We start from the raw sequence: 72089 nt of genomic DNA, 5'->3' as shown, positions 1-72089 counted from the left end.
TGAATGTTCTGTTGCATTTGTGTTTGCACAAATAATAGTAAATATTGAGGTAATTCTGAGAAAATAGTTTATGTTAGCATACACAGAAACTATTTGAAATCTTCAGATGCTTCAATTTTGTAATTAGTATTTGTAGAACTTTGGTATCTAATCTCTGTTTGGAGCATGTAGCTGGTATTTATTTCTTAATCTGTGAAGATGTAAAGAATTGTGTCTCCCAAACAGAACAGGAGGGCAAATTATGTAATTGGTAGAGCTTACAATTTTTATACCATCTTTGACCCGTTGAGATTCTGTAGTTGGTGAATCCTGAGTCAGTCTCCAGCACAAATCAGATTAGCCTGAGAATTGCTGTGATTTACCCTCCTGTTACTAGCTAGCCACGACAGCAGCCCCTGGCCTTCTGCTGGCCAGCTCTTGTTCTTCCAATACCTCCTGTAAGCATCATTCCAAGGGGCAGTATAAAGACCTCAGCAGGTTACCCCCATAGACAAAGTATCTAAATGAAGACCAGTATTGGGGTGATTATCTTTATTTATATAAATGTCAATGTGGTATTTTATCTTAAATTTAGGTATTTAGTAGACAACAAAGGAGAAAGAATGTTCTGAAATTTAGGCATGTGCTTTGGCAATTGTTTCTGACAGCTGAAAAGAAGAGTTAAAGGAGTTTGGATAGATGAGGCATTAGTTTTGATACTTTCAGAAGTTAGGAATTGCTTTATCCCATGCATTTACATTTCCTTTATCTTAACAAGTTGATTTGCAATTACAGTTTTCATGTAAATATGTTTCCCCTTACACAGATAGTACACATTAGTCATTGTAACTATGCCTTTATTATATTTTAACTGGCATATAGCTTTTGCCCTGCCAGGCTGTGGTTTCCTCTCTTGTGTAGCAGTAACTGCTCAAAGTATCAAACAGCAATTGCAGCCAAGTTTCTTTGATAGTCAGGCATCAAAAGTGACATAGCTCTGAGTTCTCTTTGCTGGTTTGAAATGCAGGCCTTGTTCCATTTTCTTGGATTGCTGCTTTGACTGGTTTTGTCATCTTCCCATCTTAGATCTAGCTCTCCCTTTTCCATGGTGTGAAAGCACTTACCCTCTGGAGAACAAGCCTCCTCCTGGCTTATCCTCAATCATCCCATCGCTTCCTTGCATTACTCTTTGCTGACAGTTGTGGTTGTAATTGACCTGCTGTAAATTCTCAACAAGAGTCATTCCTGGGTTTTGCACCCATTATCCACAGAAAGAGTTCTCTTTAAAGGATCGTTAAGCTGTCACTTTACTCCTTTGAAACTTATTCTCTTGACTTCCTTCAAACTCAACTCCAGATGTAATCCCTACAGCAAAATTCACAGGTGGTGACATAGTATGCTCTGATCTCTTCTGTACAGGAATAAAATTTTTGCTGATCCTCCCTTCACCCTCATTTGTTCCACTTTTTGTACCTAACATTTATTGGCCTGTTTCTAGGTTTGTGAGTCTTTGGAGAAGTTTTCTGTTGTATAGATAGTTTTTGTTTTCATTTTTGCATGAAGCAAGTAACTGGAATTTTAAATAACAAGTAACATTTATGTCAGGATAAAAGAGCACTTTGAGGTGGAGATGTTGTATTAAGTTACTTCCAAAGCATGGAGGTCATATGCTTGAAATGGTTGGGACCCTGTTAAGGGGATGGTCTTGTATGAAGTCAGTCTCCTAAACAAATGAAGGAGAAAAAGGATTTTTGACAAGCACTGCATTGCCTTTCCCAGTCTTGCAGCAGCAAGAGCTGAAAAGAAAATTTTACACTGTATTTTCACTAAGATTTGTATGTGTAAGAAGGAAATACAGTGTTTTCTGAGACTTTGACTAGTGCAGAAATTTGTTAACAACCATTTTTATTAACCATAAAGCAGAACAATAATGGCAGAGAAGAGAGAAAATAATACTGGACTTGCTCTCAAGTGTTGGCCACTGAAGACAAGAAAACTTTGGATGTTGTGGAATAACTAGAATATAGTTAAACTTGGATGTGCTTCTTAGGATCAAGTATGTCACTGAGCAGAGCAAAACTTAGAGTAAATATATCTATAGGTGTTCTCAGACAAGATAGTGTCAGCTACTAAGCTGGAGGTTAGGAGGAAAAAAACCAAAGGGGTGTTATCCTCAGTGCATAAGGGTTTAAAGACATGAACTCAGTTGGCAGGCAGCTTCCCAGAGGAGCTGTAGAAGCCAGGAAAAGGTTTGTTCTGCAAGCCTGTGAGACGGCATGGATGCCCTCTTGGACTGCATTCCTCTTGTCTGGACTTTAATCCTTGGGACGGAAAAAAAATAGTTTTCTCTGAAGTGTCATCTGGTCCTGGTGCTAGACTGGCTTATTTTTTTATCTGTCTTCATGACTTTTAGGTAGATGAAAACAACTGACCAATTTAATTGCAAAGCACTTCTAAAAATCAGTTATTAAATCTTTACTATAACATGTGCAGAAGGATGGTTAAAATGTAGGGTTTGGGGTTTTTGAAGTTTTAACAGGGCTTTGACTTAGCTTTAACCAATTAGACATTGATTTATGCTAAACCAAAGGAAACCAGGCTTAAATGTGATTTATATAAACAGTACATTTATAAGTATTGAATGAAAGGGTTTTAAAAACCTGTGCTTGAGATGATAAAAGTTCCTTTAGTGGGAAAGGCCTCAATCTGTACATCTCTCTAATTTTTGTTCAGTTCTTTACCAGGGGTACAGCAGTAGTCGCTAATGACTGTTACGGGAGGGATCATTTTTAGCTATCTGCGTTCTATGACATGGTGGTAAAAATGTCAATGAGTGTGTACAGAGAGCCCCTGCTGTTGGAGTTGTGCTATAATTCTAGAAAAATCCTGTGCAGAAAATCCAGCGCTGTTGTGTTACCCGCTTGTGACACAGACACAACCGTCTGCTTGGAAATCTGGTCAGTAATAGTCGATGTAAGTGCAGTAACTGGGCTGAAGATTGAGATTTCATCCAATGCATACCTTTCTGGTAATGTCAGGCTGCCATTTAAAGAGCTGCTCTGCACATAAGAGTACATAACAGCTCCCTGCTTACCTTTCAATTTTAAATCCATTGCAGAAACTGTATTTGTAAAATTGACAGAATGCTTCGTCTTAGGCTTTAAACAGATACAGTTATTGCTGTGAACTGAAGATAAGGTTTCAAATGTCTTACTGCTGTCCTCTTTTTGTTTTCTTTCAGAATTAATCAGGTACAAGTTAGAGAAAGCTTCCAACATCTGAACAGATGAAGATCAATTGATAAATCAACCCAGCGATTCACCATACTTTTAAGGTACTGTGACACACTTACCCAAATATTTTCCTTAAGCATAATATTCACATACTTTAGATGTGAGAAGCGTGGAGAACAGGATATTAGCAGGGTTGCAAAGCAAGTCTGAAGTGTTACCAGATGCAGCAGGGAGTCTTTTTTTTTTTTTTTTTTTTTTTTTTTGGTTAAAGAAGCACAGGTGTTTAATATTATATATTTCAGTGGGAAATAAAGTTACCTTACAATCAGTCTAAAAGGAATTCGATGCATGGAACAGTCAGACTTAAAAAGATATAGAAGTAAGGTGGATTATATCTCTCGGTCACTTAGATGAGGTGATTTGTGCAAACGAGATGTGGTAGACGGTGAATGTTTTTAATTTATTTTTTTAACATTTTAGAAGAAGTGAACTTCTTTTTCAAGAATAATTATTTTTGTCTATTTCTGTGTTTCCATGATATTTTAAAGCATATAAAGGCAGTTAAGCTCTGCTGTATGCCATAGCCTACCAGCTGCATTAGTTCTGTTATCTTACAAGTTCAGAAAGTAGAATTGTAAACTGAGGCAAAGGCTGTACAGTTGCCTGACACAGGGGGGTTATTCTTCATGACTAGTGCACCTGGCAGAATGTTAGGAAAAAAGAGAAAATTATGACAATAAACTTGTAGCTAAAAAAAAAAAAAAAAGCTGCTAGTGCAGATTATTTTATCAGGTACTGCTAACACATTGAAACAATATCTGTTCCTTTCTCTATTTCCCTTATGTTTATCTCTACTCTTTATCATCACATGCATTCCACCTTTTTGTATATATTTTTTGCTTGATGTCACAAAAGAAAAGACTTTGCTCTAAGACTGCATTTTGATTAGGCATAGAGTTGAAAAATCCAGTCTGTTACAGTCTGCATAGCTAGTATTTGCTGTGCAAATCACCTTTAATGTGTTTTAAAACAGCTTGCAGCAGCAAGGGCCATTTCAGTTAGCATGGAGCTGGTCTGCAGAACTTATTTCAGTGGTAGAGTTAACCTGGGCTGAAGAAAAGCCAGGAACATTTGTCATGATGTGGCTCCTGCAGTGTGTAACATCAGAAGCTCTAATATCTGAAGTTTCTGTAACAAAATGCTTCCCTGGATTTTCCAGCAGCCTGAGAAGTGGCTATGTGAGTGAACCCGGAGTACCTGGGGTTGCAAAAATTTGCCTTGTTATCTACTTCCTTGATCCTTGTCACTAAATAAAGGTCACAACAGCTCAGATTTTCACAAAGCCATAGGAAGGGCTAGATTGGAAGAAATCTCTGGACATCATCTGACCAACCTTCTGTTGAAAGCAGGTTATCTGAGGCTTGGTCAAGCCAATTGTTAAATAAGGAAAAGTCCACCACTTCGCTGGGCAGCCACTTCTCTGTTCCAGTGTTCTCACAGTGAATATTTTTTTTCTTGTATCCGACAGAACTTCTGAAGCAACTTGTGCCTGTTGCCTCTTGCCTTGTGTTTCTTGTGAAGAAATTACCTCCATCTTCTCTATAATTACCTTTTATTTATTGGAAAACTGTTATTATTTTATTTATTGGAAACCTGATCCTTCTCTCCAGGCTGAACAATTCCTTCTTATTTCTTCTGAAAGTTTTTCCTTCTATCACTTTGCTGGCCCTCTATTGGACGCCGTCCAGTTTTGTAATGTCTCTTGAACTGGCCCAGTCTTCCAGCCTGCCACAGTCACTGTATATAGTGACACTTCTTTCAGGTGTATCTATTTGTCTTCCAAGTTTTGTGTCATCTGCAGACTTCATGAGGATGAATTTACTTCCATCATCCAGACCATTTTAAAAGATACTGAATAAGATTGAGCATAGTATTGACCCACAGGAAACTCCATTTGTATCTGATTGCTAGTTTGATATTGTGCTGCTACCACGCTTTGAACACAATAGTTTAGCCAGTTTATCAGCAGTCTCACGGTCCACATCCATGACCTTTCACACTAGTTCTCTTAGCACCCTTGCATACATCCTATCAAGTCCCATAAACCCATCCATATCCAATTTGTATAGTATTTTTTTACTAACTTTTTAAGTGTGTCATCAGTGCAGCAAACAGTAATCAAATGTGAGAAGAATGGCATAAATTTAAATTTCCTTGTGCCAGGGTTCTCAGGATCTTCAATTTGATGTTAATCAGCCTGTCAGACTTCAGAGGGTATGAGCACTTGGGCAGCTTTGCATCATAGGTAGGCATAATTGTGGTCTCAAGGAACTCTTGAGTCTTGTGCCAGAGTCTTCTGCCTCAATGAATCGCCATGGAGCAATGTAGACAAGCTGGCAAGAAACCAGGAAGGGTTATGAAACCTTGTATGGTAGTTAGATTCCACTGGAAGATCACTGATATCAGACTGTTCCCATTAAGTGCTTTGATTTCAATAAATGGGAAGTCAGCACTAATGTTGTGTTACAGCTGACCTGAATAGCTGTATATGTTAATAATTCCAAATTGTAGTACCGTATTCTCTGTGTGTAAATGAGAATTCAAAAGGTCATACCCATTTCTGATTCCTCTGATGAAAATAATTCATCTGCATAGTTAGGTTGCCAAAATTGTTTTAGCATTTCCAAATTCAAAAGGTGATTTCAATACCTTATGTAAAATTAATAAACATTAGTTTGATTTAATAATAATTAACTGGATGGACTTTGCATAGTTTTACTTATTTAACACTTGAAAACTTTGTGTAGCTATTCAGTGTTTTTGTTGCAAGATCCTCTTCAAAGCCTGACCACATTTAGTTACATCTAAACAAGGCAAAAATATCTGTGTTCCTGTATTCCTTATGCTCCTTACTCTGCTTTAGATCTCTAAGCCATCAATTCTTGCAGAAATTTGACTTGAAGATATATTTGATAGTTAAGAAAGAAGTGGCTGAAATGTTTTTCTAGATAGTGTGTATTTTGTTAACACATGGCAGTGACACTGGCTTATAATTTGGGTGTAAAAATGTACTCTCTTCAGTATAGTCATTGTGATGTTTGGATAAACATCTATTGAATTCTTATCCTAATGTGGAATTCTTTGCAGGTTTTCATTTATTAGCCTCCATTTCCCCATCCCTTCTCAGAAAATGGTACTTTAAGTTAGTCTGATAATCTTACCAGTATTATTCTTTTCCTTGGTACAGGTGGTTCATAATAGGTATACACAATAATTTCATATTCCAGTATTTAAAGTGCTACATTCCAGCACTTATGAGCATCTTCAGCTCCCCCTTTGAAGTGTTACTCATAAATAAAATTATACACATCAACCTGTTCCCAGGATCTGTGGAAAAAAAGGATAGTAGACTGGCATGGTTGATTGTATGATTTCTTTTTATTGCGTGCTGCTCATGATTATTATTCTGTGATGTCAGAATACATAGTCCTGTGTATAGTTATAAAGGGAGTTATAAAGACAGAAGTTGCTTGATTTCACTGGAGGTGAGAGCAAACTACAGATTACCATAAAGCATTTATCTTAGTGTATTAATATTTTTCTGTGGTGGGGCTGAAATGAAATGGTCTCTTTTGTTATGGCCCAATAGTTCTCTCATCATCTGGACAACCTGATATATGTGAATGTTTTATCTCTTAGTTCCCTACTTGCCCAATTAAATTCTCATACTTCTCATACTGGAGACATATTTTGAAATGCACAAAATGTACTCACAGTTCCACTGCTGTCAGCAGGACCTGATGGGAGGGTCAGGACTTCACTTCAACATACCAGCTACTGGAGTTACAACTTCATCCTGAATCACATCTACCAAGTCTTCACTAATTATATTTGTTCTTAGTTTTTGAGCCCTTCTTGATCATTCCTTTTCTTCTAGCTAAAAATAACTTAGTTGATTTCCTTTAATGCGGTGATGCCACTCAGATCTTTTCCTTGCCAGGCTTTTTAATGATTTCACTATTTTCCTTTCTTCTGAGTACTGATAAAGTGACACGCTTGTGGGTTCTCCCTGTCTCTGCCTTTGCACTTCAGTTGTTGCATCCTTTCACTTTCACTGTGGAAAATCCTTGGTGAATTGTGTCATTGTACTTCTGTTCTTAAAAGAGTTCAGCAGCAGATTCATCCTTCCGTTTTCATTCCAGTTCAGAGTTATCATATCTCAGGTCCTGTACGGAGGCTGTCTTACAGATTCTAACTGAGCAGCTGAAGTAGGTGTTCTCAGTTTGAACGGTTTTCCTGGACCACCTGGTGAAAGAATGAAACCTGCCACTACAGGTGAAAATGCTTGCAGTGTCATGCCACAAAATAACCATCCTCAGCAGTTCTGGGCAGTTGCATGCTGTAGTATGACCAAACATGTTGAATATGTTAATCTACGTAGTGAGCTACGAGGTTTTGATTTTTTTTTTATGCTTTTTCCTCTTCTCGACTCCTTTTGCAGGCTGCTACATTTTTGGGGCTTGTTTTTTTATTTATGCTTTCTTCACCCCATTATCTGGCTGGTTTCTCTCCATCATCTGCTATTTTCTTCTGTTTTCTTGCCTTTCATTTTTACTTCTCCACTTTCTACCTGTGCTTAACTCCTCTTTGCTTGTCCCTTCTCTGATTACCGATTCACATCCACACAGATGAGCAGTCTGTGATTTTTCACACAAAGCTACTTCTTGGACTATTTTATTTCCTCATTCAAGCCCTTTGAACTAGTAGCATTTCTGGGCCCCTTTTTGTTGTCTTAAAGGTGGCTTCTGGACAGTGATTTGCACACCTGAGTGTTCTGTCCAGTCCTGATCAGATTCATTCTACTTAATTTTCTGTGCTTAATTTATGCACATGGTCATGCTTGAGTACTTCTGTGGTCAGTGGGAAGAGAAGGGCTTCTTCAAAAAGTCCTTTGGACCAGGAGGGACCAAATTGACCACAAAAGTATCCATGTCTCTCTGCTGATTCCCAAGGGAGCTTTGGATGACTGCACTTCTGATCTAGAGGTCTCTGATTTGTAATAGTCACCTCTGTTCAAAGTCTGTGGCTTGTCAATGTGTTCTCAACTCTGATCTCCTTCTAACAGGATGCATTTTCAGGATTTTCCCTTAAAATCATCAATGCATCCATATATAGCACTATGGAAACAACTTAGGAGAATTGTACTTGTGTGCTTAAAAAAAAAAAACCCTAAACACATATTCAGCCTGTTGACTTTCTGGGGAAAGAAAATTTTCTCCACCTCCAGTCCTTGTAAAATTAGTTTTTAATCTGCCCCTATTCTGGTTCTCTGACTGATCAGTGTTGTGCATTGAAGAGGTGAATCTTCCTGCTGCTGCTTTCCTCCCTCTGCTGGAATCCTGGTGTATTCACGACATAGTGGGAAGATGTTTTACTAGCAGAAGGTTTCCTAAAGGACAGCCTGGGGCCCAGACTGCAGAATTAGATCTTGAGTGGGAATATAGAGGGGAAAAAAAGAAAAGCTGTGGAAGAGGGAGGGGTAAAAATGCAACAAGCAGTTTGAAAGAGAAAAAAAATTAAGAGCAAGAAAAGGGATAATCAAAGTTGTATGAAATAACAGTGGTGTGTGCCTGACCTATTTGGCTAGCACTTTTAAAGCAAGAGGCACTTTTGAGTAACTTGATGAGTGTCAACATCAGAAACTGAGAAGTTGATAATATAGTGGCTCGTTAAAGTAGTTAGCTAATCAGTGTAATTTTGCAAATTAAGCCATTTTACTTTTGTGTGCTTTGGCATACATACATCAGTAATGTTTTAAAAAAATAATCATGTGATGTGTGAACATTAAATTGATATGCTGTGGTAAAATCTGTCACTATTAAAAGGTAGATGATGGTGGCTCTATTTGGTCATCCATCACTGTGTTTGCTTGATGGTCTATGTAAAGTAATAGAAAAAGCATCTATGAATTTGATGGATACTTGGATATATGGAGATTTCTTTGTTAAAGTGCAGCTGAGCAGCTTTCTGACAACTTTCAGGAGAACAAAGGAGAGCTCTATGAATGACGTTTATAGTAATAACCAGAATATTTGACACAGAGAAAGTAATTCTATCCCTAACTTGCCTTATCCTATGTCTGGCATCTGAATTCAGCTACAGGTGTTGTGTTGGACTCCATTTGTGGAGCACTTGAACTAAGCTTAGACAAGATCAGTCATAGATTGTTTGGGGTTTTTTTTCCCTGTCAGAATTCTATACCACAAAAGAGCTCAAGTTCTGTTGAGAAATTGTTTAGCACCTTACTACACATTTTTCTTCCATAATGTACTCAGTTTTAATATAAGTCATTTTCTGTGCTATAAAGAATACTGTTTGATAGTGCATCAGATGATAATGCCCTCCATTCAGCATCTGTTTTCAGACTGTGGTTCCATAAACACCTTCACTTGCACTTAGACTAAGATGAATGCTTATTTCACTGTTTTAGGAAGCTGCAGTAGAGTTAAGAGCAAATGTAGCTGCCAGAAAGATCAGGGCCCAGCTCAAGAAGTTGCCACCCATTGTTGGTTAATCCTGTCACAGATGCTGCAGAAGTCATTGTTGTTCTCTTTGTCTAAATCTCCTGGTAGTTGCCTTAAGTTAAGTTAGACTTGCACTGATCAAGAGGAGAGGAACGTCCCACTAGCTGTTCTTTATTGGATCTACAATTTTGCCAGATACCTTCTGAGCATGACATATCAGCTGGGTGGAACACTGAAACTATTATAATTACACCCTATCCCCTCCCATATGACAATTGTCTGATGAGCTTGTATTTATATATCTTTTGTGGGCCTAAATGTGGAAAGAAACATCTATACCTTGCATAGTTCCACACTTTAACCAGAAGTAGCAAAGCCTTCACTAAGCCTGCATGTAAATACAGCTCTGCAGGACTGGGACTGCAGAGTCTAAACGCATTTATTTACAATTTTGATTTCTGCTGTCTAGTTCTGTAAATACATCTATGGGATCCATGAGCAGTTCCACTGAGGGCATGATTCCCACGAGTGGGCTGAGCATCTATAAGGGAGCAGCAGATAAGCTTTATATACTTTTTTAGCCTGTCACTGAAGATGGCATCAAGTGTGGCCAGAAATACTTGCAATATCGTGGCCCAAGAGTTTAATTTGATATTAATGCTAGAATATTTTGGTTCATGGGAGAGAATACCGTGTAAGAAATGGATTTCAAAAAGATAATTTTTTTCTTTTTTTAATCAAAGAACTTGATTTCGCAGTTTAAACTTTGTTACTAAGAGTTTGCAGGCAGGAGCGCATCCTTTAATCCTCGCTTTTAACACCGCTCAACGTCATCCCAAAGTTTAAGAAAAAATTAAAAAATGTTTAAAAAGCAATGAGCAATAATAATGACCAGACATCCGCCCACCCACCCCGAGAGACAGGTTAGAAGTATAGCGAAGGCAACAGTGAGCAGGAAACTCGCTCCGAGCGGGCGGCGCCTTCCCCCCCCGCGTCTTCGCCGAAGCGACGCCGCCCGCTCGGAGCGAGTTTCCTGCTCGCCGATGCCTTTAAGGAGGCTCCGGGTTTAAGGTGGACCGGCCAGGAGGGGCGGGGCGCGCAAATTCGGCTCCTCCCCTCAGCGTCGTGTCGCTGGTCCGTCCCTCACCCCCCCCGCCCTCCTCGCCCCGGCCTTCCCGGGGCAGCGGGTGCTAGGCGGGGTTGTGATGCGGCCGTTGTTTTTCTAGGGTCGCGGGGCCGTGGTGCGGAGGGAAAGAGAGAGAGAGAAAGGCGATCCATGGAGCCGGGGAGAGCCTGGCGAGCGGCGTAGCCCTGTTCGTACCCCCTCACACCCGCCCCCCCATCCCTGCTCCCTTCCGCTGCTTTGTTAGCGCAAACACACAAACGCGCCTCACCTACACGGTGAAGAGGAAGGGAGTGCTTCCCCCTACAATAATGGGCACCCGGTTCCTGCCCCCCGGGCTGCCACAGAGGTGAGTGGTCGGCGGCCCAGGGCCGCAGGTTGCCCGCGGGGAGGAGAGAGAGCCAGCGGGCGGGCGGGCTGACAGCGCCGCGGCGCTTCCTTAAAATCGCGGCGCCACCTTAACCGCCCGATGACTTGTTCTCGTTACATTCTAGCAGCGGAAAGAATGTCGGTCCGGGCCGCGGGTGACGTCAGAAGGGAGCAGCGCAGCGCGGCGGCGGCCAGGCAGCGGCAGCGGCGGCCCCGCCACGGCGAAGGAGGCGGAGGCGGAGGAGGCGGGAGCGGCGCCGGCCCCGCCGCCACCGCAGCGGCAATGGCGGCTGTCGGGGAGCGCAGGTCCCTGCCCAGCCCCGAGGCGATGCTGGGGCAGCCCTGGAGCCATTGGGTCGATGCTGCTAAACTTCACGGGAACGACGGTGAGCGGTCGCCCTCTCCCTCTCTTTCCCCCCACCCCCACCGTCTCTACCGGTCCGGCCCCCACTCCCTCGGGGCTGGGGGTGCTCCGCTCACGGCACCGCCGAGGGAAGGACCATGGGGCGCCGATACAGCACAGCAGGGTGCCCGGCACGGGGGCGTCCTGCGTCCGGGGTGGCGGTTGGGTCCGTTTCCACTACCACTACCCACCCCCACTAACGTCGCGGCCGAGTTTGTTGTCCGGTACGCGGCTGCCGAGGTGGCGGCGCTCCCCGGCCGGGGACTCGGATGCAGCACGGAGCGGGCAGCGCTTGCCCCAGTTCCTGTAATCCGGGACATGGTGCGGGGAGGTCTGAGCCAGTCGCCGGAGGCCAGCACCTCCTGCCCTCGATTCAGCCTGGGCTCGGGCCCGGGGAGCTCTCGCTTCAGGTGAGGCATCCCCTGCCGCTGACAGCGGCTCGGCCAGCACCGCCCCGCTCTCTGGGACGGGACGGCAGGTCTCAGTCCGTCTGAAGCTGTATTTACTGCCGCAGCGGTGGGAGCGCGTATCCCTGGTGCGGTGGTCTGTTCCCATAGAGGAAATGCTACAGGTCAGTAGCGGAGGGAGGAGGGGGTTGGGGGTGTCAGCCCAACTCTCGGTTTATGCATGGATCGCGATCTTGTGACTTTTTGGTTTTAGGAACAGCATTAGAAGAAAGTTTCAAGGAATACGGAAGAAACCGAGATGCAATGCGACTTTGCCGAGAAGGTGAGTGCAATTTATTCCTGAAGAAAAGTGCGCAGAGAAGTTTTCCTGCCCATAACTAGTTAGGAGAGGTCGTGCATAGGAATGAGAAGGGAAACATCAATTTTTTGGTTTTGGGACTTGCAATTTGTCAGTGGTGGTATTATTATTAAATTAACATGTAATCTCAAAACTACAAAGTAGGGCATAGGTTACTTATTGTCTTTGCTGTATTTCTAGCTGGTTGTTTGGGTTTTTTTTTTAACTATAAATAGTGCCAAGGAAGCTGTGTGACCAGGACTGATATATCTTGAGCTAAAATGTTTTGGTTCTTAATATAATCCATGTCAATATTTGAACACTGATTTCTTCCTCTGTCATGCCACTGTGTTCTGTTTATTTCTTAGTGTACTGCTAAATGAGAGTGACCTTTCACCTTTGATTAGCAAAAGCCCATTAACAGCCGAGTTTGTTTCAAGAGTAACAATGTTACTTGAGTTTGTAAGCAGATGCTGAATGGAAGCTCTAGATTATTGGTAACTTTGTAACAGGGAGTGGAAAAAAACAGTGGTGAGTCTGACTTGTGATGTTCACTTTTTTTTTGGTGTTTATTTTTCCAGTTTAACAATTGTTTTGTAACAGAGAAATGTTCTACAACTTCCTTAATACTGTTGGTGCTAGCTCGGTTCCATCAGGCTTTCTCAGAAGTGTCACAGGATAGGCCTCCTTCTCCTAAATACTCAATCAGTTAGACCTGGGTCATTTACTTGATGCTGTTAGAAATGGGAGACTGAGTTTGTAAATTTAGTTTGCAATCACAGAAGGCAGAATCTACCAGGGAGATGATCCATTTCAGCACTTGTGAACTGCAACCTGCAAAGGAAGCTTAAAGGTGACATGGGCTAGTTAGGCTGGGAGGCAGTGATCCATACTGAGGCTGAATCAAAATGCCTGTTTATTGTAGAATTCCCCGTGTTTCTAAAATCACAAAAAAATCAATTTCTAGGACCAGGCAGTGATCACTGACCTGTAAGAAAGATGTAATAGACAGCTGTGCTGTGGCATTCAGAATTGTGGGTGCCATTTTGTCATCTTCTAAGTGTATGTATAAGTTCTTAGGCATTTGAAAAATCACTTTATCACTTCATTGCTGAGGTCCAGGCTAGCAGTTGGATATTTGGTTTATTTTTCTGAATAGGCAAATCATTCAAGTGCTAAATCAGCATTTATAACAAGAAGCATACACACTATCCTAGTAAAGGTTTTACTAAGGATTTTCAAATATTCTTTCTTATTTCTGCCTCTCAAAATGCGTGCATCTAAGGTTTATAAATTTTAAAGATTAGCTAACAGGGTGAAAAATACTTTTTTCTTTTCTTCCCCTTCTTCTCTCTGGAGAGAGATCACGAAAAGGTTTTTGCATGGGCTGACCACTGAGACACAGCTTCTCTGCACTGGCTCCAACCGTGTGAACGATTTGTAGGGTTATGATCTGAAGAAAGTTCATAAAGCACTTGGAGAGTTAAAAGTGAAACTCAGTAGCTCTGTGAGGCTTCCAGATATTTATTTTGGTCACTTTATGACATATGAATGAGACACTGACTTAGTGTGTACCTGTAGCTGGTCTGGAACTCAGGGAGCTCAGACTACTGCAAAACAGCGAAAGAAAAAGTAGTATTAATAAAGTCTGCAGTTAAAGAACTAGGGGAGCAGCAAAGTATGTCAGCATGTGTACATGTTGTGTTATCATCTAAAGTTTGGCGAATACTGTAACTGCTTCCTTTTCCCAAGAAGAATTTTGCGTTCAAAATTCAGGAACAAACATTTATTAAATAATTGGACTCTATAAACCATGAATCTTAATACAGAAAGATGAACCAAAGGTATAAATTTTGCCAAATCAACTCTAACCAAGGTTTTGGTTGTGGTACACAGTATTTTAAACCTGGCTAACAAAAGAACTCATTGTGTAAGAAAGTCCTTTCTCTACGGATTGGGAGTTGACTCAGAGGCCTAACTTCACAATAGAGTTTCAAGGTTATTTAGGCTAATTTAACCTTGCATTGCAACTCTTCAAGTTTGCATAAAAGAATTAAATATTCATGGCCTGGAGAGGGGGTGAAGGAGAGAACTTGACTTTATAGTCCACTAACTAGAGTTGGGGTCCAAACCAAGAACTGTTTTCTCTGTTTAACAGTTGTCACCTTTCATGTCAAGCTCCCATGGCCAGTGCACACACTGGGTTACACATTGTAGTTGTTTCCTTTCCCACGTGCCGTTTCTTCTAGTGGGAGCAGCCTCATCATCATCCTGCCTGGTGGCAAGAGATGGATTTAGGTCTTGTAGGCAGTAGAGTCTGGGTCTCCTGAATGAAGAGTGAGTGTTCCTGTTGTCATAACACTGTATTTAAAAAATAGCTTAACATTGATAGCTTCTCCTGTTGTTGTTCTTTGAAGGAAAAGAATGATGCCTGTTACTCTTTTAAAGGACTAAAGGACCTAACTCGTAATTTCAAGACATTTGCAAGCTGTGGAGAGAAGCAGGATTTCAGACACACCTTTTGTTGCTAACGTTTCTTATTTGCTGATCAGGCAGCTCCTCTCAGCATGCTGGTGGTTGTGAAGCTTGATGAGTCCTTAATACCTGTCAGTGATGCTAGTTCCACGTAGGGATCAGGAAACTAAAATTAGTTCATAGTCTCAAACACTTCTTTTATTTATCTAACCCTGCTTGACATAGCCAAGCTCACACTAAAGAACTAGAAACAGAATTTGGGCTTCCCAAACTCCAAATGTTTGTGTCTCACATTTCCCTGTTTCTTTTTCACTGCTCTTAAGTGTTCTCTATTCTGCTAGTCCATAATATGCAGTCATTCCTACTGGGATTGTCACATACCTTAACCAAAGTGAGAAGCTCGCTGAATGCTTTCCTACATGTTGCTTCTTAAGGAAGTTATAGTGCATGATGAGCTTCAATGTAGAAATCAGAACTGCTGGAATTAAGGTATGGGGCAATGGACTTGGCTTGCTTTTGGTATGGAAAAATCCCTGACAGATGGAAATAAGAAAGGGGCATCTATCATTGTGGGGAAAATCTTACTCTAAAGTACCCTTTTTGATTTACTTCGACCTTATACACTTTGGCTTCTTGTGATGAGCAATACTACCAATGTAAGAGCACGTTAGAAGCAATTCCGTTGTTTCCACATGTAGTTCACATGACAATCTTTTAGCTCATATAGTCACTTAATTACTGACTGCTTGTGAACCAACTCAAGGTGTTATTCCCCTGCCACACAGCTTTTGCTCTGATGCAGCAAGTGTAGCAGAGCATGATGCATTATTGTCTGTGAATGCATTCTAAAACAAGTGTCAGACAATCTAGTCCTTTTCTTACATTTTTAAATGGAACTTTGCTGAAGTGCATCTTTCAGTCTTTGATACTGGGAGTATGTGCCATCAGATGCAGCTAATGTGTTCACATCACTCAGTTCATCTTGGGAGATGTAGCAGGTCTCAAAACAAATTTGATGTGTCTACTATCTGATCTGAAAAAATGTTTCTTAGTGTCAGACTTTGTAATTAGTACTTGAAACATGTGGGCAAAGAAGTTATTTTTTTTCAGGAGATTCTTGCTAACTTGTATTGAATTTGGTTTGATTTTTTAAAAAATTATCTAGACCATTGTTGTGAAGATGATCTCAAAATAGATCTTGTTTTACTCTGTTGAAAGAGTAGGGAAGCTCTGGGTAGAAACAATGCGGCCTAAAGGAATTAAAGGGACTGGGGGCTTAACCCCTCCTCACTCCCTGAGACACACTGACTCTCCCCACAGTACATTTCCAGTTCCTGCTAGTATCTTGTTTTAAATAAAACCAAAAAACACCAACCAACCACCACCTCCAGGGCTATCTTGGAGAGAGGGAAAGAACCTATCTGTTCTTAACAGAGATCATGGTGATTTACAGTAATAGTTGTTAAAGTGTGAAATCCTTTCGAAGTGGTTGGGGTGAAAGTCTCTTAGATTCTTACATTGACTCATGAAATAATTTTGAGATGCGTGTAATACCAAAAATGCAAAGGAAACTACAGCACCTCAGAATGGAAAATGATATGGAGAGGTGTGGTCAAACAATTTTAAATGGTGTGTGTTTAATAGGGTATTCAGCCCAAACTGACCAGAAGTTAAGCATCTTACTCTTTCTATTACCTATGCACACCCTTTTTTTGGTTTTGTGCATTACATCCTTCAAGGGGTGAGTCTCTTGGTACTGCCTGTGTGAAGCACTTTGCTAGTACTGTCACCATAGTTTATAGCTAACTGGCAACAAGGTATAGGAGGAGGACAGAACCTTTTTAACTTGGGTCTTGAGCTCAACCTAATCAATTGCAATTGAGGAAGATCGTTGAACCTTGACTAAAAAGAAATCTTTGCCTCCCTCAAAGCATCCATACAGTCTGCCAGTGATTTATTCTAATGATTTGTACTTGGTGCTTCTGAGAATTCTGAGGAAGTTTCTGATTGCCCTCTGTACCTAACTGAGCTGTTTTGGAGGAGGTGGTCCTCATGATAGTCATGTAGGGATATGCAGAGGAGGCAGTTGCTTCATCATAGGTTGAGGTTAGTTGAGGGATGCATTAGGTGGTGTTCAGAGGTATCACAGGTCAGAATTGATGCTGGCTGCATGGTAATGTAGCATGGCACCAGTCATACCGTTTTTAGACTATACTGGTCTTAATAAAGCAACTTGAATTTTCTGTGGGAATGCAAACAGTCAGTTCTTGGTGGGCATGTTTAGAAGACACTCTAGCTGACTTTGTTACTGTAGGAATCTATCAGGAGAACAGGTGGGAGCAAATTCTTTTCTGCATCATGTCATCTGACAACAGGTTACCTTGAAGAGTTAATATATCCTGGGGAGATGGGAAGAGACTCTATGAACCTCCAGGGAATTCAGCAGAAGCCTTGAGATTTGGTTATAGTAATTGTTATTAATGCAAGTTAGCATTGCTGTGAGGGTGCTGAGAGCTGGGCAATGAACCTGTTGTTCTAATTGAGCGTACTGGGCAGTTTTGAGCAGTGAGCTCCAGGATCAGGCCAGGAGGGCTTACTAGAAGCATCTTTATCACATAGAACCAAGGTCTAGAATTTTCCCAGCAGCAGGTTCAATAAATAATTAAAGCATTGGTGAAACTTTTATTCCAATATTAAGTTGTAAATACAAGTAAGAGACAGCATCTCATTTCAAATTTAAATTTGTTTTTGTTCAGCCTTGGGAGGTGCTCAATTGAGTTGATTTTTATTGTGTTAAATCATGTCAAAGATGCTTAGAGGACTCTATAGTCCTTGACTGTCTGCAGATACACTGTGAGAATTTTTAATGGATTGAAATAAATATTTTAAGGTAGCAGTACAAAGTGCCATGCTTCTTTTTTGACATTCTGCATAGCTATTCACAGTCTGTAATCAGATAAATCTCCTCTTCATTTCATAGCATTTTAATTGACTATTTACACTGAGTGTTTTAAGGATTTGTGGACTGGTTATTGTAAAACAATTACAGAGAGAATTTAAACATGCATTGAACTGTTCAAGAAAATTGTAGCGATTTTATGACATAGCTTGAAAAACATGCAATTTGAAGGGATGCTACTTTTGAGATTATCTGCAGTGACTGGCCCTCATTTTCTTCTTGTTATTTTTTCCCCTTAAATCCAAGTTCTGTTTACAATATTTAATTATTTCTGGTGAGATGAGTCACATGTTATAAATAGAATATTGTGATGTTAGACTGCAAGTTAGAACTGTGTCATCTTTTATGCTTTAATGATACTTTGTAGGGTTTAGATATTACCATAGTATTAGTGTGATATTGCAAGTTCTTGGGGATTTTGGCTGGATCTGCAGCTGCAAAACTGCCTCAATCTGTCCATAATATGTGAGGAAGTAGGATTTTTTTTTTAATATTTTTTAAGAACCCCTTGATTTTTTTTTTTTAATATTTTTTTAAGAACCCTTACGTCCATACATAACAGTCAGGAATTCACTGTTCTTACACTTCTTATATATGCTGGTATGCATACACTGGTATGTGTGCTTAGCTAGGTTATCTCTATGCAGAAGAGAAGCTGTCTTGATAACACTTGATTAAATATTGCTTTTTGTATAGTTTCTGTTCTATTCTTTAAAAACAAATGCTAAGTAGAAGAACAATGCAATAAATATTATGTGGAAATATGACTTTGACACGAGTTGATAACGCTATTGTCTAAGTAGAGCAGGGAAGACAAAAAACCTTAGTGAAGGGTACTTTTAAATAAATTGGGTTAAGAGGATGCAGATTACTCTCTCTCTAAGGTAACTATTTTAAAAGCTGTTTCTTCCATCAGAGTGAATCTATAAAAGAAAAGGCAAATAGTTCTTACACCTTTTCTGATTATGCCTTGCCTGTGGCTGTAACTGCCAAGGACTGGCTGGGGAGACCTGTGATCTCTTTATCACTTACAAGGCAGAAAAGGTTTCATCTTTCACAAATGATTGTAGTATCTGATTTGTAAGTATTCTATATAGTCTATAAGTTACTTAAAAGTTGTTTCTCTTCCCTTTTAATGAAAAAAAAAAAATCATTGCTGTTGAAGTTGTGTGATACTCAACATTACTTCTTAGACTTTCTTACCGTGTAGGTGACAGCACAGAAATGAATACAGCTTTGTACTTACACTTTAAGTTTTCAGCAGCAAGTGTTAAAATCTGGCCAAGGGAATTCAAAGTGTAATGGAGCAGAGTAGCACGACTGCAAAAGCAGTTGTGAAAGGCAATGGATTTATTGTAATTGGTGTTCATGTTGCTAGAAGGCTTTGCACAGTCAAAATTCTCCCTGCCTGTGCAGGCTGTGTTCAGCTGTGAGCTGGGATGGGTGGTGTGGTTGCTCTCTCAAGCTGATTCTTGTGGTAACCCCAGATACTACAGGGTATGACTTCATCAAAGTAAACTGCACATACAGCTGCTCCCACATCACTTGGAGTTATTATCACTAGCTGTGGAAATGGTCACTGTGATGGGAAATATTCTAAATGATTGGCTCAAGGAGGTTAGAAATACACCAATGCTCAGTTATTTGTGTGTAAATGTTGCTTGTCAGCCCTTGTGGAATAAGCTATTTTGTGGTAACCTGTTTTCCCATGAGAAAGATCGTTTATTTGCAAGCTCACCCCCGCCCTGATTTCAACTTTTGATAGCTTCAGTATAGCCCATAGACAAACTTCACTGATAATAAATGGTGAAAAGGATAATTCCCTTCTCATATGGTGGGGTTATAACAGCCAAAAAATTTAACACAATGTTCTTGATCTGTTTCTTTGTGGTTATACAGAACTTCTATCTTTCATCAACTGTTTATAGTGGAATAGAAAATGCAGTGTTTTCAGCTGGCCCTGAAAAAATGTCTACACAGCAGCTGAAGGCCTAAATTCCAATAGGCAGCATCCTTGAGGTTGTAAGTTCACGATGTACACTTTTGTTCTGAAATTTAGAGCTCTCACATTTTATTTGAAAGAAAGTTTATTGGATAATTTCACACTGTTATAGTTGCCTGAAAGTCTTATAGCAGCTTGCATTAAAATCGAGTGTAGAAGGTTTAATGAGTTAAATGTGAAAAGCAGTAATATGCTGAAAACACAGTAAATTGCATGTTTGTTTTCCTTTAACATACTCTGTATATTTCCTTTAATAAATTCAGTTTTCTGTCTACATTTTTTTTCATTGACAGCATAAATGATGTAGTAGTCAGTGGGGAAAATTGGAGTTCTGTTAAGTGGTATCTGGGGATGTGAGGTCTTATTGTGATTCACTGAAGTCAAAAAGAAGGGGTTTGCTTCTGATGGACGAAGGATGCAGGACCAGGTTATGGGGAAAGAGTCTGCCTGTGTGAGGCAGCCATGCTGACCTTGTGATCCATCAGAGATCACAAGGCAGAGATCACCTTGTGAGCAGGCAGAGAGGTACTTGGCTATGCAAACATTTTAATTGTCAGTCCCTAGATATTGTAGCCATTGCTTTGTCACAGTGTGTATAGCCTAACTGACACCCTCTGGCTATTGTTTCAGGCTAAAATACAAAAGAAAATCTGTATCAATTTACACCTAGGGTGTGGTTCTACACTATTTTTTTTTCCTTCCCAGTAATGCTGGATTAAGCAGCTCCTCCATCTCTGATTAGTGAAACATTTGTAAATTAGTGGTTGCATTCTAACTTTAAAATAGTTTCCAAAACAAGGTGATGGTTGCTTAAAGAAGATACCAATTTTTCTAGCATGTTTGGTCTGATAATCTTAGAATCTGTTGGACCGTGCTTGATTCTGCATCTTTTCAGAGTGAATCTGATTGGATTTTTGCGTGGCTACCAATGTGATTGTATAGCATAGCAGATCTTTTATCTTGGTTATCTTTTAGAGTGTTAGAGATGCTGTAGCTGGGAATAACTGCAATGCGAGTTAAGGTCTGATATAAGTAGAATATTGTGAAAACTAATCAGTGAGTAAGAAATAGTTTTTATCATTTAACATATTTGTTACTTTTTTTTTTTTTTGGTAGTTAATATGTCAGAAAGCCAGGTAATAGAAACCAAAAGTTTCTTTGATTGAAATTCTTGAGACAGTTTCCAATAACTGTGAGCTGGAGAGAATACCCTTTGAACCTGGGTTACTCTGCTGAGGAAGAGTCATTTATTTTTCTCTCTTATTGCAGGGCTATTGCAAATGCTGCCAAAAGGAGAAAGAGACATCACCTATACAGTATATGTAAATGTGAACTAAAAAAGAGGCATCACCTATACAGTATACGTAAATATGAACCATACCAAATACTCCTTTTATCCCTTCAGAACAAATCTGTAGTAGTGTGGCGTATCCAGAAACCTCAAACTCTACCAAGATTTGGGTTGACTGGCTTTATTTTTGATGGATATGACAAAGGAATAAAAAGCGTTCTCAGTAATCAGGGTGTAGGTGCTGAATGATTGAGGCAGCCATGTAAAACTGTTTGGAAAGCAGCTTCCAAAATAATGAATTTTCCCACTTTTCCCAGGAAATGTTAAAATTGTCCATTTCCCTCCTGTTCACTTAGAATGACTTCAGAAATGTGTTAAAGGAGTTTAACGTGTCTCTGACAACTGTAAGGCTTTGGTGGGCTTTGATTTGTGAGGAATATAATTTGGGGGTTTTGATGTTTTCTTTAGATAATTTATTTTTTTTTCTCCTTTTTTTAATGTGTAATCTGTGTTTGAATGTGTCTGTTCTGATCACCTAAGAGATGGCAGTCATCCTGCTCCCACTGGTACTAATAGGAAGTGAGAGGAAAGGCTTAAATGAATTTCCTTCATAAAAGTGCTTGAAGATGAATTTCAGAAAGCAATTTTGTTTTCTTTTTCTGTGTAAGCTGTTTTACCCAAAGCACCTGTCTAGAAATCACACTTGTTGAGGAGCTCCTGTTCCATGTTGTAGTTTGTAATTTACAGAAGAGAAGGTTTGAACTGAATTCACTATCTCTGTTGCTTACCAAAGAGAGTGTAATACCTGCTTGTGTAATCAATGGCCAGGTTTTGTCCTAAATATTCTTTTTCTTTTCTTGTGGCTTAGTGATTGAAGGAAGACTTTTACTGTCAGTTGGGTTAAGAGATTCTTGGGGAAATGCTGTTGTCTGAACTATGCCTGTAAGAGTATGATAATGTTTTGTGTCTAGGATAGACAGAGTCCTCTCCTTGTCTGTTCCTTCTGTAGAACCTACTTTAATAGCCAGCTGACTTGGTTTGCTTTACTTGGCTATTTCAACTCCACTATTTCCATGGGTTGTTTGAAGTCCAAAACACATCAACTTGTGTTTGGAAAATTTCATAATGGTTCTGCCTGACTATTAGCTTATGCCCTGAAATACAGGACCATGGACCACTACATCATTTGCTGGGATAAAACTTGCAAGTCTCTTCTGTTGTTTTTGTGGCCTTAATTTAATGATTTGAAGTGTTAGTTTGATAGCCTTGGAGATAAGAATGCTATTTTTAACCATGGAGTAGGTAGAACACAGGAGTAAAATCTTCAATGCACTGTCAGTGTCTCTTATCTGAGGCTTGTTTACAACTGCTTAGGATTCAAAAGGGTTCTCTCTGCAACACTGCCATTCTCTGTTCTCCTGCTAACACCATTGAGAGTTATCATTGATAACCACGAAGATGTGAAGGAAGGACCCTGTCCTGGGCAAGGTCCAAAATCACAGTCTGGATAGATGATGCTCTTCATTGTAAAATGGGAGGATGTGATGGTAAGGTGCAGCATCAGCAGTGTTATTTATAATTTAATCACACTAAGAGTTGTCCTGTGAATAATGTTGTGAGATCGAGGCTTGACAGGAAGCACTGTGTTGTTTGTTATCACAGTGACTCAAGGTGATGTCACCAACCGACAGGAGCATTTGGGGTGTCTGTACTGTTATGGTGGCCCTGCAATACCTTTTCTTGGACTCCTTTGGCGTCTTTCCCCAAGTGCTCAGCACTGTTGCTGGAAGCAAAAGCTTTTGAGCAATTTCCAAACACAAAGTGGTGCATTGTGGGCCAGCACAGGGAAGACTGGCTCAACAAGTTTGGCAGCAGTAGCTTTGGCTTCCTGCCTACCCTGGATAGGTACCAGTAGAGGCTGCCGCAGTCTCCAAGCGGGTTTGAGCTGAAGACCTCAAGCCTAGGTCCTGAAATCCATGTGTGTGCAACTGCTCTCTGGCAAAGGATCTGCTTCTGTTGTAAACCACAGTTTGGTTATCCTAGATATGTTTGCAGTAGTTATCTTTTGTCTGCTGTAGAAAGGTGGATGTGTTACTTCGTGTCAGTGTACTGGAGGGTGGTAAACTCTACAAATTTGTTATATCAAAGGTTCCTGTTTACCTCTCAATTTTCTCTTGCCTATTTGATCTTAGTTGCCGTTGTCATTCTGACTCATCTAGGGGCAGTTGCCTGTGCCATGAAATGTTCTTTTCTGTGCCTCTTTAGAAATACCAACTCTGTATGTTCTTTGCTGTGCCTCTTGCTTAATCCTGACTCCGTATGTCTTCTATGACATCTCTGCAGACCTTTGCAAACACTCCTAGTCTTGTGTCACAATCCATCAGGACCACTGCTGGAAGTCTGTGGGGTTCATGGGGGTACAGGACACTGTTGCCTGTGTCTCATTGCACAGTCATACACCAAAAACGTCTAGTCTTCTGTCTGCATTAGGATAACTTTGTCTTGCTGCTTGTATAATCAGGTTTATTGGTTTTGTGTCCTTTTTGATGTGAGGTGTCTAAAAATTTAAACACATTTTGCTTCCTACCTGGCCTAAAAAAAGGAGAAAATGTAATTTTTTACCTCCTCCTGTGTATTTAGGTCTATTCATATGTGGCCATTTACCTTCTTCCTAAGTGTAACAAGAGCACTGTTAGCTGTGGGAGGACCAGACAAGAGCAGGAATACTTGCTCAGCAGTCTGAGCAAGTTAGTCTCTGTTTTCTTTTTATTTTGCTGAAGGTATTACCTTCCGTGTCTGTCACAAGTTGGGTGATGTTCTGGTTGTCTTATAGAGGTCTAGATCATGAAAGAACAGAAAAGCTATTTAAAGCATGTTAGCCCTTTCAGACCCTCTGCATGTATATGATCTAAATCATCTTCTTTTTATATACACATAAAATTTTAAAAATATTACAAGTTGCAGTCCTTCCCAACCTGTTTCTATTTAAGAGTGAAATTCATAATTTCAGTAGCAGAGTACAGGTGCCAGATATGGGAGAACAACACCTGGTACAGATTTGTTCTCCAATTGTTTTCAAAGTCTTTTTTTATTCTGCAACAGGTATGATGTATTTTGTGTGTAATGTTTGGAGATGGCATTCTGGAAAATTTTAAGACAGGCTTCTAAACCAAGCAGTATCACTCTTAACAGTGAAGAAATACATGTTGAAGTAAGGATAGTGATGGAGTTATTCTAAAAGGGAGATGATGTGCAGAGGCAAACCCTACATTTCTTATTTAGAATAATTTGAAATTCCATAACAATAAAAAAATAATACTCACTTCCCTAAAGGGTTTTTAGGTTGAAATGGATTTGTGTTGTCATAAACACCCAGCAGTGGAGTTAATGACCTTATACTGTGAACGGGTAGCCTGCTTACCTATTTAGTTGATATAAGTAGGTGTCAGAGGACAACTAGCACTGATTTAAAGCCTGGCACTTCTGAACATATAGATCTCCTCTTGGAAGGGAAGCTCTGATGACTCTCTATGTGCTGGAATACATCAATTGTTGGAAATGAAGATCTAGGGCTTACCAGTTCCTCAGCGAGATAACTGAAATAGTCATATTTCTTTTTTTAAGGCACGCAGTAGTCAAGTTTAAAAGGCTTTGTACCATTACATGTGTGTTCAGATACAGAAGAAGTGAGTTAGCTCTTACACTGTGCTATAACAACAAATCCCATTGCTTTATTTTCCACTTTATATTTTAATCTTATTAAGTATCACAGTGCTATTGGCTTTTTTTTTTTAGCTATTGCACATTGATAGGTCTGTTGCTGTGCAACTTGCATTTATTATTTTTTTTTTAATTGTAGCGAATCAACTGCTAATAAATCTGAAAAGCAAAGGAAGTAAATTTTAACAGAAAAATTAATTATGCCTGCCAAATGGAGAGGGGTGTGGAGATTTAAGTTGGTATGTGAACATTGACAGGCATCAGTTTCCCTATAGCTATGTGAGATGTGATTGAAACACTCATGTTTCTGAAGTGGATGTTCCTGTGCATGGAGAATGGGAGTGGTGGGGTGGAGTGATTATGGGTAGCTAGGTTGCTTAATAAAATACTGAAATATAATTCAGTTAGCAGGTCATCTGTATTATTTTCCTTAACTTTAAACATTTTTATATACATATGTATATATATATACACATATATATTTGTTCCCTCAGGTATCAGGGGCAGGATGTAAAATGTATGGAGAATAATCTTTGTGTGAAGATGCTTTGTCTTTGAACAATTAAAGAGAAGTGCCATGCTGCTGTGACCCAGGGATTGGGGCCACAGTCAGGAGGGAAGAAGAGGTTAAAAGATGATCACTATCAGTTTCACATGTAGCAGGGAAAATGATGTATTACCTGATGATGTTTTTAATAGGAAGATTGCAATAATGCCATCATGACAGAAATGCATAACTGTCTCTAGTTCTTATTTTTATTGGTTTGAAAAGGTTTTTCTTTTTCAAGACTATTGAAACTGGTATTTCTCATGTCACTTTTTGTTTTGTTTTTTTTTCTTTTATTATCACTAAATTTTGTTGTCTTCTCCTACCACAAAAGATGTAGTCATGGGTACAAAGTATTCCTCTAGTTGTCAGTTAGTAAGAAAGTGTATAAATCTGTAAGTGACTGGTTGTCGTTGTTCTACTTCCTTAATTACTGGGCACCAAGACAGAGCCAGCACCCAGTTGTGTTGCTGTTATATGAACACTTACATAGAGAAATACGGCAAAAATCGCACATGCCATTTTTTTGCCCCTCAAAAAACATGTCTAGATAGGAGATGGAAGAGGGTGAGGAGCTTGGAACACCTTCACCATTTCCAGTCATGATGTGCCAAAATACTCCTGCTGCAGTGAGCAGTTTTATGTAAATTGTGAATTCAGGTATAATTAAAACAAGCTTCCAATTTCCAACTGCAAAAGTACAACTGCTGCAGAGTATACAAGGTTGTGTATGAAAGAAAAGTACCAAACCTGTTGATGTTCAAGTAACTCATAGTAGTAGCATGCTTTAGGGTATATGACTTGTAAGACACTATTTAGGTTATGATGATTTATTTAGTTTGAATTAATGCTGTTTGTAACTAGTTAGTTACTTACCCAGAACTTTTTCCTCTCATAACAGACCCTATTTTTCTGCATAAAGGAATTGTTTCTGTGCACACTTTACTTTCCATATTACATTAGCCCTGATTTTAATTTTGCTGTGTAAACTTTCTTTTTTTTTTTATTTCCTAAATTCTATTTAATTTTTGTGTCATAATCATGAAATTTAAATCAACTTTGAGGCTTGTTTAAGCTGTTTTAGATTGGATGTGTGACAAATGGGTGTTTATTTTGACACAAACCCATAAATAATAGTTTATTGGCTTCCCTAAAATACAGCAGTGGCACAATGAGATCATGTCACCTAAAAATAATACATGACTTAGAAGATTTTTTTACATGACAAATTATGTTCAGCATTTCTGTAGTATTAATACAAATTGGCTGGAGAAATTTAAAATATCTTCAACTCTGGAAACTCATTAAGGAGGAAATGGGAATAGTTTTTGCAGATGACTGGCTTCATTCAAATTGCTGATGAAAACCTGATGTAACAGAATACAGTGTGTGGGGGGAGACTTTCATCTGCTGAAAAGCTTTAAATATTCAACTTGTTTCATTGAGAAATGTATTAGCCTTTCTACAGACAATCTGCTGTAAACTTGCTCACTGAAATTTTGTATTATTCTGTATAATAAACTTAGAAAACCTGTTTATTAGTTTTGCATGAACAATCTGACATATGTTTTGTGTTAGATTTTTTTCAAAAGATTAATTGTCTGTAGCTGAATTTGTATACAAAGAATTTAACTAAATACTTCGATGTCTGCTTTAGTATGTGTTTTATATGTAATTACAGGAACATTCAAATCTTAGGAACCTAAAATTAGAACTCCCAGCTGCACACCAGGCTGCAGGTGCACGTGTGCATGACACACTTCTCTTTGGTATCTGCTGCTCAGTTTGTATCGGTAGGCATGATACAGAAATTTCCCAAAACTGTTAAATTTGAGAGAACAGAGACTTAGCAACTGTCAGTGCTGCATTCTGCACCCTCGGAGGGGGAGGAAGGGAAGGCTGAAGGATCCTTGCAGTGATTGTGTGCTGCTAGCCTTGCTGAAGGGATTTGGATTTGCCACTTGGGTGTGCATGGAAGAGTGTTACTGCCTGCAGCATGGGGCAAACCTTTTTGCTGGTGGTGAAGCTGGAGGGGTCAGTGCAGGGGATGGGATTTTGGAAATGTGTCGTGGCTGGATACGGAAAACATAAGCTGGGAGAGGTAGGTCCTCCTCCTTCACCCCTTCAGGTTTCACTGGGTGAGATTCTGCCTTGAATTTGGGAAGGTGAAGTAAAAACTACAGAACCATAGCTTTGGTAAAATGTACTGTCTTGAATTTTGAAAGGACGGAGGACTGCGCAGAGAGAACTCTGCTTTTGTTAAAGCATTCTGACACCAGTGAAGATTTATGGCAGTGATCCAGTCTCGTAGTGCAGCTCCTCTGCCTAGTTAAACTAGATTGTGGGGTTTTTGGTCTTGAAGTGAAAGTCATTTCTCTGAGCCAAAACTTGGAGGTTTCGGTATTCTTAGGACTTCAATAAAATGCTGTGTAATTGCTCTATTTGCCAAAGTGGAAAATGCAGTAAAAAACATTTAATCAAATCTTCAGCTGTTCCTTCCTTCATCTGATCAATCAGCAACTGTACAGTGAAACAAAGTTCATGCACTTGTGCTCAGAATCCAGGGAGAGCTGTGCCTTTTCCAGCATCTCAAATAGCTGGGCTTTCAAAGCTGCATGTGCAGAAATGTAAGTTACTTAATCTATAGAGCAGAGTGGGCATGAAACAGCTCGGGTATGAGAATGTCCATTTGTTTTCCTTTATTTTGTATTAAAAAGGTTCTCTTGTATCTGAAGCAACATGAGCACAAACCTTATGGGACAGATTTTTTTTTTTTAAGTGTTTCTGCATATAAATTTGATTGATTTGTTTGATTTGTTTGATTATGCATACGTTCTTTGCAGGCACAGTTTTGTTACGCCTGCACATATGGTTCATAAAATACTTGTATTCTATTAATACCCAAGTGTTCATTATTTGAAATTTTGCAGGCAAGTATATATATTTTACTAAAATATGTCATTTTGATTTAGAACTTGTGTAAACTAGAGCACTTTGAATATTATATGATTTCAGTCACTTTTATTTATGGCATCTTTTTAGGAATATTCTTTTGTTGTCATCTTGCATAGTACACAGTAAAAAATTGGGCAGTAGCTTAGTTTAATTTCTACGTGGATAATTACACAAAAGCACATGTGTGTTCATGAATGATAAGTGCTTGGTATTTCTGGAAAATAGCTTGGAAAAAGAATGTTTTAGTTGCAGAAAGTGAAGTATTTGTGTATGAAAAGTAAGTTATGAGGAGCTAACTTAAATAACGTTTTTTTTTTTTTAACATTCATATAAATTAAAATAAGGAACTCTATGACTTGGAATTGATGGGAGCTTTACTTTGTATTGCTGTTTGTGCAGGAAGCTGGGTGCGTCAGGCTTATGCCTGATGATCCTCCTTGCACCTGAAGATTAGTTGTTATTGACAACTGGTGTCAGCAACAGCCCTGGCAGAACTCATTTGGTGTGCAGGTTTCCTGGCAGAACTTTAGCTTTCTGGGCTGACCTGGCTTTTAGTTGGGTTGCAACAAAGTTCATCTTTTTGTCTGAAATCTGCTCTGGTTTGGTGAAGGCTGTTTCAGGTGGTCCTTGGTGCTGGTTGCTAGTTAACTTCCTTCTCCCTCCTTTTGCCTCTCCCCCAAATCACAAGCTCTTAAGAACAGCAATTTCTGTGCTTTCAAATATTAAAATGACATTCATCTTCAACCATAAACGGTAAAACAATTGAAATATTTTTATTATTTTTACAGGATATGATACCTGGAACAAGTATTTTAAGTGAGTTACTGGAGGTGGCACAAAACTTCTTTTCCTTCAAGACATCAACTAGTTTTAAGTGACTACAGACATGGGGGAGGTTTCTCCCTTTTTTTGAATTGTTTTTTTTTCAGATACTAGTGAAGAATTGTGTTATCTTGAAAGAAATGTTCTAATGAAAGCATGCCTTTACAGAAAGAGATTTACCAGTGAACTCTTGTTAAAACGAGATGTACTCACATGTTTTTACCTTAGTATGATCAAGGCTAATTCTCCTTTAATGAGAAGAGAAAACACAGCTAGCACACAGCAAATGTGTTCAAGATAGCTGTTGTGGACATTGTTTGAACTTACTTGGTCCATGAAGTTCAAACAATTCAGGTTTGGCAACATTTCAAAATAATGAGATATATTCACAATTTCCTTATATAGTACCTCCAGAATAATTCCCTGATCTCTTAGCAGAGAGCCTAGTGAATCAATAAAAGTTGGTACATTTGCTGAGGGTGGATTTGGATCAGACCCCAGTAAGAAGAAAAATAAATTCCATGTTTGGGGAGTTGTAAAGATAATAGGGGGGTATACCTGTTGTGGGTGTAAAGTTAATAGTCTAAGGCACCATGGTTTTATTGCATCTAATATCAGCTATAGTGATATATCAGCTATAGTGCAATATTCCGGAGGTACAGTCAGGTTGGTGTTGTGCTGAAGGCATTGTGCTATGCTGTGGGCATCTTTGTAGTCAAAGCATTTTACTATTTGCTTTGGGTATCACCATGAAATGTCCATTGTCACACTGCACTAAATGGCAAGCAGTACATACATATTTGTGCTAAATCAGACTTGGCCTTTTGAAAATAATCTTAAGAAGCAGATGTTCATGCTGGGCATAGATAGGGAAGACGTGAGCAATAGCAGTGTTCTGGCTTAAAAATATTTCTGCATTTATGTATTTCTGCAATTTATGTATTCTTGTCACTTTTTTCATCAGGTTTTCTGTTCTTGTGCCCTAACTCTGATAGAGTTTGTTCTTTGCCCTTTCACTTCTGCCCTTGCTGGTTTTGCTTTCTCTTCCTGGCCGTTTTCACTCTCCTTGTTTTCTCAGTCATGGTGAGCAGACTTCTGCAAAAGAGGCATCTTGTGTTTTGGTCTCTGCAAATAGTCAGGATCAAGGCTTCTTTTACCTTATTCCTCTAGAGTTTGCTGTCCTGTAGGAGATCTTGAACTCTCTTTCTTGGTGGTTTTTCATTGCATTTATAGAAGGAACGTTTTCTTATTAGATGTTAGGATAGATGGTCTATGCAGTAGTCCCAGACTGAAAAGGGGCAACAAGATTTGTAGGAAATCTGATGTTTAGGAGATTTTAAAAAGAAGTTCAATAAAAATATACAGTGGAACTGCAGACATTTGCTGTGGTGGGTTTAGCCTGCTTTATTTGTTCTGTTGTCTGTAATGTTGAGTAATAGATTTGGAAGTACACAGACACAGTTACTTTTAATGGCCACAAGCACGAGTTTCTGTAGTACAAGTGTTCTGAAAGAGAATGCTGGAAATACTAAGAGTTACTAGATAATTTACATGCTTCTGCATCCCTCCAGAGAAGAGGAGATGACAGGTCAGTTTATAAAGTTTTTCAGGGTAGACATGCTGAGCTCCATGTTAGTTGAAGTACAGTATGTGAGATTGTCCACTATTGTTTTTTCTTCTTTTATTAGAAAAGATGCAATATTGACCTTCTTCCAAATAAGAAAGGTTTTCCTTATTACATGCTCAACAAAGAACATGTTTAAGATATCTCAGAATTGCCTGTTGCATGGACTTGTTATAGTCTTGGTAAAGAGTACAGCAATATAGCATTTAAAATTACCTTTTTAAAACCACTGTAACTCAGTTGCATTTGAAAGGAGAAGTGAATTCTGGACGTCACAACATTCAGAGGTTTCGTATTATGAGGGTAAATGAAGTTGGTTTTCTTTATGATGTTAAATAATGTAACTTGCAGCTCCTACACCAGTATTTGTATGTAGATTCTGTGTAAATATTGCATTTATGGAAAAATAAATTGAAAGCTCGAGGTCTCGGTTTAAATTTTTAGTTTGACCTTGAAAAACATTCCCAGATGGAGAGAGTTAAATGAACCCAGCTTTGAAAGAGGAACATATGAATCATGGTTGCTAGGCTCTTCCTTGAGAGGCCCAGGCTTTACATTTACAGTGAAGTATTTCAGAAAGTAATCTTTAAACTCAGAGGAACAGTGCATTTGAAATGACACTGGTGAAATACTATAAACTTCATTAGACTTTTAAATGGAGAATTTGCATGTCATTAAATGAAATGGGTATAAAGTATTAGACGTTAGAATATCATTTGCAAGACTTGTGAACTTTCAAAAGTGGTTCAGGGGGGAATAGAAAGAATAGACATCCATCTCCTACTCTTGGAATGTACTGCTTATGTACATCTTGTTTAAGTATTCTGTATATCCTTCTGTAAAATTCACATGCTCTGATTTGCCATTCTCATAACAGTACCAAACAGGTGTTTGTCTCATTGGAACACAGGAACAGAAATAAGAGTTCCCTGAAACCTGCTCTAGCTCTGCTCAACTAAAATGATGGTGAAGCATGTTAAATATGTGGGATCTTTTCATATGCTTAAGACTGAGGTTTCTGAGTTGGGAGGTGTGGATTTCCAGTTGTTTTAACTGAGCTTAGTTGGGTCACACTCCTTACAGCTTCAAACCCATTGGTAAAAGTAATGTTTAGGACTCAGAGGCATCAATACTACTTTTTGCCCTCTCATGGCTGGGCTATGGTACTTATGGGCTCATCTCCTGTGTTCATGATGTGCTCAGCATAGGCAGGTTTCAGTGGTATTGGGGGCCCAATGAGTTTCTCTGACAAAAGTGTTTTAAATAAAAGCTTTGATAATAAAAAGCTGTAGTTCATTTTATCTTGTATGAGGAAACAAAAGGAATAGCATTTAGGACTCTAACCTTTGCTGGTTACATTTAGATGCTGCTCTATTATCAGCACTGCTGGAGAGTACTGCAGGGATAGAAGATCGTTTCCGTTGATTGGTGTGACCTGGATGTAATCGTGCACATGTCTTCCTTTGAAATCACAGTTGTGCTTTTGGGTGTGCAGCAAATCCTCTTCTCTGTGTTAAGTGATTTTACTTTTAGAGCGGCTCTTAAAGAGTTTGAGTATTTTCTAATATTTTTGGCATTGCTTTCTGTCCCTTAGAGCTTTGATTTTTTTTTTTTTTTTTTAAACTCTGAGGATGTGCTTCACAGCATAAAGGACACTTGTAAATTATTCCAATTTCTTGGAATCCCCAAAGTGAGATAGGGAAAACATTTTTGTTTACATCAGTTGCTGCCAATTTGTTTCACTTGTTCAAAATTGCAGTTGTGTATTGCCAGCAAACATAAAAGGGTGCTTAGACAGAGTGAGCGTGATGTCTCAGACTGGTGTCAAGGAGGGCTTTATCTTGCAAGGGACAGAGAAGTAGGCAATTCTTGACTGGCCCTCATGGTTTTCCCCTATGCACATTCTGTGCAAGCTGGTGTAAAGTCTGCAAACGCAGCGTTGTCTACAAGGTATGGTTATGAGAGCAGGTTACAGGGTGTGGATTTACAGTTGGTTAGACATTATACTGTAGTAGCTTGTCTGTGTGCTATTAACAATGTAAATATCAGGCAGTGCATGCTGTTATTGTCCCATTCATCACTGTGTTAGTAGTCAAATGGAAGTGACCCCGGAGTATTTGTTTGCTGTGTGGAAATCCTTCTGCGCAGGCTTACCCAAAGAACTGCTGAATGAAATGTTAGCAATGACGTTTAAGTTTATACACCTTTTTTTTTCCATATAGCTTAATAGTATGTCACAGAAACTAGAAAAAACAGAAGTTAATTTTTAGTTTGTTTTTTTTTTCCAGCACCCATTTACTAGTTTTGCCAAATTTGCAGTAAATTAGGTGTGCTTGTGCCCTTAATACTTTTTAAAAAATAAGTATTAGATAAAGAAGTAAGCAAGAGTTACTACTTTCTGAAGAGCAAATCAGATGATTATTTATTCATGTGCCTTTAGTTGCAAAAAGGTGCCTATGACTTATCTAAGTGTAGCTCTGATCCATCATGGCCATGTCAGATTGTCCATGGTCACTGTATTTGCATCCAACTGCGAAATCCAGTTGCATTATTGTTATTGCAGGTATCATGCTTAATTTTAATGTAGCACTAATGAGGTTTTTGGAAAACCTGGGACAACCTTTTAAAAGTAATTGATTCTTTATGTTGAAAATCCCTGCTACAACTGGAGCCCCTAATTCTGGCAGCTGTTTGGTGTGGGTGCGTTCTTTTGTCTGTGAAGAACAAAGTGGAGTCTGTAGGGCTCTTACAGGGCTGACAGCATGCCGTTCTGCCAGTGGTTACCTTGTGTTATGGCATGTTGTTCACTCTTACCATGCAGTCCACTCAATTTATTTCATAATTGGTGTTCTAGTATTGAACAAAAATGTGGATCTTGAAAATACACATAGACAAATTAATAGCTTTAAACCAAAACTCTGAGGTCAGTCCCAGCACAGAGGGAAATAAGTTTAACTTAATTTCTAAATTAGTGTTAAGATAAATTTATTACTTGAGCATTTTTTTAAGAAATTTGGTGTTCTTATAATAAGTTCTAAACCTTTAAATAGTGTTATGGATCCCTTAGGCACACCTTTGGCAGTAACGAATTTATGCTGTTACGTCACAGTTTCCTATTTTTTGTTGTCTGATGATTAACATTTTTAGTTGTATGAATACCATTGTGTAGAAATTATTGTATTTAATGCTCCAGTGGTCTCTGAATGCAGTTTTAGCTGTTAAACTGTATTCATAAAAAAAAACCAAATTGTAGAAGCTAATTTTCTTAGTAAAAGTCTGCAAGTATGTGTGTTATCTCTGAAATCCACACATGCTCTGACATACTGTTATCTCTATTTCTCTCTCTCATGTAGCTGTTACACAGATCTCTGGCAGCAGATGGCTGGACTATAATGCACTGTTAAACAAATAAAACCATTAGGCATGTAATACTGCCTGGTAAATGACTGCATGTTTGAAATTATTTTAAAAAAAATTAAATAGAAAATAAAGTTCATTTTTTGAATTCATTAAATGAAATTGGAATAGCTGTCCAAACCCCTTTCAGAATACATAGAACATCCCCTGTTACGTTGTGGTTGTTATTTGAAGTCAGTCTTTTTTTTATTGCATTCTTGCATCTGGTATAAGATAATCAGTCCTAAATCAGTTTCCTAATAGATGTTTTCTACAAGTAATCACTCATTTTATATTTATCTTTGTAGGAAGATTTTTTTGCTTTTGTAACACTCCAGCACAAAATTATCTATTGCATTATGCTCTTTTTTCCTCATTTTCAAAATTGATACAAATGTATTGAAATTATGATTCAACACTAGTGTCATGGCTTTGTAATTAAACTGTTTTTCAATAACTGACAGCAGCTGAGAGATGCCATTTTGTCTTTTTGTTTTTAGATATGCCAATATTTGGTCTTTGCCCGGCTCATGATGATTTCTATTTGGTGATGTGTAACCACTGTAATCAGGTCGTAAAACCACAGGCATTTCAATCACATTATGGTAAGTGCTTAACTATTTTTAATAATTAAGGGTGAGGTTAAATCAGGATTAAGCCTGGCAATTTCTTTTCCTTTTTTTTTTTTTTTTAATTGATGGTGCATAGGTCATTACATTATAAATGATGCCAAAGAACATAACCTATGTTTAATCATTTTATATACATTGTAACGCAGCTATGTATAGAACTTGTTCCTTTTAATTTTTTTGATAGCTTCTTGAAATGCTGCATACGTAGAGTTCAGTTTTGAAATTACATATATTGAGTGTATATATTTCACAGAGAGGGTGGGCAGTGTGTTTGAGTCTGTGTGTCATTTCTCCTTGTGTATTTATACAGATTATTTTTACATGGGTTCTGTTACCGCATGAACGGTGAACTTTAGCTGAAAGCTAATCTCACAGACTTTGTGGTAAAACATAGTATGCTTCCAATGGCCAGTAAGCTTGCTTATTTTCAGAAGTATCAATTTGTATTTGTTTTACTGCTCTGATGGTTTTGTATATAAACTATGCTAGGAAGCTCTTCTTGTGTTGGTTGGTGTTAGCCAGGTTTTACAGAGAGCTGAGAAAATTAATTGCTAAACAAGTTCAAGTGCTCAATTACTTCTGCAAACCTCATCACTGGAGGGGACTGACAGTGCATGTTTTCCACACTCAAGTCTAGATATTAACCTTGAATAATTTCATGCCAGTTTTTTTAACAGGAGGCTTTTCATATTCAATTTTTTGTTTCTGGAGACATTTAGGAGCTAATTACGAACCAAGTGCCAGTAAAAAAAGATGGACAGAGCATCTTCTTCCCCCTGTGTGGATTTGTATGCATTCCCTTTTTTCCAGGCCAGTGCACCTACTGATTGATTGCCTTGGTGTCTAGAAGGATAGAAGATGATGAATGTGCATAGCCTCTTCCCCTTACCCTGAGAACAAGGGCTAACTTTTCTTGCGTCTTAAATAATCAAGCCCTTTGGCAAGAAAAGATACATTCACTTCTGGTGTTTCCCAGAGACCTGGAAGGGGTCTTCCTATGCTGTACAGACGTCAAACTTCTTATCTGTGACACCTCATGTTTGGTTTTATGTTGTAATGCCTCATTGATGTCTAGTACACCCTTACCCTTGCTGCTGGATTCTGCAGTTGTGTCACAGAGTGACTCACATAGTTGTGGCCACACAGAGAAGGATCTGCATTTGAGACATAATTCTTAATAGTTTGTTTGTTATTCTGTGGATGGCAATGCTAATACAAGTTTTTGGGTTTTTTGGTGGTTTTGCTTTTTTTTTAAATCCACAGTTTTGTGGACTTCTGTTTTCCTAAAGCTCTGGAGTCTTAAGAAAAGGGCATCAGCTTTTCTTCCTCGCATTGCTATAAGCCTTTTTATCAATCAAGAGCAAGTCCACCCCTTGCCAGTGTGATTCCTCACCTGTCACCGTTATCAGTTTGGGATGTCTAATAAATCCATCTAAAATATCCTATTCAATGGATTCTGACAGTTAAAAATAAATATATGTGGGAGGACTGGACAGTGCCCAGTTCAGAACGTTGGTATTTTGAATCTTCCATCTTGAGGTTAATAATTGAAATGGCTCAGGTTGGTAGTAGTGGAGAGCTGTGGATATCTGCAAACACTTTAGGTTGTCTTTCTGCAATGAGCAGGTGATCTTCAAATACTGTCTGAAAAACAGGTATCTGTAATTCTATGAACCAATATCATAGTTGTTGGCATGACAGCTTCATGGGCAGACTGAAGAAGTAGTTCAGGAACTGAAGATGTAGGGTGCTGCTTGTTGACCATGGACATGAACACATGGGGTGTTGTAATGCTGCTTGTACCAGTGTTTAACTTGTTCTGTGAAGCTAATTCAAACTCTTCTGTAAGCACTAATTACAGTTTAAACGGGACAGGGTGAAAAGAGAAGTACAAAATGAAGATATGGAAAATATTTTTTTTTAAATAAAAGGAGAAATACTAACAGGATGTTCCCTTCTGCATCACATCGTAGGAGCGTGATCTCTAGATATGAAACTTTCTTTAATGTAAACCTTACATCAGTGGCACATTCATACTTTGAGAGAGGGGTAGAAGGAGGGGATGGAAATCATGAGGTTATTCTTAGTATTTCTTAAGTCCGTTGTGAACAATGAAGATGCTCGGTGAAGGCTGCGGCATACAGAGGAAACAGGCGGGGTCAATCTGATGAGAAAAACAGGCCTGGGTGGGGTGAACATCATTAAAGGACCTCAGTTTGCCAGCTAATAACCTCAGAAAGGTAAGAAGGCTGACTTAGTGATTTTCTGTAGCATTGCTCTCATTGTTTTTTATCAGCCTTTCATGTTCATGAAATCCTTACAAAGTTTTCCCTTGTTTTAACAAATTGAATGTGAAAGCTGATAAATGTGGCAAGTGATTGATTACCACCAATGGTCTATCTTTTAAGAGTGTTTTTAAACACTTCAGAAGTGTGGAAAAAAAAAACTCTGAAGTGTGCTTCAGGCAAAGGAAGTTGCTGAAGTCCTCAAAACACACAATGCTTTTAAAACAAAAGGTATGCTATTATGATAACAAGAAAGTAAAACACCTCTTGGATTCATCACAGTCAGTTTGCTTTGAGTTTGGTCTTTTATTTGTGGCATTGTTTCAGGGACTGAGAAAAGAGAGATTACTTCAAATTCTGAAAAACTGCAGGGCATCAGTGAAGCTCTGTCTTTTTAGTGATGTTCTTAGGGTCTTCTGAAGTTATTTTTAATCGTTTCCAGAGGAATAGTAATCTCTTCACTCTATGACCCCTGGTGGTATGTGTCACTTGTACTTGGTGTTCTTTGAAACTTGTCACATGGGATTTTGTTTTCCAAACTAGTGGAATATACTCCTTTCATATGTCACATTCGTCACGGGAAGGCAAAATAAACTATTAGCTAAACCTAATGAGCTAATTAATTTCTTCCAAAGCATATTTATGATAAATCACATAACTAGGTGAGCTGAAAGGCCATTGCAGGATATATGCTGGCTTTTTTCCTTGGATCACAAGTAGTCAGAAATAATTTAACTGTAACTTTATTCCTCAGTGTATTTGACCTTTTCAGTAAAATACTTCATTGATACAAATCACAGATTTTTATGTGTGTAGCTGATACTTATATTTCATAAGTTTGACTGTAAGATAAAAATTAAATTATACTTCTTGAGGCAATTTAGACATGCATTTGGGGTATGAATTGCCATTTTAATGATTTACTCTATACTATTGCTATATATGCTATCATTGATTTGTAAAATTCTAAGTCCTTTATTGCTAGTATTCTTGCGGCTGCTTTTGGAATAGCTACATGTTCGTGGTCTCAGCAGCTTCCTTGGATAGCTCAAGATCAAGTCAAAGGTGAATGAAGGAGGAAAAAAAATTATGGTGATCAGGCTTTCAGTTTCACAGGTGAAGTACCTGAGATTGTTTATCATGATGACCTGCTCTCAGAAGACAAAGTGTTTTTCTTCAGATGGAGTATTTCTATACACTCTGCATGACCATATGCCAGCCTCTCCAACTTGCATGCCCTCTCTGTTTGAATCAAGAATATTTCTGAAGTCCCTGAATGGTTTCCTCTCAATTTATAAATTCTTACAGTAGGAATTACTTTGTTGTCTGTCCAACTGTGAACTGTCTCGCTCTTCAAGACAGTGGGATGTGCCTATGTCCCTTTTATTTCCCCTCTCTCCTTTCCACAAAAATATACTAGATACAGTTCCTGTGCTGAAAGGTTGCTCTTAGAAGAAGCTATCATGGCAGTTATTTTGTGGAAACCCTGAAGTGGCATGGTTTTTGGGTCGAATGACCTTTTGTTGGCATTTCTTCTGTTCCATGGGCTTATATCATCTCCCTGTGGTTATCAGTCTCCTGTCTGAGGGGAGCTGTTTCTCTCAACTGTTTGGACTGCATTGTGGCTCAGAGAAAGGAGATTGCTCAGCAGTGTGGAAGGAGCATCAAGTGTAGAGATGTGGGATTTTGTCCTTCTATTTTTTCCTAGTTTTTTGCAGAGTTCTTTCTTTTTTCTATACCTTGGTTTCTGTAAATACAAAGTGGGGTTAAACTCTCAGCAATAATGAGGGCTACCTGTGAAACTTAAGTTTGGAGTGCCCATGAGTCATGGTAGTGATTGTGAAAACCATTAATACAGTACATACTGGAAAGAGGTGATGATAGTGTGTTGGGCTGTTGAGTCATTAAATGGCTATGTCTAATGTTTTGATTAACTTCCGTAGGTTTGGCATGCAGTGGCAAAGGTGAGCAACTACTGTGAGCTTTGCTTGCTGCTGCTCTGAGCTCATGGGGGATCACTTAAGCATTTTCTTTTCCAATCAGTGCATGCTTAAACCTGAAGCATAGCATTCAGAAATAGGATAATACAGATGTGCCCACCTTTTGTGATTTCTAGGAGGTTGTGAGACTGTAGTAGGCAAGGTCATTGCACAACCTTATGCTCAGCCTGAAGAGACTCAAAAAGCAGATCCTGGCAGTAGAGAAAGAGATGTTTGCTTGTGTCTGTCCTGCAAGTTAGTGTATGGGCTTGTGAGTCTCCTTCATCTAATGCTATAACCATACTCCTTCCTTCCTCAGCCAATTCTCACAGCCACCTTTAGTTAACAGGTTTACTGCTTTGGATAGTCATAAGGGTGGGGTGGGGGGGGTTTGGTGTTGGTGTTAGAGTGCTTGGATTTAAGAGAACTCGTTGTATTTATTGTGATATTAATTGGTATAAATGATCTGTTAACATGCCACGGTGATCTTGTATTTTGGGTATTATATGGAATTTAAGTGTTACAGTCCCTGCAGCGTTACATATTTGGATTCTTCTGACATGCTGTGAATAGAATATAAATTTTCTTACCCTCTTTCTGTTACCTCAAATTATGCAGTAGCTAATTGTTCTGAAAAAATCTGACATCAGTATTTAATATTTTTGAGTTTTATTTTTCAAAGTTGTGCAGTTGTTGCATGTTTAGGATAGAGCAGAGGGACTGTTTATCGTGGATCACAAAGTGAAAGATAGCGTCTGTACAGGGTAGCATTTGAAGCAGATAGACAAAGAAAGGAATGCACTGAATCTTGTTCCAAAGCCATTAGACCTGAGGACTGGGGGGGGGGTGGGGAGGGTGTTGTTGTTTGGTGCTTTCTTGTTTTGTTTTGTGAGAGGTTTTGTGTATGTGTGTTTTGCCTTTTTTTTTCTTTTTTTTCCCCCTTGAGTAGGAGATTGCCTGAGCTCATCCGCATTTTGAAGGGATAAGCCTTCATTATGGCCTGCATACTTTTGGCAGCCAGCAATTTGTTTCAGTCATTAAGTGTCCACTGTTCACTAATGTCTTTTTAAAGCAGTAATGAAAACGTTTTATATAAATCGTAAGAATTTTCTTGGGTATTAGTGGTCTTCTGTAGTAGCCTAATACCCAAAATAAAACTCGAATATTATGTGGTGTCTCACAGATGTGCTGGAGTAATCTGCCAAGCATATTGCCAAATGTGCACAGGTGGCATTTGGCATATTATGGCTTGAGTTAATGTATATGATTTAACAAATTATCATTGGCAGCTTTCAACAGCTTCTGTTTAAATACACTCTCCTCTCACAGTAGTTCATAGAGTCTAGATTCCAGCAGTTGGATCTTAGTCTCTGGGTCCAGCAACAGCTAGTTTAATTTCTTGGCAGAGATTTGTGAAATTCTGTGGCTTTTGCAAGAATCATCTTGGCATATTCCCAGAAGGGAATGGACTCAGAGGTCAGCACAGGATTCATTAAAAAAAAAAAAAAATTCAACCCATGTTTTAGTGGATTATTTAGTTCTTGCATTACTAAGTTAGAAAGTGTTACCGCCTGGAAAGAAACTCTGTAAATATATTTTCAGCTTTGAAATGTGTACCCCAAAGCCATTAGCTGAATACCAAGAGTACCATGCAGATTTAAGGATGTTAGATGCTGTGGTTAATCATAACATCGCAAATGGTCCACATGCAGAGGGTTATTTTTGTAAGCATAGTGGCTGTGGCCTTTGTTTATTACATGAAAACATAGGGAGTGTGTTTGAGAAGTTGATGGCAGTTTTCTAGTATAACTTCCTCATTTTTTGTGGGTACATAGATTTGTCAAGCTCTTTATCAGCTAGCAAAAAAAAAAAAAGTGATGTTCAGCTTCAGATTTAAAAAATAACTTGGTTGCTCAGTTACTGCTTACCATGTAACTCATGTTAATCTACCCACAGCACTGTGCGTGCTAAAATAATACAAACTTGAAGTGCTTTGGTGTGCTTTCGGCTTTTCTTACCCTTGCCTAGCATCAATTAAATTTCATGCTGTTCTGCCATAGCAGAAGACCTACATGTGATCCAGTGTAAAAAAAATTATGCACGGGTTCTGTGAAAACCCTGCTCTGTCATAATGATCTCCTTGCTAGGTATGTGGAAACTGGGCCCAAGTGTTCCCTTTTCAAGGCAAATACTGATGGGGAAGAACAAGTGGAAAGAAAGAACAACAAATATTTTTGTGGGAAAAGGGGAATTAGTGCTGCTTTCACTGTCACTTACAGAAACAGCTGTTCAGCAAAAGGATAATATTTTGATCAATAGGTTGGAGTAAAATCTGAAGAAACAAAGTAGTTCTAACAAAAAGTAGCTGTTGAGTGTATTAGACTACACCTTCGCTTTGGAAGAAGCCAGCTGGGATAGTCATATCAGGTTTATAATTTAAAATGATTGACAACGAGGGAGATAACCAATTGAAAAGTTAATGTTAAGTTTCATCATTGGGAACTCATTTTGATGATGAAACGGCACGTGGAGGAGAACACAGATCTCATAACCATCGTTTCAGATTTCCTGCAGGTTCAGGGAAGGCAATTCTGCATCAGCTTACATGCTCTACATCCTTGGAAGGTTTCCTTCACAGCTAAAAGGGCTCTTTCTAACGCCTAAGCCACTCCTTCAAGCTGGAGCTCAGCCAGAGGAGGTGGCATGCATTGCGAGGGCAGGCCATGGGCACGCAGGGTTTGGCACACATCCCAAAGCCGAGCGCAGAAGAATGAAGCTGCAACCTGTTTAAAAGCCAGGGAGGTGGAAGAAGTCTGAGTCTGAATCTGAATAAAAAGGGGCAGGATTTCTGCCATTGTGGTGGAGAGTTGAGAATGTCAAGTTGGTGTTGCAGGGCGGGGTTAAAAGTAGTGTAATTTCAAAAGCTAACCACGTGCAAATCAATTATTTGTAAGGACTTCCTAATTTATTCTGGGGGGGAGAACTGCGTGTTCTCATGAACTGTATAGATTATTCCAGGAACTGCAAACCTCAGATGAACACCACAGTGCTTGGTGATTCCAGGGAGAAATATTCTGGGAAGCTTGTAAAACAATGTTCAGTATTGAACTGTCACGAAGAAATTAGTTTGGGTTGTGTTTTGTTTGGTTGGTGTTTTTTGGGGCTTTGGGGGGTTTTTTGTTGATGGCTTGTTTGTTGTTTGTTTTGTGGGTGTTTTGGGGTTGGTTTTTTTTTTTTCTATGGAAGCACATAGTTTCAAGTTGCACAGACTGTACGATCTCATCTCTCCAGCCAACTCTGGAACAACTGTTGTATTTGGAAGAGAGAGAATTTGCACATAGTCTTTTTTTTCCTCTGCAAGCACAGCTACAAAGGTCAGATAGGAAATCTCATCACTAACCATCTTTTTTTTTTTTTGCCAATATAGCGCTGTTCCCAGCACAGAGCTGTGTAGCATGTGGCTGGGGCAGCAGTGCCCAGCTAAGCACAGGCAGAAGGCTGGCAGCTTTGGCAGGGCTGGTTCAGCACAGCTAGAATTAAGCGGTTTGCAGTCTGAGTGGGTGTGTGTCCAAGGAGGGGAAAGAGAAGACATAAGGGAATAGCTGAAAAGGGAAATGGAAAACAAAGAACAGAAGTAAAATACATAGAAAAAGAAATAGATGAAGACAATAAGGAGGAAGCTAAGTAAGGAAGGTAGGAGAAAATGACCTTGCAGGAGGGAGAATGAAGTAGGTATGGTGCTGTTTTTATTACTCTGTATTGAGGGAGGAAAGGTGGAAGAAAGGAGGAAAGGTTTAACAGGGCAAAACAAACAAAAGCTTTTTCCTTTCTGTGTTTTGGCAGCAGTGCTATTAGTGTGGCTTGTGTAGGGTCATGACATTCTTGGATTTTGCACATTTGGTGGGGGTTGGGAGGAACAATAGTGTGTCCTAGTTGAGACATGTCTTCTGGCTTGAGATATTGACCTTTCAGTAAGGAGATGGATATATGCATGCATGGGCACTTAGTAGTGGCTTATGTTGCATTTGTTTTCTTATACATCTCTTTTTATTTTGTTCTGGACTAGTTAAAATTCTAATCTTCAGAACTCTAATATTTTATTTTGTTAGAGTAGGACATATGTGTAATTTTATTTTTTTAGGGAGAGTAGGATATATGTGTGGCTTTCAGCACCTTTTGTAATAAAAAGAATGCCCACCAGTTTTCTACAGGTGGAGGGAAAGAGGTATTATAGAAGATGGAAGAAAGTTACCTGTGGTGGACCTACTTAACAGTTGTGTTTTATAGGAGCATCTTCATCTGCTGCTTCAGGAAAAGGAGGCATTATTCTGAAAGCCATATCCTCACCTACAGCAATAGTCACCACATGGTAACCAGGCATGCCTGTGAGGGTCAGGCTATTGGAAAAACTTGAGACAATGTTATTCTTGCCAAATTAAATGAACAACATTTCGTTTTTAGCCACAGCTACAAAGTAGCTGTTACCTTATTTACTCAGGCATAATGTCAAGTAATTTTCACCTCCTATTTGCTCATTTTTGATCATCAGTTTGCTATCTTTTTTAAAAACAAGCTTGCAGGTTTTGACATGATACTGCTTTGGGTTTGTTTTCTTTCCCTCCAGGCAATCTGACACATGATACACAGAGTCTAGAAACTGTGTTTTTTAAGATATTACCAGAAGAGGGAGCATATAATAATATACCATTACAATGAAACCTGTGTGTTTACTGATGAATAGCAGTCAATACCCATATGATTTATGTAATAAATTAAAATGAAAAGTGCAGACTGAAATTTGCTTTCAAAAGAGTGCAATTAATGCCAACTTTGTGAGTCCCTTGTTAGGCTTAATTCAGTTTCACGTTAAATCATCATATCCAATCAATGTCAGTGGCCTTGAAGTAAATTCAGATTCCTAAATGTTGGGGTTGTATCTACCTGTAACAAAGATTCAAACAGCTTTTCACCTGCAGTCTTGGATTAGCTCTTTCAATGCCCATCTCTAAGAGCTTCATAACAATGCGAATCTCAAAAACAATTACAAATACATTTTAAAAAAATGTAGATATTAACAAAGAAAAATGGATAAATAGGGTATAACATTTTACCTGTCTGTGATGCTGTTATTGTCTAAATAGGCCATTATTAGCTATCTCAGGCAGTAACAGCAAAAATACTTCCAAACCTTATTTTCTGCTATGGATGAAACAAAACCATAATGTAGTGCTTGTATAGAAAATCAATCTTTTTAATCTATGCAGATGTCCCATCATTTCTCATGTTGCAAGGAAACAGGTTGTTTGAAGAGTAACAAACAGATGTAGGAGAAAAGCCATTGGTGTGTCTGATACATAAACTGCCGACAATCTTTGCCTATTCTGCTGCCTCATACCCATTCTGCAATGTCCAAGAGTGTTGCTGACCACAAAAATTGCAATTATATTTTGTTTCCCCAGGTTATATTGGAGAATAAAAGAGCCATGATCAAGAGAATCTTGTTCTCTTTTCTGTTCTCAGTTCCCCAGATAATGAGTTACCCATGTTAGTATGAAACTCTCACTCTTTATGCTGCTTTGTAAAGGATGCAATTAGACCAGGCTCCTGGAGAGTTGAAGCAGTTCCTACATAACTGAGTTTTGCCATGGTATTTTTTGGGTTTGTGGGGTTTTTTTTGGGGAGGGGAGGGGGGGTTTGGCAAGGTTGTCAGAAAATCTTTAGCTCTCAATTCCACACAGAGTAGCTTATCGAAAGGAAGCCTTCTTTTAGCCAGATCACCTTACATTTTCACCCCACAGGATTTTCTTCTTTCACCAGAAGTCGTATTGTGCCATGTCCTCTGTGTGTGACCCCACCAGTTGCAAAGACCCTGTTTGTCATATCTGGCAGTGGGAAGAGCCCCAGTTTCTACCCTGCAGTGCAGCTAATTCTGTGGGTTAGGCAAGTGTACCCCTTTCAGTGCAGCCTTCCACCTTAAAGCCTGAAACTTCCATATTTTTTTCAAATTATTTGTAAAACTGGATTTGAGCTGATCAGAAGTTTTATGTGATATACTTTGATAGTTTTAAGAGCTGTTCATTTCTGTGTGTAGGTATTCACGTGGAATTGGCTGTCCCTCCTTTCTTATTGCAGGAATGAAGTATTCATTTGAGTTTGTAGACTGAGCATTTTGATGTTCTGCTGTGTTAGGGTGGACTTAGTAAGAAAAGCTTCACTTTTCTGGATCATATTGTTCAGATCAGAGTACTGTAAGGCTTTGGCCCTTCTCATCATTGACACGGGACTGGCTAGCACTCATTTTCTTCAGTTTCATTTTGGCTTAGAGCCTCTGACGAGCCACACGTACCCATGTGTATGCCTGAAAGAATGCCATGTTGCCCTCTCCTGGCCTCTAAGGCCAAAGGTAAGGCTTTAAGGTGTCACAGTTCAGTCCCCGCTCTGTCATAGTGCTATGTACTTCATGACCAAAGGTCATAATGTCGGTCACAAAGCTGTCCACTGGCCAGCTTCTAAAAATACTTGTAACTGCTTTGATAGCTGTGGAAGTAATATAAACTTATACATATGTCTAGTGTGCTGCAAGGCTGGATGCTCGTGTCTTGCTTGTCAGGGCTTGAGAATGACATCTAGTGTCACTTAGATTTGGTGGTCACCAGTTTCTTTTTCAGTCCAGCTCTCTGTAGGATCAGTGTTCTGCATGAGGATGGGTACTGACCTTTAGGATTGTACCCGTCACCTTTTTCTCTGACAAGAAGAATGTACCCGAGGAGACTGGAGGCCTGGCACATGGGACGTGCTGAAAGCCCTGATGAGCTCCTGGGCTGCTTGCTATTTCCTCAACTTGTCCCAGTTGTCCAGGTGGCAGTGGTTCACAATAGCTGGGGCTGTATGCTTGAAATCTAGTGTACTAAATGTCTTTTTCTGCTTTTAGTCCCTGAAAATGACAGAAGTCTAAGGAGAAGCCTTTGCTCTCTGTGTGAAAATGTGTGCTGTATGGGTAGCAGTTATATTTTGTGTTTCTGGTATAAACAAGTGTGTTGTGTTAGTGGAGTTGATACTAAAGCATAAAATGCTTTCACTTGATTGTGCACCAACAAGCCTGTCAAGTTGTTCCTCTGCACTTAGTCATCCATTTTATTTTGGTCACGCTCTACTTTTCTGAAACCCAAGGAACTTCTTAGCATGCCCACTTGGAAAAGAAAAGACCAAAACCAGAAATCTTGCCTGATACATTTATGCTTTTTGTAGCATGTATGACACTCTCCAAAATGACAGCTACTAGAGGGAAAAAGCCAACAATTTCAAAATCCACTGCTCCGTGTTTCTGGAGGTTCTGGGCATTTTATGCATGATAGTACTTAAGAGCACTCATTTTCAGGGAAAAAAAGACAGGCAAGGCCTTAAATACAAGTCAGTAGCACTATTATTTACATGATATTGCTGCTCCCTTCACTAAGGCTGATTTCATGGTGTCGCATAGAACAAGGCGGGGTTCTTTCCGTGCACCCCACATAGCAGCAAAGTTGGTTTTCTGAGTAACCACACTCTAGTTCTCAATTGATCAGCTCTAAGAAGTTTGGTGTTGGCTCAAGGCCCATCATTCTCTTCCTTCCAGGAAGAATAATAATAGTAGGCAGTAACCAAACAATCTCCTCAAAGCAAAATATTTACAACAAAACCATTTGGGACAGTACTAAATGTAAAATGTAAGTAGGCTGTGGTATAAGCAAGCCCAGCTTTAATTCTTTGACATTCTATTTTTTTTTTTTTATGCACGCCTCAAAACTTCTAGGAACTGGCAAACTAATCATTACTGCAGTGCACATCCCAGTTCTTTGTCACCCCCAGTTGCTTAGGCCTCCAGCCTGTTCCCTGGGATCAGGTCACACTTTAATTCTTGCTGGTCCGTGCTCTGTTAATTGCTAGCTTTGGCACAAGAAGGCTTGAGGTTTGTGAGGCTGTCAGGTCTTTGAACGGATGGGTTTGCTCTTTGTTCCTGAGAGAGCAGATGGTGCAAAGGCTTGAACTGAGCAGTCAGGATTGGGGGAGAGGGCAGGAGCACTCTTTGCTGTGGCAGTATTAGTTCACACCAGCCAGCTTAAAGTGATTGTGAAACTGGTGCCTGGGATTTCTGAATTTTGAGAAAGGATAAATGAGTTGTTTCATGTGCAGTGAAGATAATGAAGTCTGGTTGTCTGTGGCTTTGTCTTGTATGTTTTGCCATTGTTCTCCCTCCCGTTTCAACACCTGCTCTGTGCACATAGATAGCTTCAGGTGTTATGGCATGTTTTGCTTTGGGATTTTTTGTTGCCCACCAGTTTAAGGCATGTATGCCACAGCTAGGCTAGAATGTGCACGTGCTGACCAGCCAGAGAAGTTCTTCCTACCTTCCTTATGTAAGACCACTGAGAGACCCTTGCTTTGCTGTCTGAATGCTAATTCTAATGCTGATACACCCCAGTATATTTCAAACCTCTCTCTAGGGGAGCAGGAAGGCACATGCATCTCAAGTCCAGCTCTTCAGTTTTCTTAAAAATAACCTAATTTCAAAATATAGAATGCTAAAATGGAGCTAAGTGGAAGGAGACATGACAAAGCTGCATTTACCTAAAAAAAAAAAAAAAAGTGAATAATGAAAAAATCTCTAACCAATCCTTAAAATGATTCCTTGACAATGCAAAATGTGCAGAATACTTCAGGTTGTAGAATGCTTAGGGTTTTTTTTTGGTTTGCGTTTCTTAACATTCTGCAGTACTCATTCATAGTAGGGAGCTACTGGATATCTGTATGTAGTGACAGCATTATGAATGAGATAAATTATCTTTTCGTTTTACGTGTGTTCAACAAGGAAATAAAAGAAAAGAGAAGGGGTTGATGCTGCTCTTTGTTATCTTGAGTAGTAGGAAGCAAACTTTCTTCCACTGCAATGGTTTTCACCACAGTTTAAGTTGTCCTTCTTGGATGATCTCACAACACCAGAGACCTGGAAATTAGATTCTCTGCAGTGATTCATGTTGAACTGCTGCTATCCCTTCTGCCCTGCCTGCGCTGTCCTTCTGACGTTAGAGCAGAAGTTTTGTCACTTCAGCCTTGTTCCCTGGGAGCGAGCAGTGGCGCAGGTGTATGTCCCTTTGCGTATGTATCTGCACAAAGTATTACCACAGATTGCAAGGCTAATTTTAGGCCTCTGAACTTGGGTATTAACTGATGGTGTAAGTGTTTATAGAGTCTGATGTTGTTGGTGTTTTATGGATTTTTTTTTTAATGACTTTAAGTGGTGTTGACAGAAAATAAAACTTAAAACCTCTTGTGATACTCAGCACCAGAAAAAGAACTTCATACTTTCACTGCCTTACATAACATGTTGTTTTTACTACATTAAGTAAAATTGCTTTTGCATTTGTCAGAGTACACTTGCAGCATGTGGTTTAACTGCAGCACAGGCACAGTCCTTTTCAAGGTGAAACCTCATGAAGATTTACTATATAAAGTTACTTAGATGCCTTAGTCATTGGAAAACAGTAAATCAAACACACATACAGATTGAGAGAGTTGGCATATAGGCTGCTACTGTAACATAAGCAGGCATAAAATCCTGTTGCATTCTCTGTGCTGTTGTGTGCCTTCCCATGGGCCGGTGCTGTTTTCTCCCCATGGGAATGTACTGTTATGCCTCTCCCTTCCATTCCAGCTCCTGCCTTGATGCCCAGCTGCTGGGTTTCATAGCAGTTGAGCTCTTTGTCCTCACTCTTACTCAGAAGGAAAACAGCTTTCTATATTGTTCCACATGAGAATTAAATTGCCTGATCTTGGTCAGTTTATTTGTGGAACAAGGAACAAAAAGAAATTACTTGCCCTCTTGGTCCTAAAATGAGAGTAGGCCAACTCAAAGACTAAAGAAGGACAAATTCTATTTTTTAAAGATGACAAATATACCCATGCTGGTTCCCCACATAGTAGTTTAAAGTCAAGAATGTTGTGAACCACTAAAATCTGTTGGAGCCTTACCCAAGTTTAATTATGGCTGTCAAATAGAAGAGTGTACGGTAGAAACAAATCTTTTGAAAACATGCATGCCTCTGGTAGTAACTTCAGTGGTGGAAGAAGACACATTTAAAAAACAGCATAATCCAAGGAAATGCCTTTGTATTCCTGAATTGTCTTTTACAATTAATGGGCAGGTGATAGGAGCTGTCAGCTTCTTGTGAAATTCAGAGCAAAAGAGGAGCTGGTTGTTGTCTTGTATTCTGAGTGCGTGGGACAGGGAAAAGTTAGTATTTAGTCTTTGTGGTGTAGGATTTAGTGTTTGTTTCTAAGTTGTTAATGGGAGCAATAGTCTCCAGATTTATCCATGTTCCTTAAAACAAAAAAAAAAAAAAAAGAAAGAAAAGAAAAACAAACCCTGACAAAAACCAATCTGCTGAAATGGTGTTCCCTGCTTCTGCTTAACCCTTCATAATGGAAAGAAAGTACAGGCCACCTGCCTTTCTTCTTGGCAAACTTTCAAATTTACTGAAAAAGTGATTTTTTTTTTCTTTAATGAATTTGAGTGTAATTTGGTGAGGATGAATTCAGAAATTTCAGATTTAATGATGGTAATTTAAAATGAGCAAAAGTCGCAAGCTGTTTCTTCCTATTTTTTTTCAGATACAGATACACTGTAATTTTTACAAGTGATTATGTAGGAAATAGTCCAGAAATTAGTAAAAATTATAATTTAGTATCCATGCACTGAGTTTGGGTGGAAATCAGAGCTTGACTTTCAAAACTCAGAGTCTAGAAATTTGGGATATTGAGACATGTCTGGAAGTTCAGGACAATGAATATTGCTGCCAGAGAAGTACCGTGGGAGTGTCCTTGAGTGCTCTACAGGGGTGACAGGGACCATGTCCCCTTGGGCCACCGACAGACCAGGGAGCTGCAGCCCTGGACATGCTGGATGCCCCCAGGCTGGGGGCTTCAGGGAAAACATCCCAATGCAGATGTGTCATAGCCATGCCTGACCAGTGCCATCTCCATGGCTCCATTGTCCTTTATTGGCAGCAGGTTTGTAGGTAAACCAGAGGGTGGGGAACAGCTCTTTGCTGCATGGTGCTTGAGGCCAGCCTGGAGCCCCAGCATGAGTGACCGGGTAGCCTGGTGCAGACAGCAGCAATGCCTGTGGGAGTCACAAGGTCTCCCCAGCACGGGTGGCTGGGTGGCCAGGTGGCCTGGTGTGGACAGCTGCATCACCTGTGGGTGTCACAAGGTCTCCCCAGCACGGGTGGGCAGGTGGCCTGGTGCGGATGGCAGCAATGCCCGTGGGTGTTGCAAGGCCTCGGAGCATGCTGAGTGCTGTGGATAATCCCCCAGCGAGGGATTAGGCACTGCAAGCGGCCCTCGTGAGCCCGGCTGAAATGTCACCGGAGCGGACTGGCCCAGCTCCAAAAGCAGGCAGCCGTGACCGGGGGCAAACCGATGAGCTCTGCTCCACGCCATGCCCTGCAGCCTGTGCTGAGGCCTGCACTGGAGCTGCTCTCCAGAGCTCAGGGCTAACTGTATGGGTACCTACCAGGGGGGTTGCAAGAGGAGGCCTCTGTCCCCAGGTTGTTTACCTGTGGAAAATCCCCCAAAAGCACTCTGAAACCACAGCTCTGATGGTGAGAGTGTAAGAGGAGAAAAGAGCAATAAAACCTGAGACAGCTGACGGCAGCCTTGACAGGATTTCAGATAAATCGACAGCTGTTAATCAAAGTGTTAATTAAAGAAAGAAACTATTAAGAGCATGTTCACTTTAGCTCATTTTCCTGAGTGTGCCCATCCATGTAATTTATAAATCAGAGGGCAAATCCATTCCTTGCTATGCCTCTGGGGATGGCTGGCTCTGGGCAGGATGGTCTGTGCTGTTACATCTCAGCTTTGGAGGAGATGGGAGATGCAGACGCAGCCTGGAAGTGTCAAGTGCAGTTGTGTTTTTATTTAAAAGGTTGGACTTGCACCAGCATTTCAGTTAGCACATCCTAATTACAGCATTGCTCCATTCTTTCGAAGTGAAATGTGAAAAGGCTGGTTTATTTAATTTGAAAGACGTTGTTGTGCAAGCACAGTAGGTTCCTGCCCTTGTTTGACTGTATTGGTGATTTCTGTGAAACTTTGCTGTGCTAATGCTGCAGTGAATTTTTGATTAGTGTATAGTTAACGTTGTCAGTGTTTTTCAAACATGGAAACGGTTGTTTCAAGCCAATTGTGGTTGACTAGTGTTAATGAAATAAGGTGTAATGATCCTTTTGTATAATTGAAAAATGACTAATGCTTAGAAGTGTTAAATCAGGATAAAAGAATGTAAAGATCTGACTTAAAACAAGAAACAAAATTGTTTTTTTTCTGTTTTCTATTGATATTGAAAATGCAATGTTTATGTTCTAAAATATCTCACATTTTGAAGGTTATTTGGCTCTTGAGGCAACTTTTAGAAATATTACCCTTCACCCTACCACAGGTTTGTTCCCATTTTCCTTTTCCATCCAGAAAAGATTAAAAATGTTGTTTAAAACCTTAGAACAGAAAACAGGTTGTTAGCTGTGAAGGCAGCCTATATCTCTCATACTGCTCATATTTCTCCAGGAGGTTTTCCTGCAAGTGGGCACTGCCCATAGGTATAGAAGCTTGGTAACATTTTTGTCCCATTTGCCACAAGAAAGAGCATGAGTTGTTGCATCAATAGGTGTATATAGTCAGTGCCATGCATATGGGGACAGAAGTGAGAAATGGATGATGTCAGAGACAGCAACAGGATGTTCTTTCACAGCTCCATCAGTCAACATTTCTTCCTCTCCACTGTGAGCAGTAATACCTTTGGGAAAAGGAGAGAGTGTTGTACTTGGCTCGTTCTAAGAAGCCAAGTATTTATTTATCTCTTTTTTTAATTTTACAAGGCCTGCATATTGTGTGGCAGTGGATGTCACTAGTTAGTCATGCAGTATGGAAGACAAAATCAAAGAATGTGATTTGCTTAGCTGACACATTACTGTTGTGTGTATCCTGTGATATTTCCTCTTATTGCCCTGCTCAAAACAAAAGTCAATTCACTCTTCTTGATCTCTTTCATATGGAGAACTTCTCATTTCAAGGCCTTTTGGGTTTTTACACCCATTTCCAGAACTTTATTAATTAGCTCATAATCCCCTTTGTATTTTGGTTCATTGACAGATTTCAAGCAAGTTTTCAGTTTCAGCTTTTTTTTTTGGAGGGTATTGGAGCAGGGTCTGACCATCAACATACAATGATTACAGGTTGCTACGTGTAAAGAAATGGCTACAGGGAAAAACACTAAAATTCCCAATTGTGGTGTGAATAGAAGCATTATCAAGATGAAAATTAGGCATTTGGATATATGAACTCATCCGAATACTTAAACAGTATTACATGATATGTTAAGGTCTTGTAAGGATTATTGTTGACGCTGAAGGCAAAAACATGATGTTCAAGGTGTAAACCTGAGTTCTGGGTAGAAAATAGGCAGAGAGAAAATGAGAAATTCACTGGTGGTTCTTCCTTTATTTCTTTATTTCCCATGCTTTTAACGCACAGTCCTGTTTCTGTGTACTCAACTTTTTATTAAACTTTGGAATAATGATTTTTTTTTTATTGTTACTATGTTTAATTTGCTTTAGGCTTGTTTTGAAAACCTGAAGTTTTTCTTTAACATAATTCAAGGTAAAAATACATGAGACATCACTTTTCTAGCTGTATTTTTGACCCATACTACATTATGGTACACTGCTGATCTATACTGGTTACCTGTGTCTATTGACACTTTTGTTTATTATCACTGTGGGTTTTCTTAAGTTTATTCCAAATAACTGTTTTTTTCTTAATAGCCAAAGAATGATTTATTCAATACTTGCTTTTTAATCAGACAGTGCAGGTATTCTCATGTCATCAACAGGCTACACAGAGATTAGTGCTCATAATGTGGACATTATAATCTCTCCATGGCCCCATTACCATCTAAGACACTCTACTATCCTTCTGTAATAACTTTGCAATATTTATATTCCAGTGCTTGACAGATTTACAAGACATCTACTGGCCAAAAAGGCCAGGGCCAGTTCCTTGGTGAGAAACATGCCCTTTGTCCCATCTCTGGGCAAGTTGGTCAAGAAAGCATATCAGGAGTTTGATATTGGATATTGTGCCAGAATCTTTTTGAGATGTTAAAACCCTTGCATTTGGGGGATGAGGGGGATGCAGAAGAATGGGGAAACATCCTTCTGTGGGTGATGAAGGGCAACCTCCCAAAAGTTGATCTACTCAGCTGTTTTCTTTGTGGTTCAGCTCCATGAATAAAGTCCTGCCTCTCAGTTGTCCCAAGTTGCTCACAAGAGTTTTACTGGTCTCCATGGGGCTCTGAGTGGCTGAAACAAACCTGATGAGAGTATCCCTAATACCGATTTGTGGCTGCATGAAGGAGTTGCACAAAAATGAGCAAAATCCTAGTCTGTCCACAAGCTTGGGGTGACAGTATTAATTTGCATTTCATCGTAGATTTTAAACTCTGCTTGTAAATACAGCCTTCATTTGCTTCCAGACTGAGCTAGCCTGGTTATTGTCGGTGGGGGGAGGGGAATTTCAGCTCACACCGACACATGCTTCAAAGGTTATTTTACATCTCTTAAGGCAAACCTTGTGTATTTTGAACTGGAATTCTAAATCATGGAAAGGAAATTGATTACAGAGCTACTTGTGAGCACTGGATACAAGGGTTTTGAAAGGATTTGTAACAAATATGGCAAAACTTCCAAACCAGCTGTAGCAACGTACAGAGAGCTGTGGAAAGGCAGCAGTGGAGAAAGGGATGTATGTGAAGGTTGTTTATTCAAATTCATTGTAGCCTTGATATTTTTTTACTATGTTCTTAAGTCTTTGCAATCTGCTCCTTACTCTCTGTGGTGGTAATCTGGTTGATCAGAGGAGGTGTGCTGGGTGTGGGGCTGTTTTGCACAGTCATTGTAGTGGAGGTGGCCATTCCTGTCCAATTAGTGTTGTGCTGTTAAGAGAATTGCAATGCTATCCCGGCTGTGCTGCTCTTGTACCATATTTTAATCTGTCATTTAAATACTTTAAATAATAGGTACAGGATTGTCCAAAATATGATTTTAAAGTATTGAAGTTGGTATTCAGAATACTCACTAGTGAAAATTATCTTTATCACCTTCTCCTTTTGCGTTCTTCAATGGCATCAACAAAACCGTGACCCTACTTATGCTGAATTTCATGCTTCTTTTATCTGAAGTATTCTGCACAGTTAGTACTTATGAGTGGCTTTTGATTCTTAAAAGTAAAACTCTAAGAAAATGATATGCATATTTAGAAATCAGAAGTTGAGTAATTGGTTTTACAGTTTTAGAAGTAGACAGCATTCCTCTATAATGACTGTGATTAAATGAACAAAATAATAATAGCCAACTGTCACAGCACCTCTTGGGAGCTGAGTAAATAATTTTGCAAATATTCAAATTTAAACATTGGGAAACTTCAGAGGGTTGAAGTCGCAGAACCAATGTGGTGCAGGGAGGTTGGGGAAGATGAAAACCAGGACGCTTTCTAATTCCCAACTTTACTCACATTTCCTATATTAAGTGCTTTGGTAAACCTGCTTTTAAAAGTAAACTGAAGTGAAAGTTGACCTAAAATCTGTCAGTCTAGGAGTCTGGACTGATAGGAAGTAGGTTATATGAAACCTTCCATGCTGCAACTGCACTGAGGAGGTGCAGGACATAAGCTTGTATCAGTATAGCTAACTTGGCCATAGTCTGTATAAACAAAATTATAGCAAGCTCCTTATTAGATTTAATTTGAATCTATTACTGTTAGTAATAGATACAAATAAAGCCTATTTATTTATAATACTTAAGAACTCTGATGAAGATAAGGAAGACCATTGTGGTAAGTGATATAAATACATAAAGAGATGTGCTACTTAACATATGGGCCACTGACTTACATTTGGTATGCTGCAGTATAAATTATATTTTTTCCCTTCTGCTAAGATGTTATTTCTCTCTGAATGGGCTGCCATAAGCATACATGACTATCAGTCAGATTCTCCTTGTGGTTTTGTTAACAGTGGGTGATAAACAATAATATCAGCTGCCAGTTGCAAAGCAATGTTTTTTTATGAAATAACAAAAATTCTCTCTAGAGACATGACAGATTGTACTGGTGCCCATCAAGCATTGGCAATCTGTCATACTGATAGTTTGGACTTTATAAATTCTGTTTTCTGAAACTTTTTCTTGCTAGAGTAAAAAATATAACTTGTTCTTTAGATGGTGTCTGTTCAGCTAAGAGTGTAAGTTTAAACACCATACAATGGAAGATGGAGTGACCTCATCTTGATTTAGAGTGCAAACAGAACCGATGGGATGATTAAAGGGACATCAGTGGAAGATTAGGGCAGAATCCTTGGTATCTAGGCCCCATGATTAGAGGGAGATAATGAAGCAGCAATAAGTGAGTGAGCAGCAGATCAAGGTCCCACACAGGCGATTGCTCCCAAGCAGCTGCACGCTTCCAGAGTGGCATCAAAGGAAGAGTAATTTGCCTGCTGTGCTCGTGATTGTTTTATCTCCAGTCTCCCTTGTGAAATCCTTATGGATCTAATACTTTTTTTATCTTTTTCTTTGTTGTGATGAGGTCAGAGAGATGGTGGATCAGAGCTCAACACTGGCACTTGTGGTGAAGCCACAAAAGGGATTTTAGTTGGTTGCTGAGTAAAATCTGGAGCTATGATAAGATGCCCTTCCACAGCAGTCCCCCAGTCCCAGTGTTCTCCTGTCATGTCATAGCTCTTGTTCTCCTGTCATGTCATAGCTCTGATTCTCCTACAGAAGGTGAAGTAAATGAGCCCTCCACAATTACTCTAAAAATATAGTAGTCATACTGTCAGGAAATAAATTTTTATCCTCAGGTGAAAGATATTTGTTATAATGTGGCTGTACTAAATGATAAATCAAACAGTATCTGAGTATGATGGAAAAAAGTGTTTGCTTTAAGTTGTGCTTTGATCATGCTTGTACTTCAGGTGAGACAGATACATGAAACAATACATTAAAGTTATCTTTATGCTTTGTTTCAATAGACACGTTTAATTCTGTAGTCTGATGGACACTCTTACACCTAGACTAACCTGTGTTAAAACTCTTTATCAATTCTAACTGAAGTTAAAACCTATTTCACTGAACTAAACTTGCATGTGTTCCAGTGGGTGTGCTTCATTTTCAAGCACAGCTCTGCTAGCACTGACTCAGGTCAGCTTGACTTTTTGTCCTGTACTTACATAAGAATGCTGTATAAAAAAGGGGGTTATGACATTTTATCTATGCATCTTTTAATTGCTGCTTAAAGATATTAATTGATGCCCAGAGAGAATGAACAGCACAAAACAAGTCCTAAATATTGGGAGCCAAATATAGACTTGGGAGAACATTTGGAAAAATTTAAAGAGTATTGTTACTCTTAATTATTTTCTTAGTGTTGTTAATTTTTGTTAAACATACAGCAAAGAAAGTAACATTAAAAAAATAACCAAAAAAAAACCCAAAAATAATATTTTTCTATATAAAAGGTTATCTTCTTTTATGTTAATATAGAAACATAAATGCAGAAAAATATATATTATAACTCACACTAAATCCAAATGTTTACTTGGAGGACTAAGTGGTATCCAAAGAAGCTTTTGTTGTTAATTTTTCTCATTCTTCCTCCAGGTTACTTTTTCACATTTCGTCAGAAATTAGCATGTATTTCATAGGAAACAAACAATGGAAAATAATATCCTAAATCAAAGAAAACTGGCAGTGAAGCTGTTGGCCAAGTAAAATTGTTAAATCTCTTCAAGCTTTAAGGTCTCAAAATGCATTTTATCAGGGTTCTGTGTACTTTGGCCGTATCCATATATAATTCTTACTCAACTGTAAGTCCAGTAGTTCATAAAGTGTCACTGTATTTTTCCAAATGGGTAGTTAACAGATATCCTGGTCACCAAGCAGAAACAAGAGAAAACCTTTGCTGGGATGCTGTCTTATTTCATACCTTTCTAACTCTGCACAACCCTTCTCCTGAGGGTCACAAATAGTTGTGTAAATGCAAAAATATTTAGGGAAAAGTTTATCACTTAAGGTTTGTTGAATGTGGCTTTCATTTTAGGTCAGGTTCTATGAAGTGCAGTGGGACAAAGGAAATCTTTCAAGTCTGGCCAGAGCCAAATTTGTATCTTTTGTTATTAGAAAAACAAGCAAACAAAAAAAATCAGCACACAAAGAGCCAAAAACAAACAAACAACCAAACCCTAAACAAAAAAAAAACCCAAAACCAACCAAAAAGCCCCCCAAACATAAGCCAAAACTAACAACAAAGCCAAACAGAAAATAACAAACACACACAAAAAACCCCCCCACCACAACAACAAAAAAGCCCAACCAAAACCAGCAACCCCCCTAGCCCACAAAACCCAACAACACCCACTCTACCCCTCCCAAAAAAAAAAAAATCCCCCCAAATTTAGATTTTTAGAACCATGTTACACAGGCACAGTTTGAAATACCACTTGTGTTATAAAAGTAATCATGACATTAAAAAAAGGGTTTGTCTTTTAAGAGTTACGCGGATAGAAAGGATGCGAGTGCTAACTTTTGAAGTCTGAACACCTGGAGAGAATTGTTTTTAAATGTTTTCAGGCTGAGTCAGAGTTAATGGCAAATGCAAACTGTGTTAGATTGGCAGATGATTAGTAGAATTTATCATTATAATATGCTTAGCATAATAAGCATGGTGGTCTTGATTAGTCAGTGACAGTTTGTGTAGTAATTTTTCCATTAAAAGGCTCTGTCAGTCTGTCAATAAATACGTTCATTAGATCAAGTATGCCATGCTTCAAACATATTTGGTTTCAAAAATAATATTAACTTTCTCCAAGAAGACAAGATACCAGTACTACTCAGATGGTTTACAAAACAGACCTTAAGCAGATTTCACTTAAAGCCATGAATTTTATAAAAAGACTGAAAGGGGAAATATGAGCAAGTACTAGTACTCGTATGTAAGTCAACACTACCTCTGCTTACATGCAGGTCAACACAAAACAGGTCCAGGCAAGTTATGGAAAATCAGCTGAAAATTCTTGTAATTTTCTTGATAAGTTGCACAAGTCTTGATTACATATGGAAGGAGTGGGTGAAGGTTTCACAGACTTAAAATGTTGTAGTAACTCTCAGAAGTTGTCCCAAAATTCTGGAAAAAACTCATCTATTGTAAGCTTGGTGTGTAATCAATCATTAACATTAGCTCTGAGGTCAATTCTTTTGATTTTCAGCAGTTTAAAACACCTTTTAGTTACTAACTTACTTGTTTGATGTTGGTGCTAAGAAACATTCATGCAAATCAGTAATCAGTAACATCTCAGTATGAGAACAGTACCAGTTTAAGGTGCCATAAAAAGTAAATTAATAGCTGAGATTAATATTTTGTTTATCCCTAATAATGGGGCAAAAGGAGATAGTCTTATTCTAGTCCCTTTCTCTTTTCATCTGCCAGTTTTTTTTCCAAGAAAGTAACACCTTCTTTTCCCTCACAAAAAAAAATAATCAAAACAAACTCCCAAAGATTGCATTAGTCATCCTCTGCCTTATTAGGGATTATATGTAACTGTGATAAGAACTTGGACTTTGAATTCTCTAAATATACAGAAGGTGGAAAAGTATTGAGCAATTTTTCTCATTCTCTCATGGAGTAATCTTACAGGGTGTAGCATCACTGAACTACTGGCCCTCAAATAGTAACTTATCAGAGCTGCTCAGGGATTCTTGCCATTGCTATAAAAAGACATTTAGCAATAAGCAATTTGTCATATTAGAAACACAGCCATTTACTGGGACATAAATATGCTAACGTGCTTCACTTACGAACTCTTCAATGGCACCTGGCTCTAGAAAACACAGTAGATGATTCTGAACATCACAGAGTTGGTCTAAATACTGTAATTTTAAAGCAGCTGTTTCTTGAGATGGGTAATAAATTACAGTGTTTGTTACATATTTCTATTGAGCATTTCACCTGACTTCTCAGCCTTTTTGGTACTAAAATAATTTGGTGTAATTAAGAAGCAATGACTGTCTTGCGGAAGGTTCGTAAGGTAGTTTGGATTTTGCAATTAAACAGAGAAACGCCTATCACTTGTTTCAGTCTGAGACAGCTTCTTGACTGGGGTTTCCTAGGTGTTTCCTAGTTCAAGGTCTGTACTCTTTTCCACCCTCCCCCCCCCCCCCGAGCTAATGAACATATTTAAAATGCTGTTTTCCCCACCTCTGTAAGAAATTAGCTTGCCAGATGTTAGACTCCTACATTGTTGTACTGCTGAAGCGACTTGACTTTTTTCCTCTGGGCCCTTTTGCTCTTGTGCACTGGTAGAGTGTTGCTTGCAGGAGCCGTGCAGACAGTGATGTACCTGATGATGTTAGTGCAGCATTTGATGGCTTCCAGCTACAAATGGAGTCCTAGTTGGTCACCATCTGAGTGGTGTATGGTTGCTGTATTTAGGATTCAGGGGGAAATAGGTCATATAGGCAGAACATGTATTAACTCATGTTTTCCAGAGCATTAGAGACTTAGAGCTTGCACTGGAATTTCACTCTTGGTTGTAGTTGTTGCTTCTCGAGAAGCCTGTTTCTTTTTGTTTACTTAAACTTAGGTCAAAATCTGTAAGCTGATCCTGGGATTGAGCAGTCATGGATTTGGGTGCCTTTACTAATTCTTGGCTGAGGAAGCGATGTTACCACTGTTGAGGAGGAAGGTGCCTTTCCACTTCCCTGCTAGACCTGCTGATTCTTGGTTCTCTCAGATCTGTGGCTTGCATATACTTGATTGCCAGATATGTCTCTTAAGCAGGTGTTGATTACATGGATCATTGAGGAATCACAGGTATCCAAGCACCCATGTCCATGTGTGGGCAGAGCTGGTGTTCACTAAAGCTGCTAGGTGTTTTGTGACTGAGAATTCAATGTTCCAAAGAACTACTCTCATAATGTACACATTTTAATTGAAATAGTGCTAGCTATATACTAATGTTAATGGTTTAATGTTAATTAAATAATTTCTTTTCAGACTCATTGAACTGAACCACTCTTAATTCAAGTGTTCAGATTTTTTTAGTTTTTGTAGAACAGTATCTGTTGATCCTTTTGTTGTTCCTAAATATAAAACCTCCCTAAACTGATCATACTATGAAAAAAAATTAATAGAACAAACCAAAAAACAACCGTAACACCCCAAAAAACAATGCAGGTCAGTACTTGAGCAGCTCTTCTCAGGGATGTTCCACATTGAAGATCTAGTGGACCATACCATGATCTAGTGGTTATCATGAAGTGAAAGTTAAAATGTTGGCTCCAGCAGGATTTTGACCATTTGTAGTCAAGCTTTCCTTTGAGGAAATGTATATTTAAGCTTCCTTGGCATTGAGGAGAGGGATCTCTCTGCTTTGTGCATCTGAGGTCTAAGTTTGATTCTCACTTGCTTGTCCTTTAAGATGGAGAGAGAGTGGGGGATGTTATTGAAAACTAAGCTTTAGTGGTTGAGGAGTTAAATGATTCATGTAACCAACTGGGACCAGCAATGAGTGGAGCCTCATGAATTCCAGCAAAGCTGGAATCCTCTCTGCTCTGTTACAGAGAATCTTCTAAGCCAGCAAAGGAAAAGTCTAAATGGAGTGGTGACAACGTGAAGTACTTAAGAACTGTTTCTGTATGGGAGCTTAAACCCCCTTTTTTTTCCCCACCTTTACAGAAAGAAGACACAGCTCCTCCAGCAAGCCGCCTTTGACTCCTCCCACCTCTTCAGTATTTTCCCTCATTTCATCTTTCCCTTCAAAAAACAAAGGTAGCAGTGGAAGTGGGAGCAATCGTTCATCCAGTGGAGGTACTACTAGTGCATCATCATCAAATTCCAAGTTGTTGAAATCACCCAAAGACAAACTGCAGATAAGCGGAAACAACAGGTTAATGCATTCGGTACAGCACAGCAAAGTTCCCCACGACAAACTGTGAGTATGCCTCTTGGCAGAGGATTAAATACTATTTCTTGCATAGACACTGCTGTATTAGTAGAATTTCCTTTCATTTTAGAGGGTTTTTGGTGTGAGAGAGAATCACTTTCAACTCCTCCAGCAGCCCAGTCTAAGATTATAGATAATACTCATGGCTGTTGAGCAAGAACTCCTGCAAAGCTGCATCTTAAATTACTATAAGTAAAGGTCGTTTTACTAGGGACTCTTAATTCTTTGATCTAATCTTCATACTTTGATTTGGCTCTGATTTAGGTGATTTTTGACCTGCACAAATAGATTGCAACTGATAATATGATGTACTGTCACAAAAAAGGGCATTTCTCATTGGCAGAGCCAGCCCATTCTAGTTGCTTTGGTGATACACTGTACCTGTGAATCCACGTAACAGTTTCTGAAGTCCCTGGTGACTGGAATACTTAGAAGGAAATGTGGGAAAGAGGACTGGAGAGATTATTTTTTTTTTTCCAAAAAAAAGGGAAAATTTTAAAAGATAGGAAAAGAAAAACTGGAAATAAAGGAGGAAGGTCTACATTTGTCAATGGAACAGAATATTTTTGAGTAATAACATATTAAGTACTTTTTATAGTTTATGACTATAATTTTCAATTTTTCCCTCTTTTGTTTTTCGTAAATAATAGTATGACTCCATCTGTCAAAGTGGAAAAGATTCATCCAAAGATAGATGGTGCCCAACTGAAAGCTGCTGTTGGTCCAACTTGTTCTACTACTGTGAGTTCCTCAATAAAGACTGGCCTTAATTGTCCCTCAATACCAAAGCCACCCTTGCCTTCCCCTGGACAGATACTGAATGGTAAAGGTCTTCTCTCTGTGCCTCCATTTTTGGAAAAGAAACCTGAAGAAAACACAAACAACAGGAAATTTTTACATAAAAGATTGTCAGGTAATTGTTTATATTACTTGCTGTATTCCTCTTAATGTATCTATAGATATACCTACATAGAACATGTAGAAGTAAGTTTCAGAAATAAATTACACACATCGACAACACTGTAACTTGCAATTAAGTATGTTTTATTTATTAGAATTTAAGTCTGTAACTTGATACACTCTTACAGGACACAAACAACTTCGTGTGTCTGTTGCTTTCAGAAACTACAGACTGTCAGTTTTTACAGTTTCAAAATTATGCTCTACTTCTATCTTGAAAGATTTTCTTTTCCCTCTGCCTATATGGAAGGTCCAAAGGTACAATAATGGAACAACTGGCACCTCAAACTCAAAATGTAAAGCCAGTCTGCTCGCTACACTTTTCAAACACAGTTATTTAGGGTGTTAGTAATAATGGTAGAAAAGTTCTTAACACCAAAACCAACAGCAAAACCCCCACCATTTGTTTGTCACAGTTCACACTGATGGTGACCTCTAATGCTAACATGCACAATCTGCTCCTTCTTTGGGTTCCCTTACACCAGTGCATTTCTCCCTTCTGTTTGTAGACTAGAGATCTGGATTTCAGCACACTATAAACTTGCTCAGAGTGTAGAAAAATTTTGTTTGTTTTTATTGATACATTTGCCTGTGTTACATTTGAAAACAGTTTCCAATATGGTTAACTTTCATTATTCTTTTGAAATGTCTTTTGATAACTTTTCAATACTATGTACCTTTGACAGAGAGAGAATTTGATCCTGATATATACTGTGGTGTCATTGATGTGGAAACCAGGAAACCTTGTACTAGGTCTTTGACTTGCAAGGTAGGATATCTTAATGAGAGTAAGATTATGTAAAGTTTTAATTCAGTTTCCTGAGGATATGACAGAAAAATACACATTTTTGCTGTCAATAATTATCACTGTAAATGGTACAATGCCCAGCACCAAGAAGGAATTGTTTTCAAAGTTCAGTTAATTATTTATTCAAAAATGTATTTCTTAAAGTAACCTGGAGATTTGTATTGTTGTATAAAGCCTTTAACATGGATGTTGGCATAGGACAGATTGTTACTCCACATATGGGTAGTAGGGGACCAGCATGTTCTGCTTTTTGGGGATAACCTTTGAGTCATAGATGATAGATGTTAAAATTCCCCATAAGCGTTACAAGCTGTATTTTTTTATACAGAATTTACATAAATCAAGCTCTTTCCTTCTCACATCCTCTTCTTGCCCCTTGCAAAGTCTGCAGCAGATACTTAGGAGCTATAGGTGTAAATGCTAGTGCTACCTCATGTACAACTATGACCAACTCAGAAATGAGTCTTCTGAAAAAGCTATGGGGTGTGTCTAGAGGTCAAACTCTAAATTTATATAATCCATAAAAGCTCTGTCAGGTGGAACATGTCCTCTAGCTCAAAAATCTTGGGGGATAGAGAGGCATAACTTAGTCCCAAGGAATCAGAAATCCAGATCCCCTGCAACTGTATAATATTTAGCTATTTTCCTGCAAAGCAGCTAAATTTTCAGTAGGGGAAGCATCTGGTAAATAAACCACCTACAGAACAAAGGTAAGTGAAGCTGGCACTAATGACCCAAAGGAGCTGAACTTGAACACGTTGCCCTTTTGGAATTACATGGGGGAGGCAATTGTTTTGCTAATAGAGGAGGAAAAAGCTGCAAGATTGTACAAGAGACTAGACAAATCAGAACTGTAAAATAGAAAGCAAAAGTGTTCCTCAGCAATTCCTTGTATTATGTCTATTCAAAGTATTTTTCAGAATTGCTACTTGTGTCTGAATTATGTAATAATAATTTTTACTTACTAAAATGAACCTAGACAAGCCTTTCATGCCATATGAAACTTACAAGGTATTGGATGTGACTGTAACAATTCAGAAAAATAACTTCCATCTATTTCACTTTACCTCCAATTTGTGCCATATATGCACATACACATCTTCCAATGTGCAGCATTCAGGACACTTAGAGTTCATAGAATCATAGAATCAGTCAGGGTTGGAAGGGACCGCAAGGATCATCCAGTTCCAAACCCCCTGCCATGGGCAGGGACACCTCACACTAGGTCAGGCTGGCCAGAGCCTTTGACTGTTCTCTTTGACTGTGCATTCTGTTGTATTTATTTACATTCCTTAATATCTATTTGATTACTTTTCAAGGAGTACATTAGTATAGAGAAGGAGGCAGAGTCTTTTTATAAATATTTTTCATGTCTCCAATTAAAAGTCTGATATTAAATGTTTCTTGTGTTAAATATTTTCGTAAGTGAAAGTAAATGTTTTGTATTTCCAGTTGTGTGCTAGTTGGCAATTAAAATACAACTGTAAAGGATTTTCAGTTCTACTCTTAACCTTCTAAGAAACTTTGGCAGTTTCTTTTCTTTAAGAAGAATTTTGAAATCCACCCGTAACTGCTGGATTGTGTTAGTTTGTATCAGGCAGGGATACAATGATCCACCAGGCAGTTTGAAACTTTGTCTTCCTTCTAAGTCGTTCTTCCATTTGTTTACTAAACTGAGTGTGGTGATTTTCCTTGTTTCAGAGCTCCAGACACATGTTTTGAGCGTTTCATTTCCACCAGTCCAGTAGCCTGGTATTAATGATTGATTCATGGTTTTGCAGACACATTCCTTAACCCAGCGGAGGGCTGTACAGGGTCGAAGAAAACGATTTGATGTGTTACTAGCTGAGCACAAAAGCAAAACCAGGGAAAAGGAACTTCTTCGACATTCGGATCATCATCAGCAGATGCCCCCTCTCAGGGAACCACATCCCTCACCTACTAAAACTTCCCAGGAGCTGCACCAAAATTCTCATGGAGTTACTCTTACAGAAACAAAGCCTTTATTACCTAATAAACCCAAACCTCACCCCCCCAGTCTTCCAAGGTAAGGAAAATCTGCAGATTCAATGGTATGACTTTAATACTGGTGGCTTCATCAGGTGAATTTTGAAAGAGTGATATGAATCTGTTGGACAGGGCAATGTTTTTGCTCTAGGCCTGGTGACTGTCTGCCTGCAATTAGCAATTACATGCTGAGCTGTAACTCCTAACAAGAAGGATTTGGTGTTTGAAATAGTAAAAGTTGACTTGCATCACTGACAGCAGTTCAGCAATGATTGGGCAGTGCTGCTTTTCCAGGGGTACCATTACCTCCTGTCCTTCCTCTCAGTAGATGTGTTATAAGACTGGCAAATATCAGAAATCTGTTAATGTAAATTTCCTTCTGTCAGTAATGGTAAGGGCTTAAGCTTGGCATTTTTAACCACACTTGGTTCAATAACACCTTTACCGCTTGCCTTGCCCAGGCCTCCAGGCTGTCCAGCCCAGCACAGTGGAAATGCCCCTAGTGAGTCTCCTTCTGTCCATGAGTCCCCACACCCTCCCTTGCCTGCAGCTGAGCCAGCATCTCGGTTATCCAGTGATGAGGGAGAATGTGATGAAAAAGAAGAGCCTGTTGAAAAACTGGATTGTCATTATTCAGGTCATCATCCTCAACCAGCCGCTGTATGTTTTACATTAAAGTTAGCCTTGGTCTCTCACTTCCTCTGAAATTACACACAAATTACTTTGGGGGCTTAAGGGTTGCTTTCTATTGGGTATGGGATTTTTATTATTTTGTTTTTTTCTAGATTTTAAGAGAATTATTTTGTTGCTTTGTAGGCAGTGAAGGTTTAACTGTAGTTGCCAAGTAAATGTTTTAAAGAAATACACACTTCCCCAATCTGAAAGAAAGCAAAATACCAAAACACCTAAGAAGATATTGGTAACTGCTTTGAAGGGCTGTGGTTTTGGAATAAGGACACGTAAACAGTGCCTTTTTTATAAGATTTTGTTATCAGACTTTCATACACACACACCTTTTACTCAATGTAGCAATAATGTGTTGTTTTAATATTTAAAGCTTGACAAAAGCTTGTTCGTCAAACTAAAAGCACAGGCTTTTTTTGTCTAGCCTCTATATCAAATTATCTCCTTTTTAGAAACAAACCAAAAAAGCCACAAAACAACAAAACCACAAACAAAAAACCCAAAAACAACCAAAACCAGACTACAAGCAGATAGCTGATAGCTCCTCAGAAACATATGTACTAGGCTTTTTTTAAATACACACATAGGAACACATACTACTGTCCTTCCCTGTTTAATCAGAGGGATTCATATTTGACTCTTGCTTTTGGTCAGAAGTACGGGAGTATCAGGTAGGAAAAAAATGATCCCAAGGTCAAAAATTTAAATAGTCCTTATGCCCTAGAAACAAAAATTCTCTTTTTTTTTTTTTTTAATAATATTTGGTTTCAATATCTAAAGACATACTAATTTATCAATACTTATTTATAAACATGTGGATTGCTGGTCAGAGAGTTGTTACTGAAAGTAGGAAACGCCAATAAAAATCCGTCTTTTCAGTTTTGCACATTTGGTAGTCGGCAAATTGGAAGAGGTTATTACGTGTTTGACAAGCGGTGGAACCGTGTTCGATGTGCACTTGACACCATGTTGGAGAAGCATCTGAATTCACAGATGTGGAAGTGAGTAGCCTTGAAAGTTCTAATTCTTCTTGGTATTTGTAGAAATACATGAAGCCTGTGATTCTAGTCAAAGAACAGTAATCTTGTGTTCAGATGAATTGCATCAAAGGTTGATAGTCTGTGCTTCATGTGTTTTGCAACAATGAGCTGTTATTTTAATAAAATATTTTAGTGGGGTTAATCAGCCTCAAGATAGAATCTCATTAATTATAGCGTTGTTAGATTGGGAGTTATTCCAAAGAATGATAGCTACACAGGTTTTTATTTGTGGTTCTCTTCACCTGCAGAAAAATTCCTCCAGCATCTAGTAACACAGCATCAGTTCGTGCACCACATCGGACAAACTCGGTGCCTGCTTCACAGTATGGTGTCAGTGCAGCAGGTTTCCTCCTGCCTGCCACGGTTATGTCATCGCCAGCATTGGTATCTCCTTCCTGTGTGTCTCTGAATAACAAATCGGTACCATCGCATGGAACGACACTAAACGCCAATCCTGCCACTCTGGGTGCAGTGGATCCTGTCTGCAGTATGCAATCAAGACAAGTGTCTTCGTCCCCTTCAACACCTACAGTGCTTTCCTCTGTACCTTCACCTATGCCCAGCAAACCTCAGAAAATTAAATCCAGCAAATCTTTTAAACCTAAGGAATCTTCTGCTGGCAGTGGCACCTGTAACAGCACCGGCAGCGTCAGTAGCAGCAGCGGCTCAGGAAAGAAGCGTAAAAACAGTTCCGCACTGCTAGCACCTTCTCATTCCACAGAGTCCTTTAGAAAAAACTGTGTGGTTAACTCTGGAAACTCTGGGACCTCTTACCATCCATCGGTAACAGCTTCGTCCCACAGCATTGGCCTCAATTGTATGACTAGCAAAGCTAACGCTGTTAGTCTCAAACATGACCAATCAGGGAGGGGTCCTCCGACTGGAAGCCCTGCAGAATCGATAAAGAGAATGAGTGTGATGATGAACAGCAGCGACTCCACGCTCTCCTTAGGGCCCTTTGTTCATCAGTCCAGCGAGCTGACTGTCAATTCACACAGCAGTTTTTCACATTCACATACTTCCCTTGACAAATTAATAGGAAAGAAAAGAAAGTGCTCAGCTGGTTCAAGCAGCATAAACAGCAGCAGCAACAGCAGCAAATCAAACAAAGTTGCCAAATTGACATCGGTGAACAATGTTCATGCAAAACACACTGGTGCAATCCCAGGGACACAAGGACTGATGAACAATTCTCTTTTTCATCAGGTATGAAATTTTGTCTGTAACTAAGCCAGTATGCACATACCTCTTCACACAGAATCATAGAATGGTGCAGTTTGGACTTGACCTCTGGGGATCATCCAGTCCCAACCCCCCTGCTAAAGCAGGGTCTCCCACAGCAGGTTGCCCAGGATCACGATGTCCAGGCAGGTGTGAAATCTCTCCAGAGAAGGAGACTCCACAGCCTCTCTGGCAGCCTGGGCCAGGGCTTCAGCATGATCACAGCAAAGTGTTTTTCCTCAGGTTGAGGCAGCATGTCCTGTGTTCCAGTCTGTATCCATTGCTCCTCATCCTATCACAGGGACACCACTGAAAAGAGATTAGCACCTTCCTGACATGCACCCTTTAGATACTTGTAAACATGCAGTGGTTACTGGCTAACTTCATTTGGAAGCACACCACCTGCTCCAGTCTGGTAGTCCTGACACTGCAAAGGAAGGAGTCTGAGCCGTTTTAACCAATCACTGCTCCAGACAGTGGTAGAAGTGACCTAGATTGTACCTGCAGGCACCAGAAATTGCTCTCACGTGCCTATATTACATGTGTTCTCCTAATTGCTAGCCAGTTCCAGATCTCATTCAAGTCGTCTTATTTGTCCACTGCTCATTTGGAGTGGTTTTATAGTATATTTACACAAGATTTTTATAATCACTCTGCTGAAGCATAGCTTTTGGTTTTAAACTAACCTTAAATAGGATGTTCTGAGTTCATTAGAAGTTGCCTGCAAATTGCTCTCTGATGAAATTCAGTCCTTGCATTTAAAAAAAAATACATAATTAAAGTAGTACATCTTGCCAGCCAGCCATGGAACTGAGCTGTGTCTCAGCCTGACTTCTTGTTTCTGTGTCAGTAATAAACATGCTACAAAGAGGAAAATAACAATGCTGATAGCAGAGCTGTGATACTATGATAAAATAAGCTTATTATCCCAAGGTGTCATTGACTTACTTCTTAGTAACAGCAAGATTAAATGTTATAAATAAGATAGAAACCTTTTTAGTTAGCAAAGCAAACAGATCTTGGTAAGTTAGGATGAGAGATCATTTAGGAGTTGGTGACTCAGGCTTAATACTATTCAAATTAACTTGGAGGATCACTTGGAGAAGTAAAAATAATTTCACACAGCTCAAGGAGAGTGTAGAAGTTGGAACCTAGAGACTGAAAACCCTAGAAACCTTCTGTTTCATCTGGTGCTAATAACCTGAAATCTGTCTACCTGGAGAGCTTTTTCAGAATGGTTTCTTAATTTTCAGTTTCAGCCATAAAGGAAGATCTTTTGCTGTTCTGTGGTGTTTGCTGCAGTAAAACCAAAAAAGCATTCAGATGGCTGAACTTATTTTTGGACTTACCTGATAGTAACTATTTCAGCTGTGCAATATAAATAAAGGAGAAGTGTAACTTGGGTGAATTAAGGAAGGAAATCGTGTCCGAAACCAGTATAACTTTAAAGAGCTTTAGTCTGAGGATTGTCAAGTCTTGGAGATGCCAGTCACATGTTAGTTGTGTCACATTGTGCCCTGCTGATTCTCACCAACATGCTCTTGTTAACCAGAAAATGTCTTTTAAGGGCTTCTGCTGTACCAGCCTGGCTCACTCATCCTTCTCTTTCTTTTGCTTGCTCAAAAGCCAAAGGCACGTCCCTGATAGCTGAATGCACCGTGGTGAGAAACAAACTGGACAATTTTCACTACAAGCAAAACCTCCATCTGGATTTCTGGACTCCAAGATGCCTTGAGTTTTCCCAACTTCCCATGGTCCTCAGGTGTGGAAATCTACTGGACTGTCACTTAAACAAGGAATTTCCCTGAAGCCATGTCTGTAGCAGCGACTCTATTAGAAATGGACACTGGATGAAGTTCAGCCACATAATTGCTCTTATCAGTGTTAACAGTGGTCTGGACTGTTTGCTACGAATCTGTGAGATTTTACTTACAGGAGTACATCATCTTGCCACTATTTGACATAGGTTGGCTGGGCAAAGGAATGTTTTCTGGGAAGAAATAAACGTTACTGTGGACTTATTTTTATACTGATGGTGTCTTTTATAGGTGATAGCTAACCAGACAGACACCCTCGATGGAGAGGACCCCGTGACAAGGGGGAAAAAAAAATGTGTGAGGCACAATGGAAAGAAGCCCTCAAGAAGGGAATATGGCTTTAGTGTTTTTATAGCAAATGTTCCTTTAATGGAATATAAAAATAGCACAATTCAAAAAAATAGTTCGTGTTTTGCCCAGCCTTTTGCAAGTAATTTGGGATAAGAAGCTATCAGGAGTTTAAAAAACAACCACCACCAAAACCAACAAAACAAACCCAACAAAACCCAGAAAAGGTTGTCTGAGGCTGTTGCTTGGAAAACAAGTGTTAAAATGTCATACTTGCATGGTACAAAACCTATTTTCTATTCTTTGGAGTAAGATTTGATTGCAGAAGAAAAGAGTTTGTTTTGTTTTTTTAAAAAGAATCCAAACCTGTCAAGCAAAGGCAAATGACCTCTAAAACTATATGCCCAAAGAACATATTTATTGACCTATACTGTATACCATAGGCCTCTGTTATTTAAAATAACAGCTGTATTGGTTAAATTAGGCTGGATTTGCCTTCCAGCTGGTAAAACCAGCCCTTCTAAAACTATTTAAAGTATTTAAATATTTTCTATAAAACACAGATGTCAGTTTCTTTTATGCCTTGTTTGTACACCTAAATTGTTACCGTGTTATGCTCTCGAACAGTCAGTAAGATAATTTTATTTTATTTTTTCACAATTCTGGAATACAGGCCAGTTTGACAGCAGAGCTCAGTGTGGAGCACAGATGTGTGCAGTAGTCATCCCCCACCTACCCAGTCAATTTTTATGAAATATTTTGTCTGGCTCCAAAACACCTCAGAAATGAATTCTGCTAAAGGGCTTGTTCTGTTACGATTTGATTTGTCTGCATGTTTTTGTGAGTTGTTTGTTTTGGTTTTTTTTTTCATGTCAGGTGAAGTCTCAAAACTGATTAAACACTTAAGGAGTTAAAGCAAAGGAAAACAAATTCCTGACCAAGAAGATATTTTTTTTTCTGCCTTAAAGGGGCACCAGCTATTGCTAAGAAGAGACAATCTGAGCCTGTCCAGTTGTTTGCATAGCCCAGCCTTCTCCCCATTTCTGGTGGCAAGCAGTACATCAGGGAATCCAAAGCCACTCTGAGTAGCAGTTGCTTAGTTGTTTACTTAAGGATGCTTTCAGTTTAACCTGAACTTGCTACAAAATCAACACAAACAACAAGAAGCCTCTATGCAGATACTTTAGCTTTTAATTGATACGAAAGATCCCACTGAGAAAGCAACGTACTAGAGACACTTATTATGCAAACTTTGAAAACATAAATAGACAACTTTTCAGGAACAAAAGGGTTCGTATTTAGTGAGATGCCCTGTTGAAAGGATTGTTAGAATTGCAATTGGTTTAATGCAAACCAAAGTGATATGCCACAAAGAAAGCAAAATGTGTTTTGGAGTGAAATCCACGCTCTGATGAAGTCTCTGGGGCAGAGCTTCCACTTCAGGATAGCGGAAGTCACAAGTGCAATTTGACTCTTGATAGTAGACACAAAGGTAAAGGAAACAAAAATTTGGCAAGATTGAACACTAGTGAAATTGTTATCGAACTCTCCTCTGTCTTCTTTAAGGTTCTGTTGGTCTGAAAGCATGATGGCAAATTGGTGTTGCTCTGATAGCATGCAGATGTGTCAGACAGTGAATTCCTGATCGCTGCTCGTGCAGGGCTGGTGTCTGCAGCCACCTCTGTTGTGTAGGTTTAAGCCATTGGGACTAAAGAGTTAGAACATGGTAAATTCTGTCTGCCCTTGAGCATAGACATGCTTAAATATTATGTTTTAGATCTTGGTTACAAGCAGAACATTGTTCCTGAAGCTTTTATTGTCACATAGTTTTTATTGTAAATAGTTAAGGAAGCTTAAAATTAATTTTCCTTGCAAAATCGAATTTGCAGTGGCTGGGTTGTTTCTAGACAGATTTTGGTATTAATTTAAGAGATACAGTTTTTATAGTCTTTCCAACTTCTCGTTATGACTCCTGCAGTTTTCTTAACCTAAAAAATTGCTGCAACGATGAACAAAGAATTATACAAGGAAAAAAAACACAAAAAAACAAAACAACAAAAAAAACCAACATACTTTTGTATCTTTATTTTGGAATTTCTTGTTCTATTATAA

At 39.1% G+C, this 72089-nt stretch overlaps 1 protein-coding gene across 2 annotated transcripts; it reads left to right on the top strand.

The window, feature by feature from the left end:
• The first annotated feature begins 11364 nt into the window (after positions 1–11364).
• ATXN7 (ataxin 7) lies at positions 11365–70535 on the top strand. 2 transcript variants are annotated; one of them, XM_054387675.1, is made up of 11 exons: positions 11365–11614; positions 12298–12360; positions 34667–34771; positions 60885–61140; positions 61803–62065; positions 62799–62881; positions 64702–64967; positions 65389–65587; positions 66491–66612; positions 66900–67857; positions 69499–70535. In XM_054387675.1, the coding sequence occupies exons 1-11, from the start codon at positions 11365–11367 to the stop codon at positions 69514–69516; spliced, it is 2583 nt and encodes an 860-aa protein (XP_054243650.1). In that variant the 3' UTR covers positions 69517–70535. The 2 variants fall into 2 exon arrangements, with proteins under 2 accessions (XP_054243650.1, XP_054243649.1); XM_054387674.1 differs by having other exon boundaries at positions 12292–12360.
• Positions 70536–72089: the final 1554 nt, after the last annotated feature.

This window comes from Indicator indicator, chromosome 15 (assembly GCF_027791375.1).
Source record: "Indicator indicator isolate 239-I01 chromosome 15, UM_Iind_1.1, whole genome shotgun sequence".
NCBI classification, from domain to species: domain Eukaryota; kingdom Metazoa; phylum Chordata; class Aves; order Piciformes; family Indicatoridae; genus Indicator; species Indicator indicator.
Note: the sequence above shows the minus strand (reverse complement) of the source record. Positions and strands in the feature narration are given on the sequence as shown.

What these genes read in the sequence shown, in the direction of transcription:
- ATXN7 (XM_054387674.1), top strand. Translation starts at nt 11,365, where the DNA reads ATGTCGGTCCGGGCCGCGGGTGACGTCAGAAGGGAGCAGCGCAGCGCG. An exon ending in CACCCCCCCAGTCTTCCAAG is followed by an intron (nt 64,968 to 65,388) that starts GTAAGGAAAATC and finishes TGCCTTGCCCAG; the next exon opens with GCCTCCAGGCTGTCCAGCCC. An exon ending in ATCATCCTCAACCAGCCGCT is followed by an intron (nt 65,588 to 66,490) that starts GTATGTTTTACA and finishes CCGTCTTTTCAG; the next exon opens with TTTTGCACATTTGGTAGTCG.